This window comes from Papaver somniferum, chromosome 11, assembly GCF_003573695.1.
Source record: "Papaver somniferum cultivar HN1 chromosome 11, ASM357369v1, whole genome shotgun sequence".
NCBI lineage: Eukaryota > Viridiplantae > Streptophyta > Magnoliopsida > Ranunculales > Papaveraceae > Papaver > Papaver somniferum.
Window position 1 is genome coordinate 33,940,089 of NC_039368.1, and position 61,076 is coordinate 34,001,164.

A 61,076-nucleotide genomic window follows, 5' to 3' on the forward strand; every position below is an offset into this window, starting at 1 on the left:
GTTCTACCAAAACAAGTTTCGGTTCTACCTCCATGTGGGTACTAGGATCGGTCACACTAGTTACCAAAATTTGGTTGGCTAGGTACTAGGATCAGTTACCACATATATATGGTCTAAACTTGTATTCGGTTGCGTAAGTTATAGGATCGGTCACACCAATTACTAAAACTTGTTAACCTACTACAAGGATCGATTACTTGATTTCCAAGAACTATATGATTGATCAAAAACATTCAATCACCATTCATGGGTTTAACGGTTCTACCAAAACAAGTTTCGGTTCTATCTCCATGTGGGTACTAGGATCGGTCACACTAGTTACCAAAAGTTGGTTGACTAGGTACTAGGATCGGTTACCACATATATATGGTATAAACTTGTATTCGGTTGCGTATGTTATAGGATCGGTCACACCAATTACTAAAACTTGTTAACTTACTACAAGGATCGATTACACATCTTGTGATTGATCTCTGTTAGAGCATTGCTCGGTTGAACCCACCAAGCGGTTGGTATGTCAAGTTTGGTTGTCATATTTTAGTGAATCAAAACTCATGTTAAGAGTCGCTTGATTATGTACTAGAGTCAACTTCGTATAGGTTAGCTTGAAGTATTAGGATATGAGACATTACAAGTATTGCGAAGACTTGAAGATGTGAATAAGCAAGGAGCTACAACGACAACAATCATCCTTCCACTTGAGGTTAGTGATATTTGACTTGAACTGTTTCATTCCCTAACGTATCTTTCAAGTCGTGCATATTGAAAAAATAACTGCGAAGCATATTTGAACTCTAGATAGACATAGTATTAAGGAATACAATACAAGGTTTATTGATTAACCATTAAACTTTGTCGATAAGACGTCACCATAATCATTTGAATGCTATTGTGATTATGTATGGGTATGAGGTGAGGATTTCATCCCAGGGAACAATGTTTTACATGTATTCTAAGGAAGTTAGTTCATAAACCTGTTTGTGAACCGAAAAGGAAATTGCCAGGTGTTATTGGTTTTGTTATTCATTGCATATCTTATGAACAACCAATATGTGTGATTGAGTATAATCTCACAACTTGTTTGTGTTCTTGATAGAACTATTCACAAAGGCCTGACTTATGTATTGGTATGACTTTTATTAGTGAAACTGATCTTAAGTAATCACCTGAGATGGTACGATCGGGTTTGTGTTATGTCTAACCAAATTTAGGAAAGGGGAACCGATCCTAGTAAGAGGTGCATTACATCACAAAGGGGAACCGATCCTTGTATGAGGTGCAACAAGGTTTATAGCAGAAAGAGGAATCGATCCTATGGACATGTGCAACACGTTTTTAGGAAAAGGGGAACCAATCCTGTGGACATGTGTAACATATATAAGTTAGATACCATATATGTGTGGGGAACCGATCCTAGTAACTAGTCAACCGAATTTTGGAAAGCTAGTGTGACTATGCACAGTACTCACATGGAGGTAGAACCGAAACTTGTTTTGGTAGAACCGTTAAACCCATGATTGTGATTAAATGTTTGTTTAATCAATCACATAGTTCTTGAAAGTCAGATGAACCAATTCTAAACTTGTTTGGCAGTGTGGCAAATCGGTTTCAAGGTTGTAAGTGTGAAAGAGAACTTACAAAGTAAGGATGTCGACATACTTTGAACACGTGCTGTGAATGTTTATTTCTTTAATTGTTTAAAGTTATTCCTTAATAGCTAAAGGAAGAAAATCCCAGGATCGAAACATAAGTAAGTTAAAAATCTTTTAATTAAGATTATTAATTTCATTTTGTAGGGAAATACAAGAATTAGTAATATGCATTTACTAATTAGATTTTCCGAGAGATTTCGATCATTACTTTTGGACAACGCATTTCCAGGAATTATGGAAACCGAATTTGTGCCTTAATGAATATCTTGAGAATATTTTAGGTTTTGGAAATTCCTTGGTGTCCAAACTTCCTTTTCTATAAATACTTGAAGTTTACCTTTCTAGCAAACTAATCCTTCGTAACAACAGACTTCCTCTTCTGTTGTTGTTACTGGTGTAGCCGCCTATTCGGAGAGGAGAGTAACCTAATTAGGCGAAATCTCTTACGATCGCTCAGTTTAAAGTCTTCTTTGGGATTGAGAAGATCTAGCGTGTACCGTTGGTGGGAAACTATATAATTGCGGTTTATCTTTTGTTTTCGATTGATTTGATTGACTAACGGTGGTTGAAATCTGATTGCACCTAGTTTGTTTATGCTTGAGGATCTTCTTTTCTGATATAAGATTCACTCAAACTAGTTCAGAGTTTCGACAGGGATCTTTACACTGTTGTTAGTTCTAAAGACGATCTTGTGATAATCCATTGTTAACAGACTCCGTTCTGTGCGTGATTGATCACAAGAGATTCAAGTGATTCTATGCAGGTTTTATTGAAGATTTAAGAAGATTTGAATACAAAGAAGATATTGAAGATCTGACTTGGGTTTATAATCTTTGGTGTGCACAATACTTTTTTTGGTAAAAGAGGATCCAATTAATAATCGGTTTATCCTTGTGGTAGATTGGAGCGATTAATTTAGTAGATCGGCATCAACATAATTCTTTGGATTAAGAGTGTTGTTGGCTTAATATTAAACGATTACTTCGGTAATTGAACATAATATAGATCTAAGGACCTGACGAAGGATTTTATGTTAAGATAAACAGAAGAGCCTTTGTCCGACTCATATCACTTGGTTGAATAGAGTTGAGACCAAACTGATTTGTTGTTCCTTTATTGTTTGGAATACGAACCAAATGAATTGTTCCAAGTACGTGACTTATTTATAAGTTGGAGGCGTGGGAATACAGACGGAACTAGGTGAACTATAGGTTTAGTTGAGAATATTCAATTCCGGACAAGGTCTCGGGGTTTTTCTGCATTTGCGGTTTTCTCGTTAACAAAATCTTGCTATGTCATTTACTTTATATTTCCGCATTATAATTGTTTTATTATAATTAAAGTAAATTACACAAACATTAATTCCTATTTACTTAATAAGCAATCCTATTGTGTTTGGTTAAGTCCGAACCTTTGTATCAAGTAAACATACTTTGTTGTTGCATTGTCTCGATCTCGTATCCATAGACGATCACACGAAGTGTGAACCGATTAGTTGTATTGTCTCGACTCAGTCCATAGACAATCACTTTCGGAGAAAGGACTTATAGGTAGGAAAAGTTTTAGCTTGTGGTATATTTGGGTACCCTCGCCTTTTCAATTGGTATCAGAGCAGGCAAACACGAAAAGATCTAACAATATGTGTTTGGTGCGATCCAACCTATAAGAATTGAATCTAATGTCTGATTCAGTTAACGTTATGCAAGAGTATGAATACACAAAAGTTGAAGATGTTACTACTTCGTTGACTCATGATCCAAGAGTTACGAAAACATCTATGTTTATCTTTGATGAAAGAGAAGATGCTGATAAAGAGTTGATAAAACTCCTAAAGCCTATAAAATATCTGTCTTCTAAAGTACCCATTTTAAAGACAGGGTCAAATCTTCTTAAACATGAGATCAGAGAAAAAGAAATTCAACTAAATTGTCTAGCCAAAGAGAAAATGGATCTCACTGTCAAACTAGAAGCTCTTGGTAAATCTCTTATAGATAAAGAGACACGTCCTATGATTCTGACTAATGATGCTATTGTGATTTCCTCTGATGAGGAAACTAAAAGTCCGTGCTCGACTTTTACAGATTGTGATAAAACCGGTTTAATCACATCTGAAACAGATCAAGATGATGGTAGTTTTCCTAACTACATCAAGTTAGAAGAGGATGAGAAACTAGCTTCTAGATCTACTGATGATCAAACGAAATCTTGTCCAAAGGAAACTTTGAACCGATTCCATGGTGATTGTAAGGAATACAATTTTCAGTCACTTGACATGAAACTTATACTTCTTCAACATATAGTGGTAAAATTTTTGAAGGAAGTTTCTTGTCTTAAAAAAATGAAAGATCATTCCTCAGTAGAAAGACAAATTGTACCACATCCCGATAAGATCAACTCAAAGGAGTCAGAGGAGAGAGTTGATAACCGCTTCTGGAAAAAGGTTCCTCAACACCCATATCGAAACAATTCTGGTTTTGATAAGGAACGACTTCAGAAGGAAAGGAAAGCGAGAATCTCTGCCAAAACAAACAATCAGGAATTTCCGATAGTTGTTTCAGATGATCACACTAATGTGAATAATAAGGAAGTCCTTAGAATGAGAAAATCTTATGAAAATCTCATTGAAAGAATTAAGAGAGATTTATCTATCTCTGAGAAATTCACATTAGTACGTTTTCTCCACATGATCATATCTCTCTAGTTAGAAAAGATCATCGTCTTGGGAGAAAATATTTTGGGCAGAAATTCCCGAAGAGATACATGAACTATGTTTCCGATATTCACTCTAAGCTTGAAAAAGCTTACTCCGATGCAACTTAGTTGTATCAAAATTGTGCATTCTCATCCTTTTTCGTGCTCACAAACTTGGATGGGAAAGGCACAATAAAACGGGAGCACATTTGTTTTGTGTAGATTGTTTAGCAGAAAAAATTTCCGTGACACTATATGGATATCTGCGAATCCATGGTTTTCTGAAAAATGTTCATGTTTAACATGATTCTCCAAAAGGAAGCTTTATTTAGAATTTTCGAATTTTAATAAACCCTCCAACTTGTGAAATTCGTAATAAGGAAACGAAATATATTCTTTTATATTTTCGGTTTTCCAGAGGTCTTTTGGTCCGAAAGTTGTCTCTTTTAAAAAAGAAACTTTCTCTTGTCTGTATTCAGAAACTGATGTGTTTTCAAAGTTGTTGTAGTAATAAGATTCGTTCAAGACTTGTGAAAGCAGATTTTATACTTAATTTTAAATAAAAAATATAAGAAACTTAAATAAAAGTGATATGAAAAATATGGAAAAGACTGGGGGCTATGGATTCCACTAATTACCAATATCAAAGTGATTTATATTCTCTAATTATAATTATGCAAATCCTTCATTCAAATTGATCTTAATATTGCAAAAGTTGATTTTTTAGAAATAACAATTGTAAATCGAAAGTATGGGACATCAAAACCCTAGGATAGCATGCTCCATCAATTGAAATAACAATTGTTTAACAAAAACCATTTTATCTATTTATTTATCAAGGCAAATAATCATATAATAATTGCATAAATAAAATAAAATAGAGATTACCACATTTCATTAGCGAAATAGCTTCCTCCGTCGCCCCAGAGGATGGGTTTAGCTCATTATTGTGTAAAATTGCTCAAAATATTGATTCATGCTCAAAATTTGTTTACAAAGATGAAATGGAGAGAAAATAATGAAAATCGGGTTTTTGCAACGTTTATAATTGTTGCAAAACACTGTTACAAAGAACGATAAAAAAGAATTGTTGTTGTTGTTGTATCTCTGCGACCCTCGTATGATATTGTTGTCACTTTAGCATATAAGACTGCTCTATGTGCGTCTTATGTTCTTCGTGTACTTGGTGCAGCAGCAGAAAAGTTTTCTCTGCAACACGATCAATCTCCTCTCTTGTTACTCTAAACTCTCAGAAACTTTCCGTCCTTCGCCCTACTGATCCTCTACACCTTTTATAGCCTGTCACGCACAAGAAATCTCCCTCATAACTGTGAATGATTCTTCATTACTCGGCATTAAGGAAAATATTCTCGGGAATATTTTCTCACTTTTTTTTTTTAACTTCCGAGCCTTGATTTGATCCAAACGCACTCCTTACACGCTCCAAAATATGTTTACAAGGCTGTATACCCGTGCAAGGCTGATATCTTCACGCCACATCCACCAGAAAAACCGTGTTTTGTTCACTCCTCTGTTTTCTTCCACACGAGATTGTAGCCAATTTTAACCGAAAATATCAATCATACCATGTCTGTTACGCTCCATAAAGTCATCCCCATGAATAACAGCCGTTGAATCTCTTCCTAAGATGTCTTGAAATCGAATCAAAATTATGTTCTTCACTGCCAATATTTCCCGCCAAAACACGTTTTCAAACTGAAGAAGAAGGGGTGTCCCCCTATCCTGAACTGGGATGCGAATAGCAGGTGTCCAACGGAGGTGCCTCTTAACCAATAGTGAGAGTCCGAATAACAATTGTCCTCCGGGGGTGCTCTGAGCAACTTTTCGAGCCGAATTTTACAACAATATTTATTTCCCAAAAAATACCTACAAACACACAAAACACCATAATAAGTAAGAAATCGAGTACTAACAATACGAAACATTGAGGACAAATTAGACACATAAATGCGTCTATCAAATACCCCCAAACTTATTATTTGCTAGTCCTCGAGAAAATCTAATCTAGAAAATAAAAATGACTATACTTAGCACGTGCAACAAGCCGATAAACCACTAGGTGGTCCTAGTGGCGGATTGTTGTCTTCGGAAGGTTTACCAGAGGTGTACCCACAAAACCTTTACTCCAGACCTTAGCTATCTACGCAGAACCTTGGAAGGCACTAAAGATTCTCCTTGGTTGGCATACTCTCATTGACTACAGGAGGAAGTACCCTGATGCGAAATTCCAATTGCTGTATACGAGTTTGGACTCAACATACTAAAATTCATATATAAGTGACAGAGCTCTACTCAGATAGTTCCTGTAAATCATAACCGGAGTCAACCAATCACTAAATCATAACCGGAGTCAACCAATCACATGGAAAGATTAAGAAGATGGATAAAGAGATGGTTAAAAGTGAACGACGTTTCCCATATCTGTCTGAAGGCCTCTCCCAAGGTGAACATATCCTAATGGACTGAGATACCGGTCTGACTAATATCAACACAACTGGCATATACAAGGGGACCAGTGGTCGATAAACCTAACTCTAGGTCAACACAACTGGCATATACAAGGGCACCAGTGGTCGACTTTATTAAATTTATTCCGGTTGGTCTAATGGTCTGGTCTCTTTTTTTTTCTTTGTGTATCTCAATCACTCTATTCCACCCTAGCAAAGGTAACAACTTGAATCGTGTGCCCCACTAAATCACTTAAAAAAATAAAAATAGAAGGATTAGGATTCAACGAGATATGGCAAAACTACCATGTTTTTTTTTTTAATTCTAACACCTGGGCTCCGTGATTTTATGAATAGACTCTTTAGATGTTTCCATCTAATAAGATTGGTTCCTCAACTCCTACAACCAAGATGTTCCCATCCACTTAGATTGGTTAGTGCCAACCTTAATAAGAATAAATTTCTAGGCTCTGGAGTTTATTTATTGCAACTAAAAGCTAACAAAAATTTTCTTCCCCACCCCCAAACTTAAATCTAACATTGTCCTCAACGTTTCTAATGAAAGATAAATACCAAACAGTAAAGTAACATGAGGAATTAGTAAAGAGAGAAGTCGGGAAGATAGTACCTGGGTGAAGAGAGAAATCAAAAACTAATATACAACATACAATCGCCTCGATAGTCAATCAAGGGTAAACAGGGTCCTCCAGAGGGACCTCCTCAATATCACATGTAGGAAAGGGCTCTAAAAAGGGTTTCAATCTCTGACCGTTAACCTTCGAAGAACTACTACCATCCGGTGTCTCGATCTCAACAGCTCCATGAGGAAAGACAGTGCGAACAATAAAAGGACCCGCCCACCGAGAACATAACTTCCCAGGGAAAAGATGCAAGCGGGTATCATACAGAAGAACTTTTTGACCTGGAGAAAATGACTTTCTTAAGATATTTCTATCATGCACAAGTTTCATTTTGTTCTTATACTCCTTAGCACTATCGTAAGCATCTCTACAAATCTCTTCCAATTCATTGAGCTGGAGTTTCCTATGGGCTCCTGCCTTGTCGAGTGAAAAATTTAGCTGCTTAACAGCCCAATAAGCTCTATGTTCTAACTCAACAGGTAAGTGACATGCCTTGCCATAAACAAGCCGATAAGGCGAAATTCCAATGGGGGTCTTAAACGCAGTACGGTAAGCCCATAAGGCATCAGTAAGCCTAGACGACCAGTCTTTCCGATTAGGATTAACTGTTTTCTCTAATATACGTTTTATCTCCCTATTGGAAACTTCTACCTGACCACTAGTCTGTGGATGATACGGGGTAGCTACCTTATGTGTAATACCATATTTTTTCATCAAAATCCTAAAAGGTCCATTACAAAAGTGCGACCCTCCATCACTAATTATAGCTCGCGGTGTACCAAAACGTGTAAGTATATTATTTTTCAAGAACTCAATCACAACCCTATGGTCATTGGTTTTACACGCAGCCGCCTCAATCCACTTAGAGACATAGTCTACAGCGACAAGGATGTATAAGTTACCAAAAGAATTAGGAAGCGGACCTATAAAGTCAATACCCCACACGTCAAAGACCTCCACAACTAAAATAGGGTTCAAGGGCATCATGTTCCTACGAGAAATGGTTCCTAATTTCTGGCAACGTTCACAAGTCACACAGTAACTGTGGGAGTATTTAAACAACGAATGCCAATAGAATCCACACTGCAATATCTTAGCAGCAGTTTTCTTAGCACTAAAGTGACCCCTACAAGCATGATCATGACAAAAGGAAATAATACTGGACTGGTCACTCTCAGGTATACATCTCCTAATAATCTGGTCTGGACAATACTTAAATAAATAAGGATCATCCCAAAAGAAGTACTTAACCTCAGCTAAAAACCTAGAACGATCTTATTTACCCCAATGTTGGGGCATTCGACCAGTAATAAGATAGTTCACTATATTTGCATACCAAGGTAATTGGGTAACAAAAAACAATTGTTCATCAAAAAAGCTATCCCTTATAGGAAAGGAATCATCAGGGGAACTAACAACTAGCCTAGACAAGTGGTCTGCTAGAACATTTTCGGCACCCTTTTTGTCTCTAATGTCTGGAGAAAACTCTTGCAACAAAAGGATCCACCTAATCAATCTAGGTTTTGTATCCTTCTTAGACAAAAGATATTTCAAAGCAGCATGATCAGTATATATGATGATCTTAGAACCTAAGAGATAGGGTCTAAACTTGTTTAAGGCAAACACAATGGCTAACAGTTCCTTCTCGGTAGTGGTATAGTTCAACTGGGCATCATTCAAAGTTTTGCTAGCATAGTAAATCACATGAAGTAATTTGTTTTCTCGCTGACCTAGCACAACAACAATAGCATAATCTGAAGCATCACACATGATCTAAAAGGGTAGATTCCAGTTGGGTGCCTGGACTATGGGGGCGGTAGTGAGTAAATTCTTAAGCTTCTCAAAAGCCTCTAAACAAGCATCATCAAAGACAAACTTAACATCTTTTGCAAGCAAATTGCAAAGAGGTCTAGAAATTAGGCTAAAATCCTTAATGAATCGACAATAAAAACCTGCATGCCCTTAGAATGACCTAATATCTCTTACGGTTTTTGGGACCTGTAAAGTCTTAATAAGGTCAACTTTGGGTTTATCTACCTCTATACCCTTAGAAGATACGATATGCCATAAAAAAATTCCTGAACGAACCATGAACTGACATTTCTCCCAATTAAGCACTAAATTCTTTTCCTTACACCTAGTCAATACTAGTGACAAATGATGCAAGCACTCATCGAAATACGAACCAAAAACTGAAAAATCATCCATAAAGACCTTTAAGAACTGTTCTACCATGTCAGAAAATATGCTTATCATGCAACGCTGAAAAGTCGCAGGGGCATTACAAAGCCCGAAAGGCATGCGTCTATATGCAAAGGTACCAAAGGGACAGATAAAAGTGGTTTTCTCCTGGTCTTCTGGAGCAATAACGATCTGATTATATCCAGAGTAGCCATCTAAAAAGCAGTAGTGACTATGTCCATCTAATCTCTCTAGCATCTGGTCGATGAAGGGAAGGGGAAAGTGGTTCTTCCTAGTGACCTTGTTCAATTTCCTATAGTCAATATAAACACGCCGACCCGTGGTCACTCAGGTATGGATTAGCTCATTGTTATCATTCTTGACTACAGTAATACCGGATTTCTTGGGTACAACCTGAACGGGGGTAACCCACTTACTGTCTGAAATGGGGTAGATAATGCCTGCATCTAACAAATTAAGGACCTCGTTTCGAACTACCTCTTTCATATTAGGGTTTATTCGACGTTGCATCTCCCTAAAAGATTTGGTATCACTCTATAAATATATATCTGATGCATACAAACAGTGGGACTTATACCCTTAATGTCAGCTATGGTCCACCCTAAAGCTTCATTGTTGTTTTGAAGTATGGTTACTAGCCTACTTTCCTGATTACTATCCAGGACGGAAGAAATAATCACAGGTAAAGTCTCAGATGGGCCTAAAAACACATATTTCAGGGAATCTGGCAATGGTTTTAGGTCCAACTTAGGAGGCTCTTTTAGCGAAGGAACTAGGGTAGACTTAGAAACTGGTAGTGGTTCGAACTTAAGTTTCCATCCATTACTAGTATATAACAAAGGGATTGAATCTAACAAAGCACTCACCTCATTAATCACATTATCATCATCAAAATCAATCCCAAAGTGAGCTAGGCATTTCTCTAATGGATCCTCTAACAAAGTGTTTGGTAATGACTCCTCGACTAATGTTCCTATCATGTTCACCTCTTCTATGTTCGAGTCATCTAGTTCAGAGGGTAGCTTACTAATATTAAAAATGTTCAGCTCAATAGTCATATTACCAAAAGACAGTTTCATAATACCATTTCGACAGTTGATGATCGCATTGGATGTAGCTAAAAATGGGCGACCTAAAATTACCGGTATCTGGTTCTCTGGGTCAGGGACAGGTTGGGTATCTAGGATAATAAAATCCTCTGGATAAACAAACTTGTCAACCTCTATGAGAACATCCTCGATCACACCACGAGGAATTTTAACAGACCTATCAGCTAACTGAAGTGTCATCTGGGTAGGTTTCATCTCACCAAGTCCTAGCTTAAGGTACACATGATATGGTAGTAAGTTCACACTAGCTCCTAAGTCAAACAACGCTTTCTCAACACGGTATTTACCTATTATGCAAGAAAAGGTAGGGGACCCTGGGTCTTTATACTTAGGAGTAGTGGTATTCTGAATAATAGAACTCACCTGACTAGCTATAAAGGCTTTCTTCTGGACATTAAGCTTTCGCTTTCGCGTACACATATCCTTGAGAAACTTGGCATAAGAGCGAATCTGCTTAACTGCATCTAGTAGTGGAAGGTTGATAGTTACCTGCTTAAAAACCTCCAATATATCATTAAAATTGAACTCTCTCTTAGTTGGAATTAGAAGCTATGGGAATGGGGATCTAGGGACAAAGTCGGGCTCAATATGACCCTCATTGGTCTCTTTAGAGACTCTATCAGTCTCCTCAGTTTCTGGTTCAGAAGGGTGAACTACAACATGTTCACTATCAGGCATGGAAACTTTGTTGTCTATCACTCTACCACTCCTAAGGGTTTTAATAGCATTCACATGATCAGATGGTCTTTCACCTATTTCATTAATTCCTCTAGGGTTGGGTTGAGTCTGACTAGGAAACTTACCTCTTTCTCTTAAAGAATCATTTATCTGACTAACCTGGGTTCTCAACTCGGAAATAGCCTGAGAGTTAGCCTGACCTATTCTCTTATTTTCTTATAAACCTTGAGCAACAGATTGCTGAAACTGCACAGTGTTACGAGTTAACAAAGCAAGAGACTCTTCTAAACTCATAATCTTCTTATCCGAAGGGTTCTGAAACTATGCCGGAGCTGAAGGATTCTTAGTATAACCAAAACCTGGGGGAACCTGAGCATTACTAGACTGACCTTGATTCTGGCCCTTGGACCAAGAAATGTTTGGATGGTTTCTCCATCCAGGGTTATAGGTTTCTGAATATGGGTCAACCTTCTGTCGGTTATCAAACCTAGTGTTGTTATAAAGAGCATTGGCTTGCTCTTCAACAACATTGGGAAGGCTCATTTCTTCCACTACTACCACTAGAATGACCTAATTCCAAGGCTTCTAACCTTTTGGCTATAACTGCTATTTTGGCATCTGACTCATAAGATCCTTCTACCCTATTAACATTTCCTCTACTTAGAAGAATTTTTTTCTGGGGTTCCCTACTATTTCCCATTGTTGGGTTTTATCGGCGATTTCATTCAAAAATGTCATCGCTTCATCAACAGTTTTATTCTCAAACCCACCTGTGCATAAGGACTCAACCATGGTTGTTGTTGAATAATCTAAACCCTCGTAGAGGATTTGAACTAACCTAACCTTCTCCAAACCATGATGAGGACATTGATATATCAAGTCATTGAACCTTTCTAAGTACTTATATAAAGATTCTCCCTCTTGTTGGGCAAAAGTACATATTTGTGTCCTAATAGACGATGTTTTATGCCTTGGGAAAAACTTATGTATAAAGGCAGAATTAAGTTGGTCATAGGTTTCAATTGACCCAGAGTCCAAACTATACAACCAAGATTTGGCTTTATCTTTTAAGAAAAAGGGGAATAACCTAAGTTTCAACGCATCATCACTTAGGTTTTTAATTTTCAGAGTACTACAAACTTCCTCAAATTCCCTAACATGAAAATAGGGGTTCTCATTCTCCTTCCCTAAAAACATTGGGAGCATCTGTAAAGTCCCGGGTTTCAGTTCATAATTTGCCTCGGTTTCAGCTAACTAGATACAAGACGGACGAGAGGTCCTAGTTGGGTTTAGCAAAGCTTTCAAAGTTGCCATTTCTGGCACTACCAAAGGACTAGGAGTACTAGGGGTACTTTCCTTACGAAGAGACAGATTCTCAAAACTGAAGTTTTCAAAAACGGGGCTCTCAAAAGAAGAGTCTTCGAGCTCCCCGCCTTCACAAGAAGAACTACTAGGTTTGTCACTAATCAAACGACCTAGAGTGTTTCTTTTCCAAGCCCGTTTAAAAACTTCGGGCATACACTAGAAAAACAAAATCAAAAAGAAAAGTCCTAAAAAGGAAGAGATGTTCTATGCAAACACAAACAAGGATGTCTCCACCACAACAAACCTACTGATTTCTAGCAAACAAAAAGCATGATGGCTCCACTTAGATTGTTTCTAGACCATCTTCTAATCCTTCAAACGAGAATTAGTTACAATTTAAGCAAACTCCTCTGGAATCAATCCGAGTTAAAGTAAGTTGAATAGAGGCGAGGGAAGCTCGGTGGAGCATTGATACCCAAGGCCTCACCGGTATTACAAGGCGGCGCAGTCACGCATTCAACTTACAGAAACCGTCAAGAACTTCGAAGTATGCTTAAAAGAGTAACCAATATTTTTCGAATGACTTTCTTGTTAAGCTCGTTACCCTATTGGTCTCGTTATAGTCAAAATTTTAGGCTTAGGTTCGCGTTTGGTATCGTTTTCCTAAGGCGGGAAAGAAGAGAACGGTGATGAAATCCGAACCCTTATCTTGTATGGCCAGTCCTTGCCCTTTACTAGGAAATTAAAGCAGCCGTTTTCAAGTCCTCAACATATATGCATACGAAGGAAGACAGTAACCCGCTGACAGGGGATTCGCGAGTGTTTCGACAAACTTACCTCCCGTACCAGACGGGGAATGAACCTTTGTAGTCAACTCGGGCTACGACTCCTATGTCATGTACGAACCCGAGGGGCCGAGGTGATATCATAATCACGTCCTTCTCTGCAAACAGTTTATATTTAAACTACCCTTTCGTAGGGTTTAAAAATAATGTCCCAAAATTTAAAGTCCAAAGTCCAAAAATATAAAGTATAAAAGAAAAAGAAAGTCTAAAAAAATAAAAATCTAAAAAAAAATAAAAATGTCTCTTATTTTTTATAAAATAAAAAAAATCTTCTTCTTTCGCTCCTTTCGCTTTTCCTTTCACTCGAAGTCTTTAAGTATTCACCAAAAGCTTTGGCAAAATTTTCTTTCGCTCCAAATTCCGAATTCTGTAAGAAAAAGACAAAAACCCAAAAACGTAAAGAAGAACAAATAAAATAAAAACCTAAAAAAAATCTAAAAACTCTAGCCTAAAGACAAGTCCACGTCAGCGGCGCCAAAAATTGGTAGGATTCCTGGAGAACCCTATATGTGATAACCGCAATCGCACGGTGTCTAACTAGTAGACAGAGGCAAGTACGGATCGAACCCACAGGGAGCGGTGAAAATACCAATAATCAGTATCTCTAATCTAACCAGAAAAAATGTTTTTATGTTTTAAAAAAAGAATAAATACGAAGAAAATAAATGAAACTAATAAAACGAATCAAATGGAAACATCGGTAACCAGGGTTTATAGTACCCACCACTATTTCTATTCAATTATTGAAATGAAACATAATTCATAAATTATTTATTGTCTGTTCTATTGACATCACCTATTATATGTATTAGAGTCGCAAATATCACTGGGACACCCTAAGCATGACACATCAAAAGACTAAACCAAAGCATGCATCATCAAATTGTGTTAGCGAGAAAGTTATACGAAACTAAATCAAGGTTCTCAAATAATATCCTCCTATTCTAAGCATACCCCATCAAAGGATTTGACCCAAGCATGAAATATCAAATAAGTAGACGAATATATTTTTGATTCTATTGATTAAGCTCAAAAGTTACTGTATCGTACAGAACCGGCGAAGCAACAACTAATTTCATCATTAAATCAATATATAAAATCATAGAATTAATGTATTCAAATCAAATAGCCTCAAAACCATATGTATTTCAAATCAAAATTGTCTAAAGCTCAAAAATGGTTTCAACCATAAAACTCTAGTTACAAGTTTAGCAAGACAAAACCATGGATTTCTCAAAACCCATAAAACAAATAAGTCAAGATAGAGAGATTAAACCGAAGGATTCGTCGTCTTCTCTTATCTTTGTTATGCTCCAATCTTTGCCGCAACACTGTTCTTCCCTATTCGGCACTGTCGCCTCCTCTCTTTTCTTCTCAATTGCGGCTTTTTGGCCGGCTTCCCCCTTGTTTGTACGTCTCAGAAAACCGGCCTCCTCTCTAGTCTGTCTTGAACGAATTATATATATCTGCTGGCTTCTGCAAGGGTTTCGCAACAGACCAATTTCCCAAGGCCCAACCCAGTTACGGACCCAACTTCCATATCCGAGCCAGCAAACTTCTCAACCAACACCTCTTGTCCTAATGCCATCTAACACCTTCGCAAAATAACCAGCTGCGGCACAAAGGTTTCTGCTGAATCCAGCCAACACCTCATAATTCTTAATCGATTTCCCATAGCATCACCAGAACGAATGCCGCCATCCATCACGTGCCACCATATGAAGCTCAACCAGCAACCCCAGCAGCACACATCACCATCTTCTCTTTCATCTAAGCTCAGACTTGAAGCTGCACTGTCCACTTCGTATAATATCATCAACAGCCAGACGCAACACCTTCGTCCAGACTCTATACTCTGTCCGTAGGCTTGTACATCGGAAATCCCGAACTCCATTGTTTTATTGCTGAAATGGCGAGACTCCATGCTCCAAAGTTGCTGCTGATCGATCACCAAATCCACCAGTCGACTCAGCCGGTCATCACTGCATAGATCATTCACTTCAACGGACCAAACCTCGACTTGGACATTGATTTCCATTCCCGTCAGCCCTTCCTTAAAAATACTGCCATCTTCAATCATCATTAAGCTCAATACACAGCCACAACTGACTGCAACTCTTTCAGCCATCGGAAACCATTATCAGTCCGAGAATCCAAATCATCCAGCAACATACAGTCTATCTCCGAGTTCCGATTGCAGTCGCTGCACAAGCCAACTACCATTCACGAGCTTGCCTGACCATGCAACTCCAGCGTAGCATACTCGCCTCACTGAGCACACTCGTCAATTAAGTCTTCACAGCCCCGATATCTGTAGTTCCATGGATTAATACTCACAGTCAAAGGCAAGCTTGAGCTCTTCTTATTCGGTCTAAGATCTCTCGTACAGCCACCGTTTAGCGAAGACTATTTTGGACAGAACCCAATGAAGCTTTGGAAAAGACATCATCACTGAATGCATACAACCAGCTCAACCTGAACCCCATAATTCTCCATTGCCACGCCTGCAGAATTAGCAGTACACTCAAAACCAGTTTGAGAATACGAACTCCACTACTGCCTGCAATCGAACCCTTATTCACCATCGACTGCAATTCTTCCCATGCATCTCTTTCGGTTCACGTCCACCATTTAATACATACCACCGTCGTCAGTCGAGTTCAAAATCCCTTGAGCATCACCAACAAACACCAATCTTCCCTGAATCCTGAAGTTCTCGTACCACTGGGTTTCACGTACAGCTTCACCATGAACAATCGAGTGCAGCTGCTGCTTGGGGAGAGGAGAAAATGTATTCTCTGTTTGGTAAATAAATGAGACGTGGTTGGGAAACAAGACACATCTCCCCCTGATCATTTAACTTCACTACTGGATTACACGTGCTAAAACAAGGAAGACATTTCCCTCTTTCACTGAGTTGATATCTCTGGCCATAGTGGTGCACACGAGATGTTGGCTTGGCAATCTAGAAACTCATCAATTAAGCTCCCACTCCTTTAATGCTGCCTCGAGCAGCAGCATTCATTGGATGTTGCCGCAAACGCCAGTTTAGCTTTCAATTTATCCATTTATCTTCGTATGACGGTATTTGTTTGTACTTTCTATAAAAGCACTAAAATAGTGTCGTTAGGTAAAATATCGATCCTAACTAATATAAATATGGGTACAAAATGCAGCATTTACGTGCTTATCAACATTCCCACACTTATATTTTACTAGTCCTCGAGCAAAACAGAAGAAGACCCGCTACACAGCTGGTCATATCATAAGAGAGAGTTAGACCCGCTACACAGCTGATCATAAAATGAAATTTTGCACAAGAATGATAAAGACCCGCTACACAGCTGGTCATGACAAATACCATACACAAGACCCGCTACACAGCTGGTCATAACCCTAAAAATCATAATAATTATATTTTTAAACCCGCTACACAGCTGGTCATAAAATGTCATAATTTTTTAAATTTTTTTTTAAATTTTTTTTAGACCCGCTACACAGCTGGTCATAATATGTAAGAAAATTCCTGAAATAAATAAATAAAACGTTAACCACTCCCGAAACTTAAACATTACATTGCCCTCAATGTAATTGAGTCATCCAATGAAAAACTTAAGATGGGAAATCCATAAGGTGCAAAAAAGTAAATGAAAAAATAAAATAAAAATACCTACTGGAATGTACAAAAAGGATCCTCATACACTAATAGCCTGAAAATTTGGGGATCGACCCAAAATACAACATTTGCAAATGACAGCTTCACACTTATGTTATAACGATGTGGAGACACTGAAACTATCAAAAACAAAGACTTACATCCAAACCAAGTTTTTACAACACAAGGAAGTGTGTAAAGAATATATTATAGGGATACTATTGGGACTGGGAAAACATCAATTGGTTCATGCACGATTTCAGGAACAGGCAAATCCTCTGGGTATTTAGATGCAAAGTAATCCAACAACAATTTAGAAGCACGCAATTCTAACCCTAAATTAGGCAACTTTTGGAAGTCTAGGAGTCTAGAAACAACCTCTAAGTTGGGTGAATTATCTTGTGGGATGGATTCATCTGTGGAATTAGGCAAATCATCTACACAATCATCCATAGGGTCATCTACAAATTCTATCTGGAACAGAGACTTAATACAAGACTGATCATCATCATCATTAAATAATCTTTGGCATTCCAGAATTCTCAATCTTTGTTCCAGACTAAGTGGTGTGTATTTGTAATACTTCTCATATATCATTAGCGGGGATTCTTCACTTACCTCATGTGGAGCAGAAACTCCATACCGTTGCCTACGCTTATATTCAGCAAGCATCATCTCAGATGAGGTTTCCTGATAATTTGACTTTCGACGCTTATATTCCGCCAACGTCATCTTAGGTGACGTCTCCCCAAAAAAAGTCATCATCCTCAAAATTTCTCTGAAAAGAAATACAAAAAGAAACGCATAAAAAGGAAAACAAATCTAAAAAAAAATTAAAATATTGTACAAAAATAAATAAAAACCTAACTATTTACAAAATCAAAAATACCAATCACAATACTCCACAACCGCTCCCCGGCAGCGGCACCAAAAATTGATGTGTTTTCAAAGTTGTTGTAGTAATAAGATTCGTTCAAGACTTGTGAAAGCAGATTTTAGACTTAATTTTAAATAAAAAATATAGGAAGCTTAAATAAAAGTGATATGAAAAATACTGGGGCTATGGATTCCACTAATTACCAATATCAAAGTGATTTATATTCTCTAATTATAATTATGCAAATCCTTCATTCAAATTGATTCTTAATATTGCAAAAGTTGATTTTTTAGAAATAACAATTGTAAATCGAAAGTACGGGACATCAAAACCCTAGGCTAGCATGCTCCATCAATTGAAATAACAATTGTTTAACAGAAACCATTTTTTTTATTTATTTATCAAGGCAAATAATCATATAATAATTGCATAAATAAAATAAAATAGAGATTACCACATTTCATTGGCGAAATAGCTTCCTCCGTCGCCCTAGAGGATGGGTTTAGCTCATTATTGTGTAAACTTGCTCAGAATATTGATTCATGCTCAAAATTTGTTTACAAAGATGAAATGGAGAGAAAATAATGAAAATCGGGTGTTTGCAACGTTTATAATTGTTGCAAAACACTGTTACAAAGAACGATAAAAAAGAACTGTTGTTGTTGTATCTCTGCGACCCTCGTCTGATATCGTTGTCACTGTAGCATATAAGACTGCTCTATGTGCGTCTTATGTTCTTCGTGTTCTTGGTACAGCAGCAGAAAAGTTTTCTCTGCAACACGATCAATCTCCTCTCTTGTTATTCTAAACTCTCAGAAACTTTCCGTCCTCCGCTCTACTGATCCTCTACACCTTTTATAGCCTGTCATGCACAAGAAATAACCTTCATAAGTGCGAATGATTCTTCATTACTCGGCATTAAGGAAAATATTCTCGGGAATATTTTCTTACTTTTTTTTAAACTTCCGAGCCTTGATTTGATCCAAACACACTCCTTACACGCTCCAAAATATGTTTACAAGGATGTATACTCGTGCAGGGCTGATATCTTCACGCCACATCCACCAGAAAAACCGTGTTTTGTTCACTCCTCTGTTTTCTTCCACACGATATTGTAGCCAATTTTAACCGAAAATATCAATCATACCATGTCTGTCACGCTCCATAAAGTCATCCCCATGAATAACAACCATTGAATCTCTTCCTAAGATGTCTAGAAATCGAATCAAAATTATGTTCTTCACTGCCAATATTTCCAGCCAAAACACGTTTTCAAACTGAAGAAGAAGGGGTGTCCCCCTATCCTGAACTGGGGTGTGAATAGCAGGTGTCCAACTGAGGTGCCCCTTAACCAATAGTGAGAGTCCGAATAACAATTGTCCTCTGGAGGTGCTCTGAGCAACTTTTCGAGCCGAATTTTCCAACAATATTTATTTCCCAAAAAATACCTACAAACACACAAAACACCATAATAAGTACGAAATCGAGTACTAACAATACAAAACATTGAGGACAAATTAGACACATAAATGCGTCTATCAGAAACCCTGATCAATCCTTTATATTTGTTTATTCATAACCGAGCATGCCTCCAATAACTCGAAATGTCTCAAAGGATAATAAGGAGGAAGCTCAAAAGGTTAAGGATTGTCAAGGAATCAATACAGAGAGAAAGAAGAAAGGCATCATATCTGATTATGACTCTGATAGTTCAGTTGGATCACAAGATAAGTCATGTCTATTGGCTTACAACCTATAAGATCCAACCAAAACCAAGTGGATTCGTTGACTACATCCAGGGTTTTGAGGAACTAAGGACCAATCTCATTATAACGGTTCGAAATCAAGATTGGCTCAAAGAAAAGATTGAGGAAAGAAAAGCTGATATTGCTGATATGAAGATTCAAGTTGAAAGACTTGAAAAACAAGAAGTGGTTGCGGACAAGTATCTTGATACATGCGTTAAGAGTTTGAACAATGAAGAGACCTCAGTGAACAACCAGAGCATCACTAGAGATTAAGTTATTTGTTGTATTACTTAATCTAGGATAATAGACATCAATTTTTGATTTCTTTCATTGATTGTATTGGTCTATTATGAATAAAACTATTATGAACAAAATTATTTGATTGGTAATTTTTCTTGTGATAGTTTTCGGTTTACATAGCTTGTGCTTGAATGCTTTTATCTTATTGCTATGAATGTTTATGGGATGTTTGATTTCGGTTTTACTACCTTAATATTCAATCTCATATATTGTGAACCCTTGTGGTTTGGGTGACTTTTTGATTTAGCAGGATTAAGTTCTAGCCCATGTTGGTAGGCTTTATCAAAGAATCATGAGGGGTTCTGGTAGAAACAATATGTGAAAAGTCACAATATGTTGAATCGGTTTTGGTTTAGCATAAAAGAATATGTATTTCGATCGTTTTCAACTTTTTCTTGCAATTGTTAAAACCGATTTTCAACATTTCCCTGGTAAAGGTTGGTTGTTGTTATTCTTTTATTTATGCATAAGGATGACAACGTGATGATATTTCGATATAAATTCTCCCTGGACGAAGATACAAACATATTGGAGAAGTGAATACGAAATTTGAGGTAACAATCTTGTTAGTTAATTGTTTTCCTGTTTAATAAAAGCCTGAGTTTATATCAATATATTTATTGCTTTTACTTAACAAAATTTCGGCACAATTGATGTTTATTCCATGATGTGTGTGTGGATGTGTGTGATTCAATTGGTTCCGGTTAAGAAAAACTATTGTTATCTTGCTTTATTGTGTGGTATCAATTGTTTAGGCTTACAAAATTTCGGTACAATTGATGTTGTGTGTAATTCAATTGGTTCCGGTTAAGAAAAACTATTGTTATCTTGCGTTTGTATGATATCAATTGTTTAAGATTACAAAATTTCGGTGCAATTGCGTTGCTTTTAATGTCTATGTTGTTTCAATTGCTTCCGGTTGAGGTGAATAATTATGCAAGTTGATTTATGTTAGTTTGTATGAATTATTTATGGCTTAACAAAATAAAAAGTGTACGAGATGAGTTGTTTAGTCAATTCGATTCTGGATAATAGAAACTAAGTTAATTATGATCTTAGTTAGACTTATCGAAGTGAGGTTTCGGTTATTCAAGTCCAATTAAATGCCTTAACAAGAAATGCTAGTTAACTAACCTAGTACTTTTCTTGTTTAAAATTGAAAGGTCTAAGTTTATGGATAATTAGAACCTGATGAGAAAAATAGAGTTATCTTTATTTCGGTCTTATCGAATTAAGCGGTTGTTTTTGAATAATCGGTTTAGGAAAGGGACTAAGATGCTTAGTTGATTTATGTTTTGCTAAACTAAAGTGGAAAAATTGTTTCGGACAAATGTTTCCTTGGTAACATATCAAAATAAAACTACTTGTAGTTTCGGTTTTGATATTGGTTATCAGAACATGATGTGTGGAACCCTCGTGCCTAACTATACAGGTTGCAAGTATATTGAGATATGTAAGATTCTTTTCGTGTTGTCCTTTATTTTTTTCGTTTTTTTGTCATTTTTGTGACAAGAAGGAGGAGAAATATATGGAGTAAACAAGTAATACTGGCATTGGTTTTATATTGATTGGTATCTCTAAGGAAAAGAACAGTGGTGATTGAACGTTTATCTAACGAAAGTGTGAAAGCACAGACTAAGGGGGAGTAACATGTCATATTAATTGGTATAACAAAGACGTGCAGATTGAATATTTACCTATCTTCCTTAGGGGGAGTATTTGATTTGTTATTATGATGTCAACAACGACATTTTCAAGGATTGAATGTAAGCAATTTTACTGTGTTGTTGGATTCAGGAATCAATCGTATGTGTAATGAATTCTTGTAATTTGTTTATCCATATGATGTAAGAGTTTTGTCACTAAAATTGAAAAAGGGGGACATAGTTAGAGCATTGCTCGGTTGAACCCACCAAGCATTGGTATGTGAAGTTTGGTTGTCATATTTTAGTGAATCAAAATTCATGTTAAGAGTCGCTTGATTATGTACTAGAGTCAACTTCATATAGGTTAGCTTGAAAGTATTAGGATATGAGACATTACAAGTATTGCGGAGACTTGAAGATGTGAAGAAGCAAGGAGCTACAACGACAACAATCATCCTTCCACTTGAGGTTAGTGATATTTGACTTGAACTGTTTCATTCCCTAACGTATCTTTCAAGTCGTGCATATTGAAAACATAACTGCGAAGCATATTTGAACTCTAGATAGACATAATATTAAGGAATAAAATACGAGGTTTATTGCTTAACCATTAAACTTTGTAGATAAAACATCGCCATAATCATTTGAATGCTATTGTGATTATGTATGGGCATCAGGTGAGGATTTCATCCTAGGGAATAATGTTTTACATATGTTCTAATGAAGTAAGTTCATAAACCTGTTTGTGAACCGAAAAAGGAAATTTCCAGGTGTTATTGGTTTTGTTATTCATTTCATATCTTATGAACAATCAATATGTGTGATTGAGTATAACCACTCACAACTTGTTTGTGTTCTTGGTAGAACTATTCACAAAGGCCTGACTTATGTATTAGTATGACTTTTATTAGTGAAAACGATCTTAAGTAATCACCTGAGATGTTATGATCGGGTTTGTGTTATGTCTAACCAAATTTAGGAAAGGGGAACCGATCCTAGTAAGAGGTGCAGTATATCACAAAGGGGAACCGATCCTTGTATGAGGTGCAGCAAGGTTTATAGCATAAAGGAGAACCGATCCTATGGACATGTGCAACACGTTTTTAGACAAAGGGGACGGATCCTATGGACATGTGCAACACATATAAGTTAGAAACCATATATATGTGGGGAACCATTCCTAGTACCTAGTCAACCGAATTTTGGAAAGCTAGTGTGACTATGCACAATACTCACATGGAGGTAGAACCGAAACTTGTTTTGGTAGAACCATTAAACCCATGATTGTGATTCAATGGTTGTTTAATCAATCACATAGTTCTTGAAAGTCAGATGAACCAATTCTAAACTTGTTTGGAAGTGTGGCAAATCGGTTTCAAGGTTGTAAGAGTGAAAGAGAACTTACAAAGTAAGGATGTCGACATACTTTGAACACGTGTTGTGAATGTTTATTTCTTTAATTGTTCAAAGTTATTCCTTAATAGCTAAATGAAGAAAATCCCAGGATCGAAACATAAGTAAGTTAAGAATATTTTAATTAAGGTTCTTAATTTCATTTTGCGGGGAAATACAAGAATTAGTAATGTGCATTTACTAATTAGATTTTCCGAGAGATTTCGATCATTATTTTTGGACAACGCATTTCCAGGAATTATGGAAACCGAATTTGTGCTTTAATGAATATCTTGAGAATATTTTCGGTTTTGGAAATTCCTTGGTGTCCAAACTTCCTTGTCTATAAATACTTGAAGTTTTCCTTTCTAGCAAACTAATCCTACGTAACAACAAACTTCCTCTTTTGTTGTTATTACTGGTGTAGCCGCCTATTCGAAGAGGAGAGTAACCTTATTAGGCGAAATCTCTTACGGCCGCTCAGTTTAAAGTCTTCTTTGGGATTGAGAAGCTCTAGCATGTATCATTCGTGGGAAACTAGATAATTGCGGTTTATCTTTTATTTTCGATTGATTTGATTGACTAATGGTGGTTTAAATCTGATTGCACCTAGTTTGTTTATGCTTGAGGATCTTCTCTTCTGATATAAGATTCACTCAAACTAGTTCAGAGTTTCGACAGGGATCTTTAGACTGTTGTTAGTTCTAAAGACGATCTTGTGATAATCCATTGTTAACAGACTCCGTTCTGTGCGTGATTGATCACAAGAGATTCAAGTGATTGTGTGCAGGTTTTTATTGAAGATTTAAGAAGATTTGAAGACAAAGAAGATATTGAAGATCTTACTTGGGTTTATAATCTTTGGTGTGCACAATACTTGTTTTGGTAAAAGAGGATCCAATTAATAATCGGTTTATCCTTGTGGTAGATTGGATTGATTAATTGAGTAGATCGGCATCAATAAAATTCTTTGGATTAAGAGTGTTGTTGTCTTAATCTTAAACGATTACTTCGGTAATTGAACATAAGATAGATCTAAGGACCTGACGAAGGAGTTTATGTTAATATAAACGGAAGAGCCTTTGTCCGACTCATATCACTTGGTTGAATAGAGTTGATACCAAACTGATTTATTGTTCCTTTACTGTTTGGAATACGAACCAAAGGAATTGTTACAAGTACGTGACTTATTTATAATTTGGAGGCGTGGGGATACAGACAGAACTAGATGAACTATTGGTTTAGTTGCTTGGTCTCAATTATACGAAGTTAGGTGTAATTTTGTGTAGTGGCTTAATCCCGAGAGTATTCAGTTATGGACAAGGTCCCGGAGTTTTTCTGCATTTGCGGTTTCCTCGTTAACAAAATCTTGTTGTGTCATTTACTTTATATTTCCGCATTATAATTGTTTTATTATAATTAAAGTAAATTACACAAACGTTAATTCCTATTTACTTGATAAGCAATCCTATTGTGTTTGGTTAAGTCCGAACCTTTTATCAAGTAAACATACTTCATTGTTGCATTGTCTCGATCTCGTATCCATAGACGATCACACGAAGTGTGAACCGATTAGTTGTATTGTCTCGACTCAGTCCATAGACAATCACTTTCGGAGAAAAGACTTATAGGTAGGAAAAGTTTTAGCTTATGGTATATTTGGGTACCCTCGCCTTTTCAGTCCCAAACAAGTTCTAGGATCGGTTACCCAATGACTAGGAATGGTCACACCAATTACAAATATCGATCATACCATCTCAGGTGATTACTTAAGATCGGTTCCACTAATAAAAGTCATACCAATACAAAAGTCAGGCCTTGTGAATAGTTTTACCAAGATACATAAACAAGTTATGAGCGGTTATACTAAACACACATATTGGTAATCCAAAGGTCTGCAATGAATAACAATACTAATAAGCCTAGCGATTTCCCTTTCGATTCATAAAACAAGTTTATGAATTGTACTTCCTTTAAACGAATCTAAAACATTGTTTCCTAGGACGAAATCTTCATCCATACCCATACAGATAATCACAATAGCATTCATACGATTATGTCGATGTCTTATATACGAAGTTCAAAAGATAGACGTTATACTTCGTATTATAATTCTTTAATACCATGTCTAACTAAAGTATAATCATTAACATCTTCGCAGTTATGTTTTCAATATGCACGACTTGAAAGATACGTTAGGAATGAAACAGTTCAAGTCAAATATTACTAACCTCAAGTGGAAGGATGATGTCGTCGTTGTAGCTCTTTACTTCTTCACATTCTTCAAGTCTTCATATAATACTTGTACGTCTCATATCCTAGTAACTTTTTAGATTACCTATACGAAGTTGACTCTAGCAAATAATCAAGCGACTCTTTAAATGAGTTTTGATTCACTAAAACATGACAACCAAACTTGACATATCAACGCTTGGTGGGTTCGACCGAGCAATGCTCTAACAGATATAAGATTAGTAATGATTTTGAAAATCAAACAACTAATGCTATTAATTTTAAGGTCAGTGTTTTTATGTTAACTTCTAGGTACATTATAAATAAAACGGCAGACATTTCCATATTTCGTAACCGAAATGTTGTTAAACACATCTGGAAAGGAGATGCGCTAATTGCTATTCTGAACAATCTATACATTAAGAATTGTATTAATCTTGTAACCGCTAATGGTACTCAGATTCCTAAGATCAATCATTTTTATGAATTAATAGAATGAGGGTTAAGTCCTATTTTCCAAAGAAAAAAGAAAAAAACAAAAAAAGGGAGAGGAGGGAGGGTGGGGAAAGAAAAATAATGAATGACCAATATAATCATCCTATATTGGGAATATAAAAAGAAACCTATTATAGGGGCTCCAAACAATGGGTTTTGAGGGCTCACAAGATGACAAAAACTTTGGTCATGAAATAGTAATCAAGAAAACCCCATATCCAACTATTTTTTGTAGTGGCTAAAATGCCCTCCATGAATTATAAAATTAACTATTATCTTATCCTTCTCTTTTCATTCATAAATCATGATAAACACTATGATCATGATTTCATCATGATGAAGATGATGATCATATACAAAAAAATAAACTAAATCTGTTATATCTCCTCCTTCTCTTTTCATTCATAAATCATGATGAAGATGATGATCATAAAAAAAAACTATTATTTTTCATCCTCTCTTCTTCTTCTCCACCGTGATGAAGATGACGATCATAAAAAGAAAAAACTAAGAAAATCCGTCTCTTATTTTTGCTTTTGAAAACCCCCAAATTTGAACCGTAAGCCAACCTATGGTGGTGAAAATTTATCGACCAAACCCTAAGTGGAGATTACAGTTTGGAAGTATGAATATTTCAAACCGTAGGGTTTTGAACCCAGAATTTACGGTAGGGAAACCACACCGTAGATTCTCAGGGCAATCTACGGCTTGGAAAACAAACCGTATGGAATCACAATCCAACTTACAGTTTGGAAATAGCATTCTACGGTAGGGAAAAAAAACCAAAAAAAATCAATTAAGGATTCACCTACGGTTTGAAAAATAAACAGTATGAAAACTCAGTTCAACTTACGGTTTGGAAATAGAACTCCACGGTTGGGAATCTTCGTTTTCAATTTTTGCTTGAAGATTAACTTACGGTCTGGAAACCAACCCATATGCAGAAGCAGTTAAATCTAGGGTTTGGAAGTTTGCATTTTTCAAATCATATGTAGTGTCCACGGTTTGGAAATTAAGAACTCCAAACCGTAGACAATTCTGAAGCTGTTTTTTTGAAAACCTAAATCGATCGAATCTAATATTCATGCAATAAAACCAATAAAATAAGATGGGGGTTTTGATTTTACCTTATTGAAGTCATTTCGTGTGGATTAAGTGGTGTTTCAACTCCTTGATTGTTCATTTCTTCATCTTGATTGGATTAATCATTTGGTGTTGCATGTGATGGATTAAGGAGGCGATGGGGAAGAAGAAGATTGATGAGTTAAAGGAGAGTAATGAAAATATAGATTTATTCTCTAATGACTTAAGGATATTTTGATATTCCTCTTATGAATTAGGTCTCCCCTTATCTTTATTGTAGGATATTTGAATCCATATGAGCCTTCAAAACTATTTCCTTGGAACCCCTATAATAGGTTTCTATAAAAATAAATGCACAAGGGCCTTGTTTGGTAAAATTTATGATTATCAATAATCATAAATTGATAAATGATTTTGGTATAATCATTTTAAAAATAAATTTTTCCAAACACTTTTTTTTTTCAAATAATTGATTATTTTAGAATGATGATCTCGAAAAGGAGAAGAAAGAACAATGATCTAGGATTCTTTTTAGTCATATGTTGTTTTTTTTGCCTCTCTCTTGATAGTTTAGAGAAAATAAGAAGAAAAAATTCAATTTGAGTTTGTTAGAAAAAATAATTGTTTATAATAAATTTTCAAAACAACTTTTTCTTGTTTATGGAAATAATGGATTTTTTTCCATTATGATTAAAATAAGCAATTATTATAATAGTTACCAAACACATATAAAATCCATTATAATCTGTATAATGGATTATAAGATGATAATCCATTAAAATAATGGTTACCAGACAGCCCCAAGATAACAATAACAATAACTGCACAAGATAACAATTCAGTATTGAAAGGACACATGAGCAAAGAAACGTGAGTCAAAGTACTAGATTCTATTTATAAGGAAAAGTATGAAATTGAGAAATCTGTTTATTTTCATTTCTTAATAAAAATCCAGAAAATATTACAAGAAATAGAGAAATTATTCTTGGCCTTTGTTCTTTTCAAAAAAGTAGAAATAATTTGGCGGTGAGTCCGGTGTATAGAGATTGCGGAAAACGCATACCTCATCTTCTTCCAATTTTGGAATTAAAGCAGAATTGTGGAAAACGCATACCTCATCTTCTTCCAATCTTGGATGCAGTGGAGAGATTCTGGAATTATAGAGATTGCGCAAGGCTAGATTATGGAATTGTAGAGATTGTGCGAGGCTGGTTATATGATTTTCATTAGCTGAGTATTCAATATTTCCAAAAGAAATTGAATATTGGGATTGGATGGCGCAACCAATCCCTTTAAATGTTGGATGATTGCAAAGCTACTAACACCTTGGCAATTCCATACCGAGATATTCAGTATAGTAAAAATGGGAGAGGAAGGAGGGTGGGAAAATAAAAATAATGAATGACCAAGATAATCATTCTATTATAAAAATAAATGCAGAAGATAACAATTCAGTCTGAGCAAAGAAGACCACTATGAGGAAAGAAGACGGGAGTCAAAGTACTAGATTCTATTTATAAGGAAGAGTATGAAATTGAGAAATTATTTTTGGCCTTTGTTCTTTTCAACTAAGTAGAAATAAGGGAAAATTGGGAAACTTCCCCATACTAGGATGTCCCGTTGGGAAAATGCCCCGTCAAATAAAACTTATGGGAAAGTGCCCCATCGTTACATTTTCCATCCAATCTCAGTTAAATGGTCAAACTCCTCACATTTAATAGTCAATATCTTCTCCGATGGGCTTCTTCTCTACTGTGTCTTCTCCTCCATTAAACCTTAAAACGATTGATTGAGAATGTAAAACAATTCATCAACCCCTGATAATCCATTGTCTCTACCTCTATTGCATCTATTTCCTATCCTTTGACCTCCTCCTCAAAGCTTAACTACACCTACTACTGATGACAATGCCGATGATATAAATGATTTCGATTAATTTAAAATCACGTTTCCAATTCGTGATTCCGATGCTTACCTTCTTCTAGATCATTTAACTCAACAACGCTTGTAGCTGATGAAGTTTGATTTTTTAGGGTTCACAGGATTTGGGTTCTTTTTTTTTCTGTGAAACCATATAATCAACTTTTTCAATGGTTTGTAAATTGTAATGGATATAGATTTTTAGGGTTCATAAATTTTGGGATTTCAGGATTCAGTTTTCTGCTCAAGGGCTTAGAAGAACGAAGAAGTAGATGAATTCTTTTTCGTGTTATTCATCAACACTAAACAGATTAGATGGCATATCAGTAGCCGTTGGATTACAATGAAACGTTTCTTTTTTCGCACATGCAATCCCGAATGTGTCAACAGTTTGACCTTTTAACTAGGATTGGATGAAAAGTGTAACGGTGGGACATTTTTTCATAAATTTTATTTGATGGGGCATTTTCTCAACGGGACATCCAATTTTGGGGCATTTTTCCAATTCTCCCTAGAAATAATTTGGCGGTCCGGTGTATATTCTGCCTGACTATCTAACGAAACAAAAAGTTTATAGAAAAATTAACCAATTTCATTAATGTAATTTCATGTTTACATCAAATTGGTATCAAGAAATTTCACACAAAACAAATTGAATTGTAGCCATCTCAAAAAATCACAATGTATCAACCGACCAACAAGTTGGACTGTTGGAGAGACATTGTGAGAATGAGAAATAAATCTTTTTCTATGATCTACACAAATCATGATAAGCAACAAGTTTACAAAAGAAATCCAAAAACAAGGGCTGTAAATGAAGCAAAAACAGCAGGAACGACAGCAGCAGCATCAGAGACAGGGCTGGGAGCAGGTGCATCAGCAGCTGCAACATTCTGGACAGCTGAAGCAGCCATGACCATGAAGATCATTGCGACGAACACTCTCATCTTCAATGTCGATTCCATTTCCTAGTTTTCGGATTTGTTTTTTTTTTTTTTTTAAGGTTTTGCAAGACTTCTTTGTGATATTGCAAAGAAGAAGTGCAAAGGATTTTGTGTGAGGAGTAATGTGGAGAAGCAAAATGGGATTTTATAGAAGATTGGAAGGACGAAGGACTGATTAGGAGAGTTTTGCGGTCAGTTATTATGATTCTGCCCGTAATCATAGTTGGACCGTTCAACAACTTATCATTCGTTCCTAATATTTTTAGAATTTAGCTAGGGACACCTCTCACCGTATATCGGATAAGGGCATTGTAATAGAAGCAAAATAATAAATGATGTTCCTGATATATCCCTTTTGACAGTTTGGCTTTATCGCCAAAAACCACCTTATTTGGAAGGGTAGGGCTGTACATAGGTTGTTTAACAGGTTGGAAGGTTAATGAGTGAATGTGACCTTTAATCAAGACTGGAATGGATTGAGTTGGTCACACAGCTGTGAAGTTGTCATCTGTGGGTCTTCTTCCATCTTTTTGCTGTCTTTCTTTCTTTCTTTCCATGTTGTCGATAACAACTAGTAACACATTCCATGGAAACAAATTCAAATTTGTAATTCAAGGAAAAGTCGACAGGCCGTTAGCGCTTTCAATAATTTCTTCTTTCAAAAAGTAGGAAAATTTTGAAATTTCATCGATGGGTTTCTTACTTTACGCCTTTGCTATTGTAAATTTCATAGATTTGCTAGAATGATGAGAAGTTTCCGTTGCTAGAGCATGGTAGAAAATTCCGGTCGGCATTAACGGCATATTAAGTGTTTGAACGAGGTACGAATTTCCAACTTTTCCGTGAAACATGCTGGGAGAGTTTCTGTCAGACGTACCCAATGGACAAAAATCTATGATGCTGTGTTGTGTTTCTTAACGTGGGTTGTTGTGTTCGTGTCCATATATGCCAAACGTGTTGACTAGTATGAACCTTTATCATTATGCAATTTGACTCGGTGTTTGTAACTTTTTCTCTTTCTTAGACCAAATCCTATGCATAGTGTCATTCCTTCAAAATGAAGGATAGACTACCAATTACCTTTTATTTAGGGCAATTCTTATGGCATGGCTAAAGTCATTTTTTTGTTGAGTCAGTTGGATGGTCAAGTTGGCTTTTCCGCTATGATAAAGTACTGGGCGTTAGATAACTAATCGCGCGAGCTAAAGACAAACGTTGGAGTTTAAAAAAAACGCGGGCGTTGGACAGACAAACGCGGGCGCCGAAAGATCAGTCGTGCGCTCAAACAATTAACACCCAGTGCTACTTTTCAATCATAGCACTATTTCCTTCCATTTCCCGCCCATTAATTTTAATATAATAATAATAAAATTTTTAAAAGTATAAGAGGTGTAAGACTTTTATAATATAATAATAAGTTAAAGAATATAAAAATGAAATATAGCATGCGAGTTGTAGTAAAAGAAATCTCAGGAAATGGAGTTGCACTCAGCGTTTGTGGCATTAACGCGGGAGTTTGAACTTCTAATGCTAGCATCATTCTTTCAGACGCCAGAGTTGGTAGAAATGATGCCCGTCATTTCCACAGACGCGTGCTGGTTGTTCCGACTCGATGTTCAAACCAACAAATCTGTTCATTTGAACATCCATTTTCCATGTTTGTTCATTCCATAGTGGGATCAAAATGAACAAACTCTGAGTTTGTTCATTCCATAGGAATTGCTCCGAAGTGTTACAAAATGAAGGATAGACTACCAATTAGCTTTTATTTAGGTGTTATTATTGAGGTCTTTCATCAGACTTCCTACCCAAAGTATTTTAGATGCTCTTTGATGCGAATGAGTGGTTGATAGTGCGGAAGTAGATGGCATACCATCAACCGTTTGGGATGAGAAAGCAACATACATTGCTTACAAAATGCCGTGTGGGACGAAAAGACAACATACATGGCAACCAAAGTGCCATTTGGGAAGAAAAAGCAACACACACGGATAACCATCTGTTGTATGTGTTGAAAAGACAACTTACACAGCAAACCATCAGTTCTGTAGTCTCTGATTGATCAAAATTCATTATTTTTTTTTACATAATGACTTCCCTCCTTGATATGAACCAGTACTCCTTCATCACGAAGGATTTAGTCTCCAAATGAGACTACCTATCTATGACAAGTCAGGAAAGTGGCGCACAATGATTGCGTGTTAATGAGTTGCAGGCAGTGTCCGACAATGATTGTGCGATACTGCATAGACTGTCAAGTGCTAAGAATGACATAACCCTTCAGGGCCAGTGAAGCGCAAAGGTAGTGCTACACTGTAAATACATTTGACTAAATAATGAAGCTTATTGGCCGACACAATGAAGATTCATTTAGAGAAAGGCACGGCAAACCCAAAGTAGCAAGATACAACATGCAACATGCGATGTTGGCATTAAGGCATATACGTGGAAGTGAGTTGGCCCAAACTCAAGGATGATGCAAGAAGGTAGAATAGACTAAAAATTAGTCTATGCATTAGTTCAAGGCAGGGCCAAAGCTTGAACAATGCAAAACAAGCTAGTGATGCAAGAATTGTGTTGCTATTGTCAAGCAAAATTGGCTAAGTGAAGCATATGACGCCATGAGTGACTAGAATGAGTTTAAGGAATTGACTTTGATGATTGAAGCACAAGGATGGTCCGTGCATTAACTTAGAACAAGAATTTGGAAGGGCCAAGACGACTAAGCATGGGATCAAGGCTAAATTCAGTAAAGTGCAACAGTTGTGCAATACAACTCAAGTGACGGTTAGGAGTTGGTTACGGGCTTCACAAGCATGCCAATCACGCGAGACAAAGAAGAACTGTTATAAAGGGAGTTTATAAGCGTGCGATAATGTTTATAACTTCTTGAGAACAGGTGTTGAGTGATTGGCCTGAGTTTGAAGAGAAACTGGCCGAGGTGGCACTTTATAGGCGGTTATGAAACTGCTCCAAAGGACAGATGGTTGTTCCATGTGTGTGCAACGGTTGTGCATGGTATTGGAAAGTAAATCTGCTATATAAATAGTCCTAAGGAATGGGAAATTCGGCAGGCTTACATAGGAGAGTGTGAGACTCAATTTGAGAGAGTTTTTATAAGGCTAAGGCTTGGTTCAAGAGGAACAAGTCTGTGTAAGACCCTAAGTGGGAAAGTTTTGTATATCTTCCCTTTGATGCAATAAAATGAGATGATTGTGTCATGTTCTAAGTGTTCTTGATTGGATGATTGTTGTTAGTAATATATGCATGGCATTGATTGAGTGCATTATGGGGTGCATTTGAGAAGTTTAAGTAAAGTGAAAGAAGGCTAAAGACTTCCGCTGGTAAACTGAAGAGTTGGTTGTTTGCGTTGATGCAAACTTATAAGGCTGGAGTGCAGGTGGGTGAAGTTTGATTCACAGAATCACTGTGATTATGGGTTACACATTTGCAGAAATTTGTCTGGGGCATTTGGAGGTGTGACAGACCGGGTATCAGACCTGTGTTTGGGACGCAATTCAAGTGTAGTTGTTGGATAATACGCTGGTACTTCTTTCTCTCTTAAGTTATTTTCCTGTGAGCATGTGATTTTTACATTGTATTCAGAAATTTTGCATTAGAAATGAGTTCTAATGGCACTATGATCGATGAAGAACTACCGGGTACGTTTGAACAACTAGAGGAGTATGGTGATCTTGGAAGTATGACCATTGACATGGGTTGTGATGTCCTTGATATTCTTCTTGTTTTCGAAGATAAAGGCATGCTAGAATTACTTGAAAGAAGAACATCAGATTGGTTTAAAGAATTTGACGAAAGAGTATGTGCAGTCAAAGACAAGGTGTCTGATGCAACCTTGTTAAATTGCGAAACAATTACTGAAGTGACTGAATTGAAGGGGAAATTCAGTGACATGAAGACCATACTAACAGGGCATGCGAAGCAAATGTCAGAGGAAATAGCAAGTATTCACAAGTTAATCAGTGATAGCATGTTTGCAGGGGAAAACGTGAATGGAGAAAGCTCTAATCGAGTCTCCGAGCCAAGAACTAATGCTGGTTCCAGAAATACTAGACAAATTGAGAATTTCATGTATGACGTTGAGGCATACTTTGAAGCGAATGGAACTGGGGAAGGACAAAAGGTAACTCTAGCAGGCAATTACCTTGGTGGTGATGCAAAGGTTTGGTGGAGAACTATGCTGCAAGAAGATGAAGTTGTTGGTTATGCCAATCCTATGTCTTGGAATGACATGAAAGATGGACTGAGATGTCAGTTCTGGCCGAGAAATGGTGCTTGGTATGCAAGAGAAAGTTTATGTAGGCTAAAACTAACGGATACACCACATGCCTATGCTGAAAACTTCCTTGCATTGGTGCAAAAAGTGCGTGGCATGAGTGAAGAAGATCAGATGTTCCAATTTCTGAGAGATGCGAGTTCTTTGGTTGTTGCTGAACTAAAGAAGAGCAAAATTCAGAGTATCCATATGGTGTTCAGGCGGTAAGAGAGCTTACCAGTTGCACACAAACTGAAGATGTGCAAAGCTTTGAAGGAAATGATGCCAAAGGAAAGGAAAAATCTGCTAGCAGTAAGTGCAAGCATGAGCCAAAGGAAGATGAATTATTCCCTTCAGCCCGAAATTATAGGGGATGTTTCATTTGCAAAGGCTTACATTTCGCTAGATGCTGTCCACTCAAGGCGCAACTTAATGTATCAGTTGGGAATGACTATGGGAGTCATTCTAGTAAGACTCATGAAGAACGAAGTGAAGGTTCAAGGAAGAGACCACGCAGGGAAGTTTTTGCTCACTTCGACAAAGGTAGAAACTAAGATAGAACAAGAAAGAGTGTTGTTCTCTCCGTTGGAAACTTAGTGCAGAAAACATGATGTTTTCTGATCTTGTTCTTATGTATCTTTAGTTGTTGGTTGTTGCAAACTCTGTGTGTAGAGTTTGGTTGTACAAACTTTTATCCGAGTCTTCAAGTTTGTATAGAGTTTGCTTTGGTGTAAGCAATTTTCTTTGTTAATGAAGTTTTAGTTTTCCAAAATGATCGGTGAATCAATCATGTAATGGTACATGGTCTTACTATGTAAGAACGGTAATGAATGAAGGTGTTTTCGTTTATAAAGTCTTGCCTCCTTATTTACGATGTAAAGCTAGTTCATGGGGAGATGCTGCAATAGCATACTTAGCCTAAAGTATGCAATAGTGAGACAAGTTGAAAGCTAATAATAAAAGCATAGGACAAGGGTCCTAGTTGATACAAAAATGATATTTTAGTTTTAGAATTGTAACATGGCACGACGACAAATAGGCAGCGACAGTGCAAGCAATGGAGCAAAATATAAATCATTTCATCAGCAAGCATGAGTTGGGTAAAACTCATGGCCTAATGAAAGATACACACTTTCCAGGCAACAAGCAATGAAGTTCAAAGGAATAATTGGAGACATATTGGCTTTGAAAGCATCGCATATGGAAAACTAAATGGTTAGCTATGTTATGTCCCAAAGATAGTTAGACACAGTTGCGTAGTGGGCTGTGCAACTCAATAGTTTTGATTTAGAGAGTTAGGCAAAGCCAAACTTGCATGTTTCTAATTTGGGTATGCAAGATGGCACGTTAAGTATAAAGAGTTTATACTTAGCCACATTCAGAGAAATGAGTTCTTGAATGGTTGCATGATCAGAATTTGCAAGGCATGAAGTGTTAAGTTCGGGTGTCTTATGCAAAGAGAACCCCTATGCACTTTATGACATGCTTAACGGAGGTCATGGGAAACATAGTTGATCAAATCCAAGAACTGAAAAAGTTCTTGGCATAACCAGGACAACAATCCAAGGCATGTGCAGCAAAATTGATTGAAAACGAAGGCCAAGTCGTTTATAAATCCTTGTCATTTTGAGTTAGATGCAAAAGGCCAAGTCGGGAGGCGAAAGACTATGACAATGATCATAATGATCAACTTAAGAAGAATTATTTTGTGCGTACACTTTGGCGTAAATGATTCAAGTGGAATTCAGGCCTAATGGAGAGGAATTGGCTAAGAAGAATTTCAAGTTTGCATTTGGATATTGTTACATGATTTGGGTAGTAGTTGAAGCGTAGTGCACAATGCTGATGTGTAACTCAAGTAGATGAGATCAATGGCAAAGCAGTAAAGATAAGTGATGTTGATGCTAAAGCATGAAAAGTTGGCTAAAGGCATATTGTGAGAGCTAGCAATGATTGCTGAATTTCAGAAAAGGTTCTGAAAGTGCAGGCAGCGAGGGTTAAGACAAGTATAGTGTTTATACTGGGTCGCGTTCAACGAGGACGTTGAACGGATTAGGAGGGGTAGGTCTATGACCGGTCAGGCAAGTGGTGCACAATGATTGCGCATTACAGAGTTGCTGGCCAAGTCAGTGTCCGACAATGATTGGACGATACTGCATAGACTGTTAAGTGCTAAGAACGACATAACCTTGCAGGACCAGTGAGCGCAAAGGTAGTGCTACACTGTAAAGAAATTTGGTTAATTAATGAAGCTTATTGGCCGACACAACGAAGCTTCATTGAGGGAATGGCAAGCCAAAGTAGCAAGATGAAACATGCAACATGCGATGTTGGCATTAAGGCATATCTGTGGAATTGAGTTGTCCCAAACTCAAGGATTATGCAAGAAGGTAGAATGTACTAACAATTAGTCAATGCATTATTTCAATGCAGGACCAAAGCTTGAACAATGCAAACAAGCTAATAATGCAAGAGTTGCATTGGTATTGTCAAACAAAATTGTCTAAGTGAACCATATGACGCCATGAATTACTATAATGAGTTTAAGGAATTGGCCTTGATGATTGAAGCACAGGGATGGTCCGTTCATTAGCTTAGAACAACAAGTTGGAAGGGACAAGACGACTGAGCATGGGATCAAGGCTAAATTCAGTAAAGCGCAACAGTTGTGCAATACAACTCAAGTGACGGTTATGAGGTTGTTACGGGCTTCACAAGCATGCCAATCATGCGAGACAAATAAGAATGGTTATAAAGGGAGTTTATAAGCGTGGGAGAATGCTTATAACTGCTTGAGAACAGGTGTTGAGTGATTGGCCCGAGTTTGAAGAGAAACTGGCCAAGGTGGCACTTTATAGGCGGTTATGGAACTGCTCCAAGGGACAGATGGTTGTTCCCTGTGTGTGCAACGGTTGTGCACGGTTTTGGCAAGTAAAGCTGCTGTATAAATTGTCCTAAGGCATGAGAAATTCACCAGGCTTACATAGGAGAGTGTGAGACTCAATTTGAGAGAGTTTTTGTAAGGCTAAGACTTGGTTCAAGATAAACAAGTCCGTGTAAGACCCTGAGTGCGCAAGTTTTTGTATATCTTCCCTTTGATGCAATAAAATGAGATGATTGTGTCATGTTTTAAGTGTTCTTGATTGGATGATTATTGTTAGTAATGTATGGCATTGATTGAGTGCATTTGAGAAGATTAAGTAAAGTGAAAGAAGGCTAAAGACTTCCGCTGATAAACTGAAGAGTTGGTTGTTTGCATTGATGCAAACTTATAAGGTTGAAGTGCAGGTGGGTGAAGTTTGATTCACAGAACCATTGTGCTGTCGGGTTACACTTTTGCAGAACTTTGTTTGGGTCATTTGGAGGTGTGACAATACCCATAATATGTGATGCCCTTAATATTTGGAATGACATTCTCTTTTACCATAAATCAAATTTGAATGTCATCTGGCTACACTTTTAAAATGTGGTAAAATTACACTGTTGTAGTTGTTGTCATCGAATCAAACACCGCAACTGTACGTGAACACATATTTAAATTGTGAATTTTATGGCAACTTGCCAGCTAAATCCCGAGCCTATGATCCTTTAGGAATGTGTTAGCAGTAGTGAAATCGTGCGAGTATTATTTGATCCTTAACTAGTGAGACCAAATCCGAACAGTAACCGAAGTTAAAACACTCTACGATATTGTTACAAACATTGCCGCTTATAATTGCAATCTATAATAAAGAAGCATCGACAGAATTCTTTGCTTTTCTTTTTGAAAAAGAAAAAAAAAAGCACCAACAAACCAATGGAGCAAATTATTTGACACGGAACAGATGCTCTTTTATTGAAGAATTCTGAAATGTAGAACCGATACAATTTGAAATTAAAGAAAAAACAATTGAATTGAGAGATAAACTGATCAAAAGATCCCTAAATTCATAAAAGTAAAACCCAACATAATCATCTTACAATCAGAAAAGAATGCCAAAGGCAACTGCTGTCAGAGAAGCAAAGACAGCAGGAACAAACATAAACGCATCCGAAGTTGGGCTAGGTGCAGGTGCATCAGCAGCTGCAGCATTTTGAATAGTCGAGGCAGCCATAACCAAGGCAGTTACTGCAACGAAAACTCTCATTTTAATTGCTGCCATTGTTGGAACTTTGAATGTATTAAAAATGAGAGATGAAGAAAGCTTAGGTGTTTGTATCTGCAGAGACAGAGATGTTGGAAAATCACCGGTTTTATGTGAATTAAAATTTAGTATAAAACGGTTTTTTAAAATAATTAAAATACGTTCCAAATTTATCTCTTAGATTTTTACGGGATAAATTTATCTTATATATTTTTTGGATTTGTGTTAGGGTTTTGTATGCAGAAAAACCCCTCTTGTATCCGTGCGTTGTGAGAATTTTTTTCTTCTTCGTTTTTCTATGATTGATACAAGGGTTTAAGTGCTAACAATTCCATGAGTTTTCCGCTGCCAAGTTCCAAAAGGACAAGTTTGAATGTGCTATTCAAACTTGTTAATATTGTTTTATCTTGGAGGCAGATGTACCCGTAGGGCTATAGCATCATCTTTTCAGAGTGTAGCCGGGCATTCTTGTCTTAAGTACAGTATGTTGAACATGCGCCTCAATCTACCATTACAAGTTTCTTCTTTCTATGTTGTTTAACAGGGATGTTCTTTACATCAACAATTGCAGGAGACGACACAAAAATCAGATAAGTGTCTCTTATATTAATTAGTTGTTTGATCAATTTTAATTGTTATTCTCCAACAATCTTAAGACAAGAAATATATATTAGAGTAACAATTAAGAAAGAATCGAATTGGAATTGATAAGCAGCTCTCGTACTTATACACAACGGTTTTTTTTTCGTTTTACACTTTACATGTGATCGTGATGAAGCTAAATGGTTAATATGTGCTCTATTAATGGCCTGTATGGGGTATCTTGTATATCCTCTAATTTCGTGTGTGCTATAGAAAAGTGAAAACCAAGTTTTTTGTCTTACTTTACATATAAGCTGTTTGATGCCTTACCTGTGAGGAACTGTTCTCGTACCAATTTGAAAGTTGAGACTATGAAGATAAACAATGTCTCGTTGTACGGTTAGAGTCAAATTTCTGATTTGTCTCTTATGATATAACCATGTGGATTGGACTGTGGACTACTATTTTGTTTTTAATGATAATGGTTCTTATATTTGTCGATTGATCAAGTGGTTTGATTCTTTTGTCAGATAAAAAAAAGCTGTCATCTGGCCTGGTATGTTTACAAGAGCATTAACATACCAGCATGGTATGACTTAGTCGGTAGTTCCTTCCCACCTGCACAGTTATGGATTAGTTGAAGCTGCCGAAACAGATGGACTTGTCGGAGCTAACTGGTGATTATGATAGTCATCATAAAAGTTTAGTTTCTGCTCAGTAGTACCAAGGGATACCCTTTTGGGGTTCTGATCATTCCCTTCATCCAGCACCCCCATAGTTCCGTAACAAGCATCCATGGGATTCGAACTCCCATCGAGTGATGACAGTGAAGCGCAGGGATGTGCTCGTCTTCAAGGATTTTGAAAGTATTGTGCCTTCATATGAATTCTAATGGTGTTACTCCAGGAGTGACCCCAGTTCTTCTATGCAAAATCTTCCATGACATCTGATACATCTTTTGGTGCCGAGGAGGTGCAGAAGCCGCGTGGAACAGGGACGTTTCTGCCCAATGCTACAAACTATCGGAGAGGTCGTTCCCGGTAGAGGAAGGAATTCGGCATTTGGAAGTAATGATAACTATCCCAGGTCGTGGGATTCCTGCACAGTTAGAAGTATTTCAGAATAGACCACCTACTCCAAGGGGACTCCTCCCCATTGAAATGGGACTACTACAGTCTAGATACTGGAATCAGCATTTTTTCAGTTTGGCAGGGGTTGTTAGGAGGACTGACGATGTGCAGAGAAGGCTCAAAATTATAGTTATCAATCTGTTGTTTGTTTTCATCTTAATTGATAAGTCATGCCCAAGTTAAACCCCTGAGTTGTGCTTGAAGAGTTGTTCTAGGTGGCACACTAGAATGCACATAAGAACCGAGTAAAATCTAAGGATACAATGTATGATTTTGAACTCCGTATGCTTAAAGGGACTCTGGGAGCATAACCAATGTGTTGTAGTCCTTGTGGATACTATACTGCTGATTTTGAAATATGTCCACGAATCTCGTAAGTGGTTGGTGGAGATTATATGTTGTTCATTTATATCGTATGTCTGCAGCTAGTTAAAGGTAGTTGACGGAGGAACTATTTTTGTTCGGGTCTACCTTAAAGGGTGAGGTATCTTGTGAAATTGTATCATGTTATTGAATAACTAATCTTTATCACTCTTCTTGGTATGAGTATAAATTAGTCAGGTGAAAAATCTGTGAGCAAAAATGAGGTGATGCATGAGGGAACTGGAACATTGGATTGTGCATATCAAAGTATTGTTCATCAACAAAAGCATGCGCGATGGCACTATGCAATTTAGTTCCGTAATCATGCAGAGGTACAGTGGAATTCACTTCAGGTACCAACCCCATCTGCTTTTGGTTGGATATTTTATTTTGAGATTGTGTAAATCTTTTCTTGGAGTAAGAATTGATAACTTAAGGTGGATAGTCCACATACAAGGCTTGTATGTAATTGTCGTTGAAAAGAACTAAGGTTGTACACCTTTATAATGATACTCTTTAGAGCAATAACGTTCTATATTATGCTAAGAATCTCAACTACAGGTAATGAGAGTCATCTTATCATGATTAATTGTTGTACTTGCTGCCTATCAGCACTTACGCTAATTAATTAAAGAAGAGCTAAGCCTTAAATAATTTTTGAGAGAAGTACTTAAATGTGGGGAATAAGATCTATGATCTTTTATTTGGTACATTTCATCTATGGGAGGTTTCATAATTAACAACATTTTGTTCAGAAGATTTTGAGAAAATAACCTGGAGGATGTCGATCTTACAAGAGGAACCTAGACATTTCCCCTGGAAAACGTGTAAATTTTGAAAAAGAGAGGAAGTCAGTATTAAGATTGACTTAGGGAGTCTATTGTTGAAGTCGAACCTTAGACTAATATTGACACTTCGTAAACTCGTGTACAAATAATTCTGGACAGTAGCATAGATATGTGATTATTGACCACTTCAGGCAGTGGTGGGCTAGAGGAAAGAAGTAATACTGAGATTACTTTGGCATGTCTTCACAATTCAGTAAAATCACATTACCACAGGCACTGATGGTGCTGTGTAATGATACACAAGTGGATTTTGAGAAGTATCCTTAAAAGGTTGATCAGGTGGTGTATGGAAAACTACAAGGTTTGGAGAATATAGAGCTTACCTGATATAATTTGATTATACAGTTTTATATAAGCCTAGATACGTATCTTACTAATTGCCTCTATAATGATATCTTGTTGGTGAACGGTGCATTATATTTTAGCATGCCATTGGTATATGTTTTACAACCACTAACAAATCGGTGTTGTTTAAGATTTGACAGGAAACTATTATGCGGTTGAAGTGGTCTAAAGGATCAGTAAGTAACCAAAAGAACTTTTGAGGATATAGTTTCTGTCTAACGTGTTTAGTACGTGTTGTAAAACAGATGTGTATATCCGCGTTTACCCTGGGAAATCACAGGGATGCTCTGACTAAAGGATCAGAGATTGGAATGCATGAGGTACATATTTTAATTTCAAATATGTGATTTATATTGCACTAACCTTAATCTTGAGGAAGATGTAAAGAATGTACTACTGAATAGTACATGTATTTTTTATATGCTTTACAACCACATATGAAATATGTGATATTTACGATTTGACTGAAAAAAGGCCAAGTTGGCTGATATGATCTAAAGGATCGAAGGGAACCAGATGAAATTCTAAAGAAAATGGTCTTTGTCAAACTCGATGCGTTTAATGTGTGTTGTAAATGTGCAGTATATCAAGTGTATACGGATACACTAGTATCTCAAAAGAGTGGGATGATCTGATCAGAGACTTGCGATATGACTTGCCATACTTGAGGTACATCTTAAATTGTGTATGTAATACATATTGTACTGACCTTAAGAGATGTTGTTGTTTCAGGCTATGGAAAAATCTTAGCCTATGTGTGTATCCTCTTAAGGAGTGTCTGTCTAAGGAAGTCCTTAAAACAGACAAGATGAAATTGTATTTTGGAAAAATCAAAGTTCGTCTGCTTTAATTCAAGCATAAGAGGAAGACGAATGATTACTAAGATGCTTCTTAGAAGATATTCCTCTGTGACCGAAGCCTGTGGCCATCATTACAAAAACTCAATTGACTATGTGAGTCTAAAGTAAATGAGCAATGACAAAGTCTAGACATACTCGGGGAAGGCTATTTCGGTAAGACAACTATACTCTTAAATGAAGTAATTTTAGTTGATTCGTGAAGTCAAAAAGAGGTCTCAGTAGACATATAAAGTCAAAAGAGAACCGCATAGACTTAGGGAAGTCAACAGAAAAATTAGTGGTCCTTTGACGAAAGGATTTTCTAAAGAGATAGTTCGTAATTATACATTTGAGGGGGAATGGGACTTAAGATCATAAAAATAAACTTGCCATGAAGGATACTCAACCTTGCTGACTGGATATCCCAAGATCAAGGTTTCGAATGAGACAACTAATTTATGGTGGGTAAAGGTAAACACTATCAGAGAATTATATTCTCTCTGTCCCTTCCCTATGGTGTAGATGTGATAGTGTGACTGCATGTGAAGGGTGACTTTTAATAAGTCTTAATGAGTTCTATAGTTTCAATTTTAGATTGAACTGGGGTGTAGCAGTGAACACTCTTGATGGAACTCACCTATCTGAATGAGGAAGTGGGTCGCTTCCTATGAGAATATGAGCTGATTCTCTAGAGCATTCTGAGAAACAAGACGTCCAGGGACAAAATGGACACCACGGCGGAGCTTGGCAGCAACCTTGGAGATATCATGCGTGGTTGTTATCGCGAATTACACCAAATGTTAGACAATTCAAGACCTTATGGACACTGGCTAATAAGTAGTTCAGGTAACCTCTCATTAAGCAAAGGTTCAAGACCTCATAGACACCTATGCATATTCGTGATATTTCCTGTTTTCTGTGTTTTATCATATTTCCATTCATGTGGGGGATTGTTGGAAAATCACCGGTTTTATGTGAATTAAAATCTAGTATAAAACGGTTTTTTAAAATAATTAAAATACGTTCCAAATTTATCTCTTAGATTTTTACGGGATAAATTTACCTTATATATTTTTTGGATTTGTGTTAGAGTTTTGTATGCAGAAAAACCCCTCTTGTATCCGTGCGTTTTGAGAATTTTTTTTCTTCTTCGTTTTTCTATGATTGATACAAGGGTTTAAGTGCTAACAATTCCATGAGTTTTCCGCTGCCAAGTTCTAAAAGGACAAGTTTGAATGTGCTATTCAAACTTGTTAAGATTGTTGTATCTTGGAGGCAGATGTACCCGTAGGGCTATAGCATCATCTTTTCAGAGTGTAGCCGGGCATTCTTGTCTTAAGGACAGTATGTTGAACATGCGCCTCAATCTACCATTACAAGTTTCTTCTTTCTATGTTTTTTAACAGGAATGTTCTTTACATCAACAATTGCAGGAGACGACACAAAAATAAGATAAGTGCCTCTTATATTAATTAGTTGTTTGATCAATTTTAATTGTTATTCTCCAACAAGAGATAATTGTGTATGTTTAAGAACTGAAATGGGATTTTATAAGAACTCGGGAAGGAATTACTTACAGTTTTTAATTGAAAAAGAGTAGGCCCGTACCTTAGTGGCAGTGAGGACTGCTGTGGTGGAATGTATGAGTTGGGGGTGGAGTAGCAGTTTGTCACACAGCTATTAAATGAAACGGAAAATGGGTAATTTGTCCAAATATTTTAAATCACGGTTCAAATGGACGAGTAAAAAATAGTTTGGGTGAAATGACAAAAAAAAAATAGTAAGGATGAAACTGGATTCATCCTAACTTAAATTTAAAAAATAGTAAGGTTGAAACTGGATACATTCTGTGTAAATTAAAAATAAGAAAAAATATTTGAAAATGTGCACGATGAAACTGGTTACATCCTGCCTATTTTTACATTTTTGTCCATTTAAACAGTATCAAAATTTAACTATCCATTTCACCCAAAAATTGTTGATTTTGGTCTTTTTAATCAATTTTGTGTAAACGAAAACTCATTCGTTGCCGGGTACATCTTTTTGCTGTCTTTATTTCTTTAAGGGTAACCACTAACCACCATCATATTTTATCATGTATATACGAGTATGGGATTCATCTCAGTCATCTAGCATCATGATACGGCTCCGTGTGCATTGACACTTGACAGCCAACTGAACGACTAAAGTTTCGAGTGCATCAAGTGGGTTAGGCTAGGACTGTTGCTTGTTTATTAAGCGGTGTATGTGAATCAGACCCAAAGATATTATTATCAATTTGCATATTATTACATCTATTAAGAAATTAGATATGAATGATACAACTTTAGTTGGCATATAGAGAAAAAAGAAATGGTATTATATTAGGAACCGTTAGAAAAGTTTGGCAAGGATTATAGTGCGCGGGTGGGGCGTATTTGACAAGGCTGGAGTAGAGACGTGTGCACTGACGTCTTTATCTTCCAGGATGCATGTTTCCTGTTCCTATGCCTGCAGGTTTCTTCTTGTAACACGGTTTCAGAATTTGCATACAAATCCACGCTGCAATTTCAACTAGATTTTTCAATAACGTCGGCAATGGCATATGACAATAGAACTACAAGTCTACAACTTATTACGGTTGAAACTGGGCTTAGGAAGGCACCCTGAGATACCGTTTTAAAAGATGATATTATCCTACTGTAAAATTTTATCATTTATGCAAACTCAAGCCAGAAAGAAGTGAACCAAACATTGTAGGCTTGTAATTGTTGGGTAAATGTCCAGAACTTGAATTAGAAAGTAAATTTACTAGTTCAAATAACACATCAAAACATCGGTAAAGAATTGTTGCTGACGAGTTTCGATCTCAGGTAAGCCAGTAACTTTACCACCGTATTATAGTGACATCGGTTGTATTCTGTTGTTTGAAAATGAATCTAGATCAATTATAACTAGGTATAGACAAAGTGTAAGATTGATAAAGACAAATTAATTTGGAATGAAACAAATATATTTATTGAAACAGTTTGAGATCTACAAACAATTTGCTATGGAGTTACATCAAGCGGACATCAGAGCTAGAATGATGCAAATCAACCTCACCCACAAAAACCGAGATGCTAGTTGAATTACATTTTCTTTGCTCCTAAAAGTAATGATGCGACACAAAATCAAATGTTAAATACAAGAAACAAACTTGTCATCAAATCCTTGAATTAACAAAGAAGAAGCTAAATCCGTCTTTTGCTTTAGAAGAGGTACCCGAAGGCAACTGCGGTCAATGAAGCAACAACGGCTGGAACAAAGGCAGTTGCATCAGAAGTAGGGCTTGGTGCTGGTGCATCAGTAGCAGCAACATTTTGGACAGCCGAAGCAGCCATGACTAAGGCAGAAACTGCAACCAAAACTCTCATCTTCATTGAAGCCATTTCTTTGTATGAAGGGGATTTTAGGATGTGCAGAGAATGCAAGAGAAAGTTTGAACTGCAAAGAGGAACTGGCAGATATGGTTTTGTGGTGAGGAAAAGCTTGAGAATTGGGAGGGTTTTTATATTTGAAAGTGGGAAGGGAATTTAGAGTGGCAGTTATTACTTTGAAAAGAGTAGGGTCGTGGTGGGGTGTAATTACAGAGTGGAATGTTCGAGTGTGACGAATAGATGAGAGTGGGAGTGGATTGTTTGTCACACAGCTGTGAAATTGTCGTCTTTTTCGGCCTTCCATTTTTTTTTGCTGTCGCACTTTTAACCGGTAATCACCTAAGAGCTTCTCCAATGGAAAGTGAGTGAGGAAAAAAGTCTTAATACACGTAGGATGCAAATCCAAAATTCCTAAAATCTTTCTCTAACCCTGACTTCTATAATCAAGGTGTAGACGACTTGGCATAATTTTGGGTAGACATCCTCTTGCTCAACCTCTTGTTCTAGAGGTTGACATAGAGGATGTCTATCCATCCTAGTCAGCTTTTTTTTAATAAATAATAAATAAATAAAAATTATTTTTTATTTAATTTAGTTAATAGTACTACTACTTTTTTTCTTGTTCTTTTCATGAGCCACCGAGAAGAGTGTCACCAAATCAAAATCAAAGTCGGACAATAGTACAACTATCTTGGATCGATCATTTTTATTTTATTTTTTTTGAAAAGGTGATCAATTATATCTGATCAATACATACTCATAAAAAAAAATCAAACACGATCTGTATATACATAATTTTCACTATCTATCACACTGTCAAAAAGTAATTTTTCCCAGCTTCATCCCCGGCTTCCACTTCAGGCCATATACTCCTCATCTTCTCAAGTAGCAACCATTACAGAGATGAGCTTTAGCTCCTCTCCAAAATACTCGAGCTACAACACCTTAAATTCTTTAAAATTCTCTCTTTCACCGGAACCACCAGTTCGCATCCAACCACTACGAGCTCCCATTTCACTTGTTCAGTCCTTCACCATTTTCAAGAATCAAGACCACCATCAATCAGTTCGCCTCCAACCTGCAGTAGGCTTTTCTTTCATATCACGATTCTCAATAACAACAGCAGTGAAGGACTACCCAAAACCATACGGTCCAGTTCATTCTCCATCCACCAGTCCATACTTTCACCTTCAGCTACACCCTTTTGTGTCGTTACAGGTCAAATATATTAACCTCTTATTTACAGCAAAATAAAAGCTTTGCAGATACAAAACAAACTCATCCTTAATGCAAAGCTAGCATGGCCAGTCACATCCAAACACATTACAACTGAGACAACCTTCCGTGTGTGTGTGAGTAACAACTGCATAAAAGAAAAGAAAGACTTCCTTCATAATACAAAACAAACAATAACATACAAATAACCAAAAAATCAAACAAGTACCTAGGCCTTACTGATTGCCATTAACCACGTATATATATTATAAAACTTGAGGTTCGTGAGTTTAACTAAACAAAAAATATATAATCATCCTAACAAGAAATTTTGAGTACTTTAGCATTTCTTCGAATAGTTTGGGCCTGTAATTTTTGTTATTTTCTTTGAATATGTAATCAAACTTTGGATACCGGATGGTTCCATCTCGATGATCTTATACTAGAAAACAACTGGGTGATATATAATTTGTTGTCGAATTGAATAATTAACTATGAAATATGATAATCAGAAGAATGGTGCTTCCCGTGGCAGAAAATAAGTAAAATGGTTATTTTTTCGGTCAATAGATATCAAAATAAAATATTTTCATCAATTTGAAAATAAGTGACAACTAGGCAAAATGTTGGAACAAAAAAAGGTGGGTTGGAGATGAAATTCCCCCCCCCCTCCCCCCCCCTCCCCCTATAGTTAGGAAAATTGGTTGCTAGATAAGATAGAGGATGTCTTTCCATAATGCCACATAGGAAGCTGACCACACCACCATTGGACAAGCTCTAACTAAATCAAACGAAAATTGTTTATGCATCTGAATTTTATATCCATCTAGGCTAGACCTAGTTCATCCAATAACAGTAAGGGTTTTGCTCACCTTTTTCTTGGAAAGATGTAATCTGCAAAGTGAAGTATACGGGTCAGCCTAGGCCTATGTGGTCGGAAGGAAAACAACTGCATTTTTCATGAAACCTACTTCTTCACTGTTCTGTGTACACAACGATTTTCTCGATGCATTAAGTTTTTTCGGCTTTCCTTCAAAAACCAACCTAGATGGGTGCTGTGAAATATCACAGAAAGAAAGTAAAGAAAAGAAGTTTTCTTATTATTACAAGAAGGTTATTATTGGGGCGTCACATTTTATTAGAGGGGCGTCACCTAATAGGACAATAACGGGTCACCCAGAAGTAATATCAAAAATCCCTTATCTCAAATAATTTTGTAATGACTAAACAATCCTTATTTAGTTAATTTTAATTTAATTTAATTAGATAAAAATTAAATTAATGAATTTTGTTGTATACTTGGTGAATTCTGGGACAAAGTTTTTGTGGGAAGAAAAACTGGCCGTAAAATAAACTTCTACGGTTGGAAATAATCCAAACCTGGACGTAAAATCACTTCTACGGTTGGAAATAATCCAAACTTGGACGTAAAATCACTTCTACGGTTAGAATTAAAAGAAAACTAGACATAAAATCAGATTATACGGTTGGAATTAAAAAGAACCTGGACGTAAAATGAGCTTCTACGGTTGGAACTTATTCAAACCTAGACGTAAAACTACATGCAAATAAAATTCTACGGTTGGAATTCATCCAAACCTGGACGTAAAATCACTTCTACGGTTGGAAATAATTCAAACATGGACGTAAAATCACTTCTACGGTTGGAATTAAAAGAAAACTGGACGTAAAATCGGATTCTACGGTTAGAATTAAAAGAAACCTGGACGTAAAATGAGCTTCTGCGGTTGCAACTAATCCAAACCTGGACGTAAAACTACATGCGGATAAAATTCTACGGTTGGAATTAATCCAAACCTGGACATAAAATCACTTCTACGGTTTTTAAGTTTTTATTTTAGTTAAAGGATAATCTAGACATTTTGTATATGTGTTCAATAGTACCTCATAACCAGATTTTTGTTCACTAAATATCCAAATGAATCCCCTCTATTGGATGGTGACGCCCCAATAATAGCCTTCTATTACAACGATGTTCAAGATACAAACACAAAGGTTTCAGACAGTATTAATACACAACACAAAAACCAAAACAATACAGGACATTGACCTTGACTAGTGCTGACCAGGACAAATACTGACCAAGACTTTACAGTTGACTTATATTCCTAATAGCCTCCCTCAAGTTCATACAGGCAGACATAGTATCAACTTGAAAAACAAACTTAAGAGACAACATTAAGTAAAGCTAAACTAGTAAAGGGAGAACTAAAAGCAGAATCTGCAACATCGCCAGTAGATGATTGACACTGTTCAACATCTGCAGCAGCAACACCAGTTGTTCCAAATAGTTGTTGAAGTAAACAAGAAAAAGCTGGAAAACACAGTCCTTTGGTAAAAATATCATCCAGTTGATGTTGAGGAGCAATATGTTGAACTTTAAGAAAACCATCTAAGACCAAATCTCTGACAACATGATACTGCACCTCTATATCTTTTGCCCTGGCATGAAACACAGAGTTAGAAGCTAAGAAAATTACTGAAGTATTGTCACAGTAGATTGTAAAGGGATAAGTGACTGAAACATGTAATTCTTTAAAAAGATTGGACAACCACTCCAATTCAGATGCAGTGACTAATAAGCATTTGTACTCTGCCTCAGCAGATGACCTTGACATAGTGGGTTGTTTCTTGCTAGACCAAGAAATTAAAGAATTGCCCATAAAATCTGCATTGCCTGATGTAGATCTTCTTGTATAAGGGCAACCAGCCCAATCAGAATCAGTAAAAGTTGTGATTGAAGAAATATCACCTTTTCTCAAAGCGATTCCTAATCTAATAGTACCTTTCAAATATCTGAGAATCCTTTTAGCTAACAAAAAATGCACATCTGTTGGAGCATGCATAAACTAAGATACATAATTCACCCCGAAAGCAATATCATGTCTTTTCATTGTTAAGTATTGTAAACTCCCAACTAAAGTCCTATATTCAGCTGCATTTTCAAGTAAAACTCTATCATGGATAGAAGCTCTTGATTCCTTCACAACTGGAGTATTAGCAGGTTTACATTCTGACATATTTGCCTTAGTAAGCAATTCTAAAACATACTTTTTATGTGTTAAGACAATAGAATCCTCTGTTCTTGTTACTTCAATCCCCAAAAAATAATTCAGATCATCTAATTGCTTCACTGCAAATTCAGTACTTAAAGATGTAACTAATTTATGCATAAGAGTATCATCATTGCCAGTTAAAATGATATCATCTACATAAAGTAGCATAATCATCACAAAAGAATTTGAAGTATATATAAACATGGAATAGTCACAAATAGACTTGCAAAACCAAACTTGACCAAGAAATTGCTAAATCTATTAAACCAGGCTCTTGGTGCCTGTTTCAAGCCATATAAACTCTTCTTCAATTTACACACATAATCTGGATGAACGAGATCAATGAAACCCTGTGGTTGAGCCATATAAACATCTTCATCCAAAAAGCCATGTAAAAAAACATTTGACACATCCAATTGTTTGACACTCCAATTATGTGTAATAGCCAACACCAAAACTACTCTTACTGTTATAAACTTGACTACAGGACTGAAAGTCTCAGTGTAATCAACGCCATCTTGTTGATTATATCCTAATGCCACTAATCTTGACTTAAATCTATCAACAGTACCATTTGCTTTCAATTTAATCCTATACACCCATTTGCAGCCTAGAATATTCATATGTGGCCCAGGTTTAACAAGATCCCAAGTGTCATTGTCCTTCAAAGCTTGATGTTCTTCTTTCATTGAAACTTTCCACTTAGAATTTTTAACTGATGTTTTAAATGTTTTTGGCTGAGGGGGAATATCCAACAAAGAAGTAAAGGCACAAGGAATTGGATGCTTGATAGAAACATGCATAACATGATCAGGATAAAGTTTTGGTTTTGAAATGACTTTCATAGATTTTTTAGTAATAATGGTTGAAGTACCAGAAGAATTTTCATCAGTAGGCAATTCAGTTATGACAGGAGATGAATTAGTGAGAGAAGAAGATGACAAAGAATTATTAGAATAGTAAAATTCATTTTCTGAAATGAAAACATTCCTATAAATATGAACTTTCTTAAGAACTGGATCAAAACACTTATAACCCTTGTGCAATGAGCTATAACCAATAAAAACACATATGACGGATTTAGGAGAAAGTTTATCTTGTCTAGATTGACCCAAGAAAGGATATCATTCAGTTCCAAAAACTTTCAGAAAAGCATAATCAGGTACAGTTTTGTAAAGAACCTCAAAATGAGATTTATTTTGAATAACAAGAGTTGGAGTTCTATTAATTAGATAAGTGGAAGTTAAGAAAGCATCAAACCATAAATGTTTTGGACAAGATGCATTAAAAAGAATAGTATTACCCGTATTTGTAATGTGCCTATGCTTACTTTCAGCAAGGCCATTTTGTTTTGGAGTTTTGGGACAAGATACTATAAGAATAATGCCATGAGTAGCAAGATAAGTGCCTAAAGGACATTTAATAAGTTCACTGGCCCCATCCGTTTGAAAAGATTGAATTTTGGTAGAAAAAAAAATTTCAGTTAAAGATTTGAAATGTATGAAGCATTTTAAAACATCAGACTTCATATCCATTGGATAAATCCAATGAAACCTACTAAAATCATCTATAAAAAGAATATAATATCTATATCATTGCAAAGAAGACACAGGGGAAGGTCCCCATTCATCACAATGAATCAAAGACAAATGAATAGTTGCATGAGATAAAGAAGTGGAAAAGGGCAATCTTTTACTCTTAGCAAGCTGACATGGATGACATATTGTAGAAGAGTTAGAAGAATCTAGTACAATGTGTTTTGAAGAATGAAGTTGATGAATGATTTTAGATGATGAATGTCCTAGTCTACTATGCCATAACTCAGAAAGAGCATGTAGAGAAGAAAAAACATGATGAAAATGAGAAGAAGAAATAGGATAAAGATTATTTACTAGTCTCCCATTAGCGAAAAGCATATCAGTATTCTAATTTCATAATCTCTTGGATCTAGTCTAAAGTAACAATGATTTTCTGTTGTAAACTGTCCTACAGACAGCAAATTATGTTTCATGTCTGGCACATGTAAAATGTTTTGCAACTTAAAACTAGTATCAGAAACATTCAATGTAGAATCACTAGAGAGAGCTATAGGTAAAGACTTACCGTTGCCAATAACAACTCCACCCTTGCCTTTATAACAAGCAGTATTTTGAAGTATAGAAGAATCACCAGTCATGTGTGCAGAAGCACCTAATCTGAAAGCCATTGAGTATATGAGGAAGGATCATCATTAGCTGGTTAAGTTTTCATATGCATACCAGTAAACTCCTGAGAAGAATTGTTATGAATATTATCATTGCCTTGAGAATGAGATTCAGTTACACCCACAAAACCAGAAGTAGGAGGAGGATAATATCGAAAACGGCATATGCTTGCATAATGGCCCTTTTTCCTGCATATTTGACACTCAACTTGAGAAAAATCCCATTGACCTCTTCTAGCATCACCATTATGAACTGAAGCACCATTGCTAACACCATTACTAGCACCAGTTCTAGTATCACCAGTACCAACATCAGTATTCTTATTTTCAGTAGATTTATTATTGACATATGAAGCACCATTCTTATTCTTATTACCAAGATGAGAATTATAGCTAGAACTAGCACCACCTCTTCCATAGAAAGAAGTTTGATGTTGAGCATCAAAAACAGCAGTACTGTCCTGTGCTTGATCAAGAATCCATTGCTCATGTGTAATTAATCTTGCCTTCAAGTCAGCAAAAGTATAAGGAGTTTCTCTATTCTGAGAAGATATCACAAAATTATCATACTCCCTGCCTAAACCATTCAACACATGCATTAACAAGTATGAATTGCTCGCTTTTTCACCAATAGCAGCAAGAGAGTCTGCAATACCCTTGATCTTTTTCAAATGCACAAAAACAACCAAATTTCCTTTTCTAATACCATACAATTGTTGTATTAACATAATTTTACGAGCCATATATTGAGTTTTGAATGTACTTTCAAGAAATTCCCAAATGTCTCTAGCAGTAGTTAATCCTAAGACATCACACAGAAATAAATGCTATAAAAGTAGCTTTTAAACAACTGATAACAAAACGATCCATTCTTCTCCACTGAACCCACTTTGGATTTAAACTAAGAAGCCCATTAATCAAAATCTTCTCCTCGGGTTCTTGTAAATCACCATTAACATGACCATAAAGATCAGTAGTAATTAAAACTGACTCAAATTGATCCTGGCATAAAAGAAAGTTCGAAGAATCTAATTTGAGTGAAATAAAGTTCGAAATATTTGTGAAAGGTAGAGTAAAATTCACAAAGTTACGAGATTCAGAATTTTCTGCAGTGGAAGCCATATCTGTATGATTATTGGTGTTGTTGTTGTTAGAAGAACCTTTGTTACGCCTGGTGTAGACGAGCATAACACAAATTCACAAATAAATCGAAGAAATTCAAGATTAGGTTTAGTCTTGAACAAAGAGGATGAAACATTGTTGATAAAATTTGTTGAAATTGATTGAGAATCAATCAGAAAAGGGTATTGAAAAAGATTGTTTTGCTTGATTCTAAAAGATGTGTAAGAAAATTTTAGGTTTGAATCAGAACCTATCTAATACCATGTGAAATATCATAGCAAGAAAGTAAAGAAAAAAAGTTTTCTTATTATTACAAAGATGTTCAAGATACAGATACAAAAGTTTCAGACAGTATTAATACACAACACAAAAACCAAAACAATACAGGACATTGACCTTAACTAGTGCTGACCAGGACTAATACTGACCAAGACTTTACAGTCGACTTATATTCCTAATAGTTGCATATAGGATTGATACAACGTCGGATCTCAACCATACCCGAACAAACACCGAAGCAAGCACTTGAACAATTGACAAAGCCGTGTACCTCTTAACCCGACTCTAACGGTGTTTCAATTCAACTCACCCATCCACGTCAGCTTGAATAGGTGATTCTCTGTGATGATTTTGAAAGATTCAAGAGAAATGCGTTAAATGATTTAGCGCAAAAAAATATCAACAATTAATCTCCAACAATGAGTCAACCACTAAAAATATGGAAGGACAAAATTTGATTCAAGCTACCTCTTGAGTCTTGAACCACAATTTGATTCAAGGAAAATGACCTTGCTTTTTGAAGTTGAATTCCAGCCTCCTGACTAGACTAACTAAAGTCTTGTACCAAAAAGTAAATCCAGGGAGTGTTGGAGCATTCCAGAAAAAGAGAGAATATCGCTCTGAGGCGAAAAGTCAATCACCAAGTCAAAATTAGTCAACCCAAATCTGAGTTCATTTAATTTGATCTGATCCGTATTTATTTTGTTCAATCATCAGCTTTAATTTCTTGTCTGAATCCTTCTGTTTGATTTCTTGTTTTGGATTTAGAATTTAATGTAAAATTCTCGATGTTTTTCTTACCCTAGCTTTTGTTTTTCTTGTTACCCCTTTCTTCGTGTCGATCTCTGGTGTTAATTGAGCTGTTTTTCTCCTTTAATGGCAGATTAAGCTTCTCCTGTATCTGTTTCCACGCATGGTGTTGCAGTATTGTCCCATCAATTATCTGGGTTTCTCAATGGTTGGCAGTATCAAAGTTGGCGTCTTCAAAAGTTGGCCTTATCTAACAGTGGTGTGTAGATTCTTCATCTTTATCTTGTCTTTCCATCGCTATCTGTTTGGGAATCATAGTTTTGGATTTAACGAGCTGCTACCTTTTTCGATCTCTGCTTCTGATGTTATCTCAATTTTTTTAGAAGCTTTGATTTCTGCAACTTTTTATCTGTTCTTCCAATTTCTTAAACCTTTACCCCATACTTATCCCTTTTACCTCTTGCCACCTCCTTCATGTTTTGATTATAAAACCAATCTCACAACCTTCTGCTTTCTTCATACCCTCTTCTGTTTTGTTATCTTCATCTTTCTCTTTATCTTCATGGCTCGTCCTTCCTTGAATAATATTGCTCACCAAATGGAAAGTGTTTCTATCAGTGAAGAGCCGATTAGGAGAAGAGTGATTATGCATTCTAATGCTGTTATCTTAGCTGGAATTAGGGATTGGCAGTTTAGTCTTGCTGGTAAGCTTTATGCTTCAGGGGTTATGTCTTGGCAGGATGCTGAACGTGCAGCTAAATTTATTTGGCCTCAGCTTCGAAGACACAATCAATGGTTTGTCCAGGTGCGTGGTTTAGAACCAAATATTTTTGTTATCAAGTTTCAAATTTCAGAAGATAAAAATGCAATTTTATTTGGTGGAGCTTGGCACTTTGATGGTCATTTGATTGTTTTAAAGGATTGGAATCCCACTATGGATTATCATTTACTGGATTTTACGGTTTCTCCTTTCTGGTTAGAATATAAATATCTTTTACCTGAATTCACCTATGCTGATATTCTTCGAATGTTTGGTAATATTGTTGGGAAGTTAGAGTTATAGAACCAGATGGTGTGAACCCTCCTACATCCTCTAAGTATAGAGCTCTTGTTCTCATAAATGTTAACACTCCCCTTATTACTGGTATAACTACTGCTAATGTTGCTGGTGTAACTAGGTGGATTGGTTTTTTTTATGAGAAACAGCCATATCGTCTTTGTCCTGAATGTAAAGTTCCCAATCATGAAGAGATTGACTGTGCAAATATGACTCATACCCGCATGAGATGGAAGAAATTGGGGTTTTGGTTTGTAGAGCCCATTTTACCTCCTCAAAGGAATCCTGAGCAAGAAGCACAACTTTCTACAACATGGATCTCAGAGGCGGATAGACTACGACAACCTATGGAACAACAGCCTAGACCCTTTGATGGTATGCGCCTTTCAATCTTCTGCCACTGATTCAGGTTCTGGTGCTTCCTCTTCATATCACAATCAAGCTAGACCCTCTTCCTTTGAGACCTTCTTATCCTATGACTAGTGATGGTGCTAGTACTAGTGGTGTTAAGAAAAGATATCGTCGTACACCTATTTTGGTTATAAATTCTGAGCCGCTTCTTTCTGATGCTGATTTGGAGACAAGGTGGTTACTTCTCAAGCGGATGATACTGTCTCTGTTGATGATGATCCCACTGCTTCAGCCATGGATAATGTTTGGGACATTGCTGCAGCCTCTGCTTATAATGCACAGAATCACACTGATGCATGGCAACAGGTGATTGTCAAAACTTATCCTTCTTTCTTCAATTTTGCTTTGTTTTTCTTTACTTGCAGTCTTTTTTTCAATTTCTTTATTACCGTCATGAAAATTCTTTCCTGGAACTGTCAAGGTATAGGAAACCCTCATACCCGGGATTATCTTCATTTCTGTTTGACCAACAATGACCCTGATATTTTTTTCTTGTGTGAAACCAAAGCTCAGTCTAATAATATGTTTATCTTTCTAGAACTAATTATCCTCATTACTGGTTTCATCCCGCTTTGGGTCTCTCTGGAGGTATCTCTCTTGGCTGGAAAAATGGAATTATTGAAATCATGCATACAACCTCAAAACTATCCATGCTATTGTCCACTCATGATAATAATATGGATTTCTTGATAACCTTCATGTATGGTGCTCATGATGATACAGAAAATGCTAACCAGTGGCAATATCTTATTAATATGCATTTGTTTGTTGATCTTCCTTGGGTTCTTCTTGGTGATTTAAACTTCACCATGCATGACTCGAAACACATAGCTCTAGTGTCACTCATCCTCATCATGCTAGACATGTTAGAAATTTTGTTCAGCAACTAGGTCTCATTGACTTAGGTTACTCAGGAGCTGACACAACTTGGTCAAATCATCGTAGTGGAGATGATCATGTCTCTGCTCGTCTAGATAGAGCTTTAGTGAATAATCGCTGGATCAACCACTACACAAATGCACATCTTCAACATTTAGTACCTGTTGCTTCGGATCACTGCCCGATTTGCTACATACAGTTCCTTCTGCTACAAAACATTCTCCTTTAAACTCTACAAGTGTTGGTTTAAAATGGATTCATGTACTGATACTATTGCACGCAGCTGGCAGCATCGTTTTTCGGGGTCTCCTTCGTTTCAGTTTTCCAGTAAATTAAAACTAACCAGAACTCAGCTGCAGATATGGAAAAGATTTTCTTTGGCAACATCGAGAATAACCTTCAAAATATTCAGAAGCAGCTACAATTTTGCTATGACTGCAATTTGCCTTCTTCTCATCCCAAGTTAAGCATCTAAGCTCTTCCTTGCAGCAATGGCTTTCGATTCAAAAGGAGTTCTTCATGCAAAAAGCAGGTGATAAATTTCTTGAAGCAGATAGAAACACTTCTTATTTTCATTCCATAGTCAATTACAATAGAGAAGATCAACTATCAATTCTATCCAGGGTCCCTTGGGCATTTGGTTTGATAGCAGAAGTGATATTGAAGCTATATTTACTAACCATTTTAAGAATATTGCTACTTCTTCTAAGCCTCAGATTAATAACGAGATTCTGCAGCTTTTTCAACCTTGTGTTTCAGAAATACAGAATAACAGTCTTATCCAGGTGCCTCATGCTCAAGAAATAAAGGATGTGGTTTTCAAATCAACCTTGGGCTTCTCCGGGTAACGATGGGTTTCAAGCTGGATTTTATCAACATTGTTGGGATGTTGTTGGCACTGAGGTAATCTCCATGGCAATTTTTCACTCATAAACATATGCTCAAAGCCATCAATCATACTTATCAGGTTTTAATCCCTAAAATTTCAAACCCAAAAACTCCTGCTGATTTCAGACCCATAAGTCTGTGCAATGTTAGCTATAAAATTATCTCTAAAATTTTAGCCAACCGTCTTAAACCCCTTCTTCCTGATATTATCTCCCCTACTCAAACTGCCTTTGTTGCAGGAAGACATATCCATGACAATATTATTATTGCTCATGAGATTTTGTTTAGTATGAAACGTAAAAAGGTTAAGAAGGCTTTGGTTGGTTTGAAATTAGACATGTCGAAAGCTTTCGACAGGGTGGAATGGTCTTTTCTGCTATCCATCTTTCGGCAATTGGGTTTTCATAATGATTGGATTAGTTTAATAGAGCAGTGTATTTCTACTTCAAATATTTCCATTCTTATCAATGGCAGTCCTTCTTCAACTTTTTCTCCGACTCGGGGTATTCGTCAAGGAGACCCGTTGTCTCCTTTTTTATTTCTTTTTGTCATGGAAGCTTTTTCTAGACTCTTGCAGCTTAATGTGGACTCTGGTTGTCTTTCAGGGATTAGAATTAATCAGCACTGCCCTGTAATTAATCATATGTTCTTCGCGGATGATTGTTTGTTATTTTTTGAAGCTGATTCTACTCAAATGCAGCAGCTTCAACACTTGCTTCATATATTTGGACAAGCTTCAGGTCAGGTGATAAATATGCAGAAATCAACCTTATTTTTTGGCAAGCACACTTCTAATGCTCATAGGTCTAATATTACTGGTATTCTTGGTATGAAAGTTATGGGCCTTGGCGAAAAATACTTGGGTATACCTCTTCTGCTGCATAGATCCAGACATAAGAACTGTCAGGGTATTATTGATAACATGAATAACAGATTGCAGGGCTGGCAGAGCAAAATTGTAAATCAAGCAGGAAGAACTACTCAGGTTAATTCTGTTCTAAGCTCTATGGGTCTGTATCAAATGCAGGTTTTCAAACTCCCTGAAACATCTCTTCATCAAATGGAAAGAATTCAGAGAAGCTATTGGTGGAACAGTTATGTCAAGCCACGTTCTCAAAAGTACATTTCTTGGAAAAAGGTATGTTTACCTAAAAGGCTAGGTGGTTTAGGACTTAAAAATCTATGCAACTATAACTTAGCTTTTCTTGCGAAACTTGCTTGGCAATTGTTACATAACCAAGATGCCTTATGGGCTAAGCTGTTGAAAGGTAAACATTTTCCTCATCATGACCTGCGTTTCTTCCCTCCACCGGTTAACTTAAATTCAAGTTGGATTTGGCAAAGTATCTCTATTGGGCTTGAGATTGTGTTGAAAATGCTAAATGGCAAGTTGGTAATGGAGCTCATATCAACATCTGGACTTCTAACTGGATTCCTTCACTGAATTCTGCTTTACAGGACTGGGGTGATTTGAATTGTCTAACTACCAGTTGGTTTCTGATCTTATAGATACTGATACTGAACAGTGGAATGTGTCGCTTCTTCGTCTCCTTTTTACAGCTGATCAGGTGAACTCCATTTTAACCATTCCCATTCAGTTAGATCAAGAGGATAAATTAATCTCCTTTACAACCACTGGTATTTTTACTACTGCCTCAACTTATAGGATGTTGTGTGATAAGGATATCCTAACAGATAACTCCATGGGTTTATCTCAACATTTTTGGTTATCTTTTGGAAGTTGAAAGCCTTACAAGTTTCAGCTTTTCCTGTGGAGAGCTATTCACAATGTTGTTCCAGTCAAAGCAAGAATTTTCACCCATGTGCATAATGCTGATTTACACTGTGTTCTTTGCAACCACTATCAAATAGAAGATCTGGACCATCTTTTTCTTCATTGCCCTTTCTCTAGGGCAATATGGCAGTATTTTTTACCTCATCAGTTTCACTTTATTTTGCAGCACTCTTCTCTCTTATCCTGGATTCAGACTTGGCAACTCAAAGACTCCATCATCAGCATCCAGAAGTCCCCTGAGATTGTTCACTTAGCTATGTGCATCATGCATTTCATATGGAAGATTAGATGTAGTGTTTTTTTAACAATACCACTCCCAACCATAACTCTGTAGTCCATCAGGTTACTTCATACATTCTCCAGCATCATCTAGGAAACACTCCTGCTAACTACAATCATCCTAATGTTCATAATGAGCTTTACATCATAAATGGGAACCTCCTCCTTGCAGTACATTAAAATTAATATCGATGCTTCTTCTTTCTAGTTCTTTGTTAGCTGGTATTGGAATTATAATTCGGAACTCTGCAGGGGCATATGTCATGGGAAGGGCGCCTTAGAAGAGTTAGTAATGCTCAGCGTGCCGCTTGGGCAATGTGGAGGCTATGCAACTGGCAGATTCAAATGGTTGGTCTCGAGTGATTTTTGAATCTGATAATCTGGGAATTTGTTCTTTCTTCAACACAATCTTCTCTTCGTCTGGAAGAGTATGCCCCTGTTGCGAAATGTGTAAACTATGTTTTCCTGGTTGGTCTTGTAGTTTTGTGTATAGGTCTGGTAAGCTGCAGATGCAATAGCGAAGGCAGCTTATAAACATAATCTATGTGGGGATTGGTGGTATCATCCACCTCCTTTGTTAATTCCCTATATAAATTGTGATGTATCAGGTACTCATGTTTAATATAAGTTCTTTCCTTGGTTAAAAAACAAAAGTCTTGTACCTCCACATTTATCTTGGGCCTTAGAAAATTCAAATACTCGGCAACGTCCTCTATAACGTGAAGAAAGGATTTTTCCATTCTAAAGTGGAATGACAGGGGATAGTCCATACGGCATACAATAGTCACGTTTCTTCAGATCATTCGAACATGACGCGTTTTACTGGGAAGGATCGGAACCATCTAACGAGTCTTCTCGGCTATCACTTTTTTTGGCCGTATCTTTTACACATCCCCAAGGAGAAGTCATTTCTAGTAGTTGGCTCATTTCTGTATATATTATAACGCGTTTGGATACAAATCTGTATCTGATTTCTACTTCTGGAGAAATAGAAATCAGAAACAAAACTATTTTGTTTCACAAAAAACTGACTTTTCTGTTTCTAGAAGTTGTTTTGAAAAATTATTGCCAAACTGGCTTCTGACTTTTTGACTTCCAGAAGTCAATAAGCTACTTTTGAATGTGCATCCAAACAGCCTATTAGTCATTGGTCAAGTCAAAAATCATCTTCCAGGTTGAAAAATCTTAGTGCTTTTTCCATTTAAATTCTTCACCTCGAAGGAAATCAATTACACGCCAATAAAAAGTTACCTGGTAAGTATGTTTATTAGCATGCAAGGAGAAATCCTTTTCAAATGAATTTCAAAATGGAAAAGAAATTGATCTGATTTGG

General features: G+C 36.6%; 3 protein-coding genes and 1 pseudogene across 3 annotated transcripts; 1 reads left to right on the forward strand and 3 right to left on the reverse strand.

Annotated features, from left to right (window-relative positions):
- Nucleotides 1–12,291: 12,291 nt before the first annotated feature.
- LOC113325464 lies at nucleotides 12,292–12,391 on the forward strand (annotated as a pseudogene).
- A 17,118-nt stretch (nucleotides 12,392–29,509) lies between these two features.
- LOC113321317 (arabinogalactan protein 13-like) lies at nucleotides 29,510–29,999 on the reverse strand. Its single transcript, XM_026569212.1, has one exon. It carries the CDS (start codon nucleotides 29,902–29,904, stop codon nucleotides 29,722–29,724), a length of 183 nt encoding a protein of 60 aa, XP_026424997.1. The 5' UTR covers nucleotides 29,905–29,999; the 3' UTR covers nucleotides 29,510–29,721.
- An 8,122-nt stretch (nucleotides 30,000–38,121) lies between these two features.
- LOC113322089 (arabinogalactan protein 13-like) lies at nucleotides 38,122–38,301 on the reverse strand. The gene has a single exon (XM_026570110.1). The coding sequence runs from the start codon at nucleotides 38,299–38,301 to the stop codon at nucleotides 38,122–38,124; it is 180 nt and encodes a 59-aa protein (XP_026425895.1).
- A 7,063-nt stretch (nucleotides 38,302–45,364) lies between these two features.
- Nucleotides 45,365–45,900, reverse strand: LOC113323741 (arabinogalactan protein 13-like). Its single transcript, XM_026572078.1, has one exon. It carries the CDS (start codon nucleotides 45,798–45,800, stop codon nucleotides 45,621–45,623), a length of 180 nt encoding a protein of 59 aa, XP_026427863.1. The 5' UTR covers nucleotides 45,801–45,900; the 3' UTR covers nucleotides 45,365–45,620.
- Between the last annotated feature and the right edge of the window lie 15,176 nt (nucleotides 45,901–61,076).

Excerpts from the sequence above, each read along its gene's own strand:
- LOC113323741 (XM_026572078.1), bottom strand. The coding sequence starts at position 45,800 with ATGGCTTCAATGAAGATGAGAGTTTTGGTTGCAGTTTCTGCCTTAGTC.
- LOC113321317 (XM_026569212.1), bottom strand. The coding sequence starts at position 29,904 with ATGGAATCGACATTGAAGATGAGAGTGTTCGTCGCAATGATCTTCATG.
- LOC113322089 (XM_026570110.1), bottom strand. The coding sequence starts at position 38,301 with ATGGCAGCAATTAAAATGAGAGTTTTCGTTGCAGTAACTGCCTTGGTT.